At 45.8% G+C, this 72,089-nt stretch overlaps 1 protein-coding gene across 1 annotated transcript; it reads left to right on the top strand.

The window, feature by feature from the left end:
- Positions 1 to 12,697: 12,697 nt before the first annotated feature.
- On the top strand, positions 12,698 to 71,375 carry LOC136573224 (cytochrome P450 2A4-like). Its single transcript, XM_066574509.1, has 9 exons — positions 12,698 to 12,922; positions 28,471 to 28,633; positions 28,763 to 28,915; positions 30,687 to 30,847; positions 31,000 to 31,176; positions 39,478 to 39,619; positions 54,898 to 55,085; positions 61,337 to 61,478; positions 70,644 to 71,375. The coding sequence occupies exons 1-9, from the start codon at positions 12,731 to 12,733 to the stop codon at positions 70,823 to 70,825; spliced, it is 1,500 nt and encodes a 499-aa protein (XP_066430606.1). The 5' UTR covers positions 12,698 to 12,730; the 3' UTR covers positions 70,826 to 71,375.
- The last annotated feature ends 714 nt before the right edge of the window (positions 71,376 to 72,089 follow it).

Below are 72,089 nucleotides of genomic sequence, written 5' to 3'. Positions count from 1 at the left end.
ACCAGCGGTTTGGTCTTTATCAAGCTTACTAATGTCATTACATGCTTTAAATAGAGAAGTCATCAAGAGTCAAACCAATCATTACACAGAAAACACATGAGTGAACAATAAATGCAGGTGTTAAGATTTACCCACAGTTGCTATACCTAATTGAAATGTGAAGTCACAACATCCTCTCACTCTGATGATCCATCCATCCGGCTGCGTCCGGTACCCGGCGTCTTCAGCGGCCCAGAGCGTATGCGTCAGGAGAACATCAACTGCGCATATGGTGGAATGCATCATGTCTCATGAGAGACGGAGCGTTTCAATACTTCAATTAAAGATCCAGTGCGCATGTCAGTTTCAGATACGAACTACGCATGCGCTGTCAGCGAAAAAGCCAGCTATCACAGCGCAAACCTACCATTTGACACCTGCCTGTGTCTATGAATTTAAAACCCCGGTCAGGTATACCTATCCAGGTGCAGTGAGGAGAAATTTGCAAAAGCCCGGTGTGGTCCGGATCCAAGACTAAAATGAACTGAAGGTACGAAGTAACCAGGCAGCAGCTGATGATTTTTGCAAAATTGAAGATATCTTTTATTCCTCCATGTGAAAGTAAGACTGGCGACGTTTCGGTTTCCACTGAAACCTTTATCAAGCCCAGTTTCAGTGGAAACCGAAACGTCGCCAGTCTTACTTTCACATGGAGGAATAAAAGATATCTTCAATTTTGCAAAAATCATCAGCTGCTGCCTGGTTACTTCATACCTTAAATCTTAACACCTGCATTGATTGTTCACTCGTGTTTAATGTGTAATGATTAGAGATGAGCGAGCACCAAAATGCTCGGGTGCTTGTTGCTCGAGTCGAACTTTCCGCGATGCTCGAGGGTTCGTTTCGAGTAACGAACCCCATTGAAGTCAATGGGTGACTCGAGCATTTTTGTATATCAGCCATGCTCCGCTAAGGTTTTCATTGGTGAAAATCTGCAAAACCCAAGAAAGTGCTGGAAACGACACAGAAACGGATAGGGCAGGCGAGGGGCAACATGCTGGGCTGCATTTCAGGTTCCCAGGTCCCACTATTCAGCCACAATACAGACAAGAGTGCCCCCCCCCCTTACAATTTTTACTTCGGACAAACCCTCATTAGTAAGCCACACCTTAGCTAAGCACCACACTACCTCCAACTAAGCACAAGCACTGCCTGCGGGACACACCCCTGCCTCTTCTCCTGGGTTACATGCTGCCCAACCCCCCCCCCCCCCCGCACGACCCAGTGTCCACAGCGCACACCAAAGTGACCCTGCGTAGCCTTCAGCTGCCCTCATGCCACACGCTGGCCCCATAGCCACACCACCCTCATGTCTATTTATAAGTGCGTCTGCCATGAGGAGGAACCGGAGGCATACACTGCAGAGGGTTGGCAGGGCCAGGCAGCGACCCTCTTTAAAAGGGGCGGGGCGATAACCCACAATGCTGTACAGAAGCAATGAGAAATCCAATCCTGTGCCACCTCTGTCAGGAGCTGCAAACGTGGGCATAGCAATGGGGAATCCATGTGCCACACAGTATTCATTCTGTCAAGGTGTCGCATAGCTCAATCCACACTGCAAGGGGAAAGCCATCTGCGCTCTGCCCCCATACGCAAGTCAGTCAGTGCCTTTGTGCCAAACAGGTCAAACACCGCAATGGGAACTAATTTTGCACCAACAGCATAGGTGGGTCCTAGGAAACCCAAGACATGAACAAAAAATTGATCAGAGCGGCCAAACATGGCAGACTTGCACCGCGCCCACAACATAGGCCTCGGCCCACAGCTTCAGCAATCCTAGGCAGGAATCGGACTTTCATTGCGCCCAGGACAGAGGCCTCTGCACAAACCCTCAGCAATAGCGGGCCTACAGCGGACTCCAATGCTAGCGTAGCTGTGCACATCTCATTAGCGCTGTATTGCTCCTGTAGTTTGTCCCAATGCAGTGCCCCGGATAGTAGAGCTAACGTCAGATTAAATACAGGTGGGCTTCGGCCCACACTGCATGCCCCAGTCTGACCGGGGTTTTTAAAAAATAGTCACAGGCAGGTGCAACTCCGCAATGGGAATTCCATGTGCACCCACAGCATGGGTGGCTCCCTGGAACCCACTGGCGGTACATAAATATATCCCATTGCAGTGCCCTGGACAGCAGAGCTAACATCAGATTAAATGCAGGTGGGCTTCGACCCACACTGCATACCCCAGTCAGACTGGGGTTCTTTATAAGTAGACACAGGCAGGTATAACTTTGTGTGGACCAACAGCATGAGTGGGTCCCAGGAAGCCACCGGCAGTACATAAATATATCCCATTGCATTGCCCAGCACAGCTGAGGTAACGTCAGATTAAATGCAGGTGGGCTTCGGCCCACACTGCATGCCCCAGTCAGACTGGGGTTCTTTATAAGTAGACACATGCAGTTACAACTCCGTGTGGACCAACAGCATGGGTGGGTCCCAGGAAGCCACCGGTGGTACATAAATATATCCCATTGCAGTGCCCAGCACAGCTGAGGTAACGTCAGATTAAATGCAGGTGGGCTTCGGCCCACACTGCATGCCCAACCTGACCGGGGTTTTTAATACATAGGGGCAAAGCAGCAGATTCACATTTCCCTGGCGGCAGTGTAGGGAGAGCATAGTATAGGTAAGATTTCAGTAGTAGGAGTATAGACAGGCCCCAGCAACAGTAACGTAGAAGCAGTATGGGCAAAGCCCACTATTAGTTACATTTCTGTTACAGCAGTATAGACATGCCCCAGTAACATTTCCGTCGAAACATTATGGGCAGAGCCCAGTATTAGTAAAATTACAGTAGTAACAGTATACACCAACCAAGGTAACATTTCAGGAGCAGAAGTATCGGCAGACCGAAGTAACATTTCTGTTGCTGAATATAGTCAGACCCCTGTAGCATTACTGTGGCAGAAGTATAGGTAGGCAGAACAGAGTTACATTTCTGTAGCAAAAGTGTAGGCCAACACCAGACACAGTGGTGTACCATGAGTGCAGGCGAAGCCCATAAAAATTACTTGGATTACATTGTAGACAAGGGCCCGAAAAATTGGTGTACCGACAGTACAAATGTACCCCAGAAAAATTGCCCATGCCCAACCCAGAGGGCAGGAGAAACCGATTAATCGCTTAGCTTACTGTGGCTTAATTTTTAACTAGGCCTGGAGGCAGCCCAGTCTAAAAAACAATTGGTTCAGGTGGAAGTTTCAATGCTTTAATGAGAATTGAAACAGATAAATATTATTTAGACAAGTTATATGAGCCTTTTGGCCCACAGAAAAATTGCCCATTCGCGGTGATTACAAGAGGTTTCAGGAGGAGGAGCCGGAGGAGGAGGACGAATACCATACACAGATTGACAAAGTTCTTTAGGTAGCGCTGCTGTCTGCTGGTGGAGAAGAGACGTCTGGGTAAATCCAGGCTTTGTTCATCTTTATGAGTGTAAGCCTGTCGGCGCTGTCAGTTGACAGGCGGGTACGCTTGTCCGTGATGATTCCCCCAGCTGCACTAAACACCCTCTCTGACAAGACGCCCGCCGCAGGGCACGCCAACACCTCCAGGGCATACAGCGCGAGTTCAGGCCACGTGCCCAGCTTTGACACCCAGTAGTAGTACGGAGCAGAGGCGTCACGGAGGACGGTGGTACGAACGGCTGTGTACTCCCTCACCATGCACCCAGCAAAAATGACACTGAAGGCTGAACTGAGGCCTTGCAGTGCACTATGCAGTTGAGATTCACCTCAAGTCCCACAGGCCACGCAGTAATGCGCACTGGGTTACAAGCAGACGTAAAAAATGAGTCCTTTTTAAAAATTATTTTTTTTCCCAATGCAATGCAGGCAATGGATCGTGTATTGGACTCTCCCTCTATGGCTGTCTGGCACTGTACACTGTGCCGGCAGCTGTCTGGTAACACAGAGCGGAGAAAAATATTAGTGCTTTTTAAACGTGCACTTGGATGCAGAGAGCGCTTACGTTATGCTAACTGCCCCCAGCAAAAAATGACACTGAAGGCTGAACTGAGGCCTTGCAGTGCAATGCTGAGGTACTACAACTCCCAGAAACCACGGAGTTAAATGCACAGGTAGACAGGATTCCACACTACCACTGTCCCTGCCTCACTAATACTTCCCCTATACTACTTAGTACAGACTGCAGCCTGAGAACTCTATAGCTGTAATGGGGCTGCACGCCCGATATACCAAAAAAAAAAAGGCAAACTGCTCCCAGCACTCACAACAGTAATGCACTAGGTGAGCTGTGGCCCTAAGAAGGACCGTTGGGGTTCTTGTAGACGCTAACACTCTCCCTAAACCAGCATCAGCATCAGCAGCACTTTCCCTGATCTCTCCCAGTGTATGTCTGTGGCGAGCCGCGGGAGGGGCAGATTTAAATACTCGGGCGTCACTTGATCTCGCTAGCCACTCACTGCAGGGGGGTGGGATAGGGCTGGAACGTCACAGGAGGAAGTTGTAATGACTTCCCTGTCTTTCTATTGGCCAGAAAAGGGCGCAAATTTCTCAGGGAAGGAAATGTAATGGAGTCGAGTGCTGCGTGTGCTCGTCTCGAGTAACGAGCATCTCGAACACCCTAATACTCGAACGAGCATCAAGCTCGGACGAGTGCGCTCTCTCATCTCTAGTAATGATTGGTTTGACTCTTGATGACTTCTCTGTTTAAGGGTGCATTCCCACGAACGTATATCAGCTCGGTTTTCACGCCGAGCCGATATACGTTGTCCTCGTGTGCAGGGCGGGGGGGGAGGATGGAAGAGCCAGGAGCAGGAACTGAGCTCCCGCCCCCTCTCTGCCTCCTCTCCACCCACTTTCCACTCCTCTGCACTATTTGCAATGAGGAGGCGGGGCAGGGGCGGGGCTAAGTTCCGAGAATTAGACCCACCCCCGCCCCACCTCTCCCCATTGCAAATAGTACAGAGGGGCGGAGAGGAGGCAGAGACGGGGCGGGAGCTCAGTTCCTGCTCCTGGCTCTTCCATCCTCCCCCCCCCTGCACACGAGGACAACGTATATCGGCTCGGCATGAAAACCGAGCCGATATACGTTCGTGGGAATCCAGCCTAAAGCATGTAATGACACACATTAGTAAGCTTGATAAAGACCAAACCGCTGGCCGAAACGTCACTGTACTTTTTGCTATGGGAAAATAAATACATTTGAAACTGTTTTGCACCAATTGATGCTGCCACCTCATCTTTATCATAAATAGACATGAGTGTGGTGTGGTTATGAAGCGAGCATTTGGCATGAGAACAGCTGAACGCTGCGCAGGGACACTTTTGTGTGCGCTGTGGACGGAGGGTCGTGCGGGGGGTTGGGCAGCAATGCCAGCATGTAACCCAGGAGAAGATGCAGCGATGTCACCCGCAGGCAGTGATTGTCCTTGGTTGCAGGTAGTGTGGTGCTTAGCTAAGATGTGCCAGCGCGTGTGCATTGCTAATGAGGGTTTGTCCGAAGTAAATTGTTAGAGGGGGTGACGCCAGACTCTTGCCCCCATTGTGGCTTAATAGTGGGACCTGGGAGCCTCAGATGCAGCCATGCATGCTGCCCCTGCCCTGCCCGATCCGTTTCTGTGGTGTTTCCATAACTTTGTGATGTTTTCTGGTGTTTGACAAGTCATCAGCTATGTGGAGCATCGGTCCCATACAAAAATTGACTTCAATAGGGTTCGTTACTCCAAACGGACTCTCGAGCATCACGGAAAGTTCGACTTAAGTAACGAGCACCCGAGCCCTTTTGGTGCTCGCCCATCTCTAATGCCTACCCATTGGTGATATTTTTTCTTGCTATGCAAGAGCAATGAATATGAAACCAATGATTTTCAATGGTTTCATAGTCATTTGCGATTTTTATTCTTAAGTCTTGCAGCGCAAAGAAAAAAATCAATGGCAGCAGAGTCAGCCCCGTTAAAAACAGGGAGTACATTGCAGACTTTTGCCATAGCTGTGACAGCTATGGGAGGAAATTCTTGCCATTAAATGTCAGCTGAGTGCTGCCTGTGATTGATCCCAGTGCTCAGCCAATCCCAGTCAGCGCTCAGCCATTCATCAATGAATGGCTGAGCGTTGCCTGTGATTGGCTGAGCGCTCAACCAATGAGACCAGCGCTTTCTGGGGGTGGGGATTTTTCAATCCCCGGCTTCCAGAACACAGAAGAAGACTGCAGTGCTGAAGAGTAGAGCCGAACGGTTCTTCTAGGTGAGTATAATTTTTCTTCAACTTTTTTTACAGCTAGGGCTGATTTTCAGGGAAGGGCTTTTATTTCAAGCCCTTCCCTGAAAATCATCGCTGCGGGGGTTGCCCACAATCCACTGCTTTCAATGGGGCAGCAGCAGTGTCAGCTCCATTGAAAGCAATAGACTAGCATCGTGGATTTCTGCCACAGCTGTGACAGAGGATTTCTTCATCCCCGCGGGGATAAAGGAATCCTCTGCCATAGCTGTCACAGCTGTCACAGCTTTGGCAGAAGTCCGTGATGTACTTCCTATGTTTTCAATGGGGCTGGTGCTGCTGATGCTGGCCCCATTAAAAACAATGAGTGATATTGCAGCGTGTTCTTTGCGCTGCGAGGTACTCAATTTCACATTGCTAGAGAAAATATCGCTAGTGGGTAGGCATCCTAAGGCCTTACCGTCGCTGGATTGGAGCCCAGGTGTAGTAGCCAAGCTGGACTGGAGAGTAGTCAAGTGGAAGACGGATTGTTATCAGGTGGTCTCAGTTGCAGTCCAGAGGATGGGGTAGCAGTGGAGCTGATTACAGGTTAGGAGCTCAATAATCATGCACTGAAGGAGTGGCAGGGCTAGGATTAAAAAGGAAGTGCAATGAGGGACAAAGGCGGGGTGAGGACCAGGAGGCAGGAACTAGGTAAGTGGGAAAATACAGAACAAAGCTAGGTTTCAGCAATAGCACTGTCCAAGTCCTGATAGCCTAGCAGAGAGCGCTCTCAACTAGCATGCAAGAGTTCATGGGTTTGAGCCCTGATAGTAAGAAACTCTCCCAAAGTTGAGAGGTTGCTCTCAAAGATTTGTTATAGTAATAATGACATCATCTGCAAAGAGGCCTGAGACCCGCGTGTCTAGTTATCTCAAAAACCAACATCATTGGTTCCATTCATCAGTACCCTAGCTGAGGGAGAAGAGTATAAAGCTTGAATAGCTTTCATGCTAAACACTTCAAGGTCAAATGAACTAAGAAAAAAGCCCAGTACATTCTATCAAATACCTTCTCCGCATCCAGGGTCAGAAGCAGAGAAGGCGTCTGATTCAAGTCTACTGCATGTCCTGTACCATGCGGGGCCTGTCTACCTTAGATAAATCCTACCTAGTTTTAAATCGCAGTTGAGTAGAAAAATGGGCCTGAACTTTGCTGGATAATCTGGAGTTTTCTACTTGTCTTGATTCCACTAGGGCAGGTGTCATTTGGTGCTGGCTGAGAAGCAGCAAAGGCTGCCATGACCTCACTTGGATTGACCTCACAGGTCTGTCAGGGGCCAAAAGGGGATGCGTTATGGTAGTCTGCATTGGTGGCTCAGGAGAGAAGATACAGTTGTTGTTACTGTTTTTATTGGAAATTGAATTTGTAGATGGAAAATCTATGGGGCTAGTGGGTAAAATAATAATGATAATCATCTTTATTTGTATAGTGCCAACATATTACGCAGCACTTTCAAAGACGGGGGATACAGAAAGACAAAAGTACAAACATTACAGAACCACGGTTACATAGTAATCAGTTGATGGAAACAATAGGGGTGCGGGTCCAGCTCCAACGAGCTTACATACTACAAGTAATGGGGGGATACAAAAGGTAAAGGGGCTGGAGATGTGCACGGTATGGTGGGGTGGAGAGTGAGGGATGCCATGCATATTGTGGGAAGACAGCTCCGTAGAGTGCGGGTTTGCGGGGTATTGACAGTCAGAGACAGAGACACGTTTTAAAGTCCAAGTACAGGCATGACCTGTGTTTATTTTTCAGTCCAATAAATCAAAAGAAAATACAGCCTTGCCTTCAGGCATGAAAACAACAACAGTCCAGCTTCTCCAGTCCCTGCCTGTACAGGTCACTTGCTGCAGGTGCACAAAACAACAAGACTTTTACCTTCAGTAGGTATAACTGGCTGCCTCGGTCCAGCACTTGTATACCTCTTCCTGGCCCACCCTCAGCACCTGTGCTGATTAACCTTGCCCCTCAACCCGGAGTGGAGGAAGTGGAATGGATGGCCCCACTACCAACCTGCCATCCATTCCAAAAATCCAGGCCCAAAGACTTTTAGAGAAAACATCTCCAGCAACTACTTGCTGGAGATTACATTGCAATCCTGGACTTTCATGTCTCAAATAGTGGGACATGAACTTCCTCTAGCCCCACTAGGCATAATAGCGGAACCTAGGAGCACTATTACACCCCTCAGTACCTCACAATATAAACAATGGTCAGACATTAAAAGGGTTCTGACATCAAAAAAAAAAAATTGTACTCACCTTGCCTGGCCTGGCCTGATCGCCAGGCATGTCCCCTCCAGCCGGCATCTTCTTCTGTGCCTTTAAAGCAGAGCAGGAGCGGTCAAAAAGACCCCTTCCTGCTCTGGTCCGTCCGTCAGGCACTTCCAAGGTCAACGGACGGACTGCCACAGCAAGCACGTCACAAGCAGTGCTTGCTGTGGGTGGCCCGTCCGTCCGGCTGAACTCCGGAGTGCTGCGCATGCGCAGTGGAGACGCAGCCCGTCCTGACTCCTGTCAGAGGGCACCTCTCCACTGCGCATGCGCACGATCCCGGAGCGGCGCGGCTCGTGCAGACAGAAGAGGAGGAGCAGCGCCTGCCGGGAGATGACCCCCCGATGTCAACAACAACAGAAAACAAGGAAAGGATTATCTTTTTATGCTTTAGCAGCCATTAAACCATGGGTTCCCTGGGTCCATTAGGCACACCAGGGAACAATGGCTGCTAAAGCATAAAAACATTATTTGTGTCAGAACCCCTTTAAGCTGTGTGACAGCACAATCGGTATGACTGCAGGGGCGGTTGATGGTGGCTAGCAGGGATTGCAGTCAATAGGTCAGGGAGCATGTTATCAGGCAGTGTAGGGGATGTGGTATGCCTCCCTGAAGAGGTACATTTTTAGAGCACACCTGAAGTTTTGTGAGTCCTGGATTGCCCGGATAGCCTTGGTAGTGGTTCCAGAGGACTGGTGCTGCTCTGTAGAAGTCTCAGAGATGGGAGTCAGAGGTTCAAATTAAAGGGGCGAGCAGTCTGGTTTCGTTAGCAGAGCGGAGAGCCCTTGCTGGGTGATTGATTGAGATGAGGGAGGCAATGTAGGGTAGCGCTGCGCTGTAGAGAGCTTTATCGATGTGAGTTTAATTTTAATTCTGTATTTGATGGGTAGCCAGTGCAGTGACTGGCACAGGGCAGAGGCATCTGAGTAGCGGCTAGACAGGAAGATGAGCCTGGCTGTCGCATTCAGGATGGATTGGAGGGGGTAGAGTCTGGTGCGGGGAAGGCCGATCAGCAACGAGTTGCAATTATCGAGCAGAGAGTGGATGAAAATAATGACTGTATAAGCCTTTTGGTAGGGCTGGCAGCATTTTACCAAGTTCTTCATGGTTAGGCAGCCATTCATAGCTATATGTGAGAATTGGCCGACACAAACCTCAGAGGCATGTGGTCTCATTTCATTTGTTGAACCGATTGCTTGAAGTGCTTTTGGGTGTGTTCATCGATATACAAGGTGGTGTTGTTCAGGTTAGCCTTTTCTTTAGCTTTCTTTAGGGATTTTAGGGTGGTTGAGATAGTGTCTGAGAGTGCTCACAAGATGGAAGGATCGCAGGTTGAAGTTGTAAAGAGAGTAGATGTTGCTTTGTTGTGTAGATGTAAAGGTGTTGTCAAGGGTTAGAAAAGCTTGGCTGCTTTCTTCCAAACATAGCAACACGAATGTCCATAGGTTGTGTCTGATATTGCTGCTCACCTTCCATTCACTTCAGTGGATCTAAGCTACAATACCAGACACAGCCCCACAGACAAGAGTGGCACTGTGTTTGGAAGAATGAAGCCATATTTTTCCATCCCTGGACAACCCCTTTTAAGACATCAAAAACTGATCAGGTAGGGCATGGAGTTAGGGCGTTTTCTTGCCTTCAGTTAGCTGTGGTCTTCAGAAAGTGTCTAGCATTTGTTGATGAAGCACTTTGGCTTATAGTTTACATTCCATCCAGATTAAAGAAGTGGTTGGCAACGTAAGATGTTGCAAAACTGGTACATATTGTATATGTGCTTGCATTTATTTTTTCTAGATTTTTCTAATTTTCTTAATTTGATGGCAATTAAGTTTATTCTTTCTTATAAAGCGACGGGATTGCGTGACATGGATCCAGGCCAAGTTATACATATTTTGATCTATGGTTTATTCAGAATGCTGGCAAATGGGTTTTCTGCATGCTACGGCAAATCATTGGTGGCTGGGTTTCAGAAAAATGTAGAGAAGCTGTTGCAAGAGTTTTAATTGATTACTCTCTGTTTGAATTATACATGCTGGAAGCAATGATTTGAGGTTCTGATTGAAGACATTAAAACTGATTTGCTACATTTGTGGTCCTCTTAAACACTGTTGGTAGTTGTTTGGTTGGAAATTATGGCAATTTGCAAGATACACAGATACAATTTTCTGCTCCAAATGCAGAAGATTTTAGAAATTTTAGAATTTAGGTTTGTACTGTAAATCTTGCAGTATTTCTGCAGAAAATACACTACTGAAAATCCACACCATTTACAGCCTTTGTGATCCAATCTAAGGCCTCTGGTACACTAGCATTTTTTGGTCTGGGCCTGTCTGAGGAAAAAATGGACTAGACTCGGACAGCAGCATACAACCCCCATATTTAGTAACTATTTTGATCTATATATATAAAATTGAATATATGCGTGTCTGTCTGTCTGTCTGTCCTTTATGCGCTACTACAACATTCATCCGATCGCCATGAAACTTTGGGAAGTTGTTGAGTACACTCCTGGGAAGATTACTGGCATAGTACTTCTATCCTATGATAAATGGCGCACGTGTGAGTGTCGTCAACAGTTACGCCCCCCCACGTAGATAGTTCGATTTCCATCATTGCCACTAATTCTCTCACTTCCCGATGTCGTAGAAACATGAAATTTGGCACGAGCATTGATTATGTCATAAATAGGAAAAGTTAATGGGTCCCAACTCGATTATTCAATTCTAAGCGCAAAAGAATTAGCATCCAAATTTTACGTACGGAATCTAATTCTCTCACTACCTGATGTTATCTACATATATAAAAATGAATGTCTGTCTGTCTGTCCTTTATGCGCTACTACACCATTCATCCAATCGCCATGAAAGTTTGGGAGGTTGTTGAGTACACTCCTGAGAATATTACTGGCATAGTACAACTATTCTACGATAGGTGGCGCGCGTGCGACCATCGTCGATAGTTATGCCCCCCAGACAAAGATCGTTTGATTTCCATCTCAAGCATGAAAGCAAAAGGCATTACGAGCAACGGGATGCGTGTTCAACTACAAAATGATGCATCTGCCGAACGTTTCGCAAGACAATTGCTGCATATTGAGAATGCTGAGGTAAAATGAAAGCTGTGCTGTGATTGGTTGCTATTTCTTATACTACTGAGGTTACATGAAAGCTGTGCTGTGATTGGTTGCTATATATTATACCGCTGAGGTAAAATGAATGCTGCGCTGTGATTGGTTGCTATTTTTTATATTGCTGAGGCAGAATAAAAGTTGTGCTGTGATTGGTTGTTATTTCTCTTACTGCTGAGGTAACATGAAAGCTGCGCTGTGATTGGTTGTTATATATTATACTGCTGAGGTAACATGAAAGCTGTGCTGTGATTGCTGGCTACTTCTTATACTACTGAGGTAACATGAAAGCTGCGCTGTGATTGGTTGTTATTTATATATATAAAAACAAATGTATGTATGTCTGTCTGTCTTCGCAGCAACGCGCGACGGGTAAGCTAGTATGTTTTATGAATGAGACTTGCCCAATCAAGTCAAGTGGGCAATACATAAAATGGACATCACTCAGATATCATCTGTGTGCAGTCCATGTTTCTGCTTTTATTAAGGGATGCAGAAAAAAGAATTGGTCATGTTGCAGGGTTTTTTCTTTTGCAGATGTGAAAAATCAGTGACATATGGAAGTAAAAAAAAAGTAGATACACAGACCGCGTATGCATGGCATACAGTATTTTAAATGCTAATGTGCGTCTAGCCTTAGGTGGTAATTTTTATATGCACTTTAACATGCTTGTCTTGAGCATTGAATGCATTTCAATATGATTTTGATATTATTAGCTATTTTGGTAAACTTTTAATAAAGGGCTGAGGTGGCCATACAACCCATGGCATGCGGCATGCCGTGAGGTGCTACTTACCTTGTAGTGCAGTATCACTAACCCCTTTAGTCATGTGGTATTACCTAATGCCCATAATATATTCTTACTGACTCCTTCTGAAGTAAAGACAAAAGAATCTACTATGCTCAGTATCACATGTGGATTTAATGCAAACGCAACATAGAAAAGACAGAGCTGAAATAGAAAACACTGAGTTAATTCAAGCTCCTCCTTCTTGTTTTTCCCTAGTATATAGATAGAGATCAGATGACGTTGCTCAGTATTTGGAGGCTCCTCTGTTTCTATGAACGAGCTCAGAATGGATTTATTCCAAGATCTGATCCTTATTTTTGTTTTGTTCATCTCCTGCATCATCTTATATTCAAGTGTAAAATCTTTTTGGAGCTGTAGGAATCTTCCCCCCGGACCCACTCCACTTCCGCTGCTGGGTAATGCCCTAGATGTAGGAACAGATGCAGTGAATTCGCTGATGAAAGTGAGTATCTCCAAGTTCTGCAGTGGTTTATACAATACTTCTATATTGCAGTGTATTGTGCCTCTTTATGTTCTCCTATTAAGCACTGCCTCTGGTTACCATGCCACCCTTCTCACTGAAAAATATTGGCTAAGGTAAAAAAGAAGCTTTGTTTTAAGGGTTTGGCTTCATGGCTTTTCTGTACAGCTATCTTACATACATATACAATTCATATCTCAGCAGATAACCTGTAGAGTAGCTGCTTTATATACACTGCAAAGCTTTTACTGGCATTGGTCTCCCAGTAAAAATACCTGCCAGGCCAGTGATTTCCCACCTGGTGGTAACCCTGCTGGCAGGGCTTAATAGAAGTACTTGGATGGCAAACCCGGAGGCCTTCACTAGTTTTATGGCTGCCACGACTAACATACAGCACCTCGCCATTGTGTTGTGAGCCCCCCTTCCCTCTGTCAGTACTGACTGTGGCATCAAAGGAATAAAATACCAGTATCAGAGATAAATAGCCAGGATCGCAGAGTTCTGCAGGCAGGGATCAGTTGTGTAACATGCTTGGCAACCATCACATACGGAGTGGGCATGGCTCCCATGCTCACCTTATACTCTCCTTCCACTATTATGATGTATATTTATTACATAAAACATCAGTAAGGGGTGAAAATAAAGTTGCCACCTGGCTGGTATTTCAACTGTCTTGGTATTTCATTTGTCCTGGTTTCATTAGTGGCAGCTAATTTAGTGTCAGTACCTCGAAGCATGTGCTTCAGGAAAGACAGTCTGGTAACATAGTAACATAGTTTGTAAGGCTGAATGAAGACAATGTCCATCTAGTCCAGCCTATTTATCCTCCTGTGTTGTTGATCCAGAGGAAGGCAAAAAACCCCAAGAGCAGAAGCCAATTAGCCCTTTTGGGGAAAAAATTCCTTCCAGACTCCCTAATGGCAATCAGACTAATCCCTGGATCAACCCCTAATATTTCCTACCTGGGTGTATATCCGGATTAACACATAACCTAAGATTTATATCCTGTAATATCCTTACGCTCTAGAAAGACATCAAGTCCCCTTTTAAACTCCTCTATTGATTCTGCCATCACCACGTCCTCAGGCAGAGAGTTCCACAGTCTCACTGCTCTTACAGTAAAGAACCCTCTTCTGTGTTGGTGATTAAACCTGCTTTCCTCTAAATGTAGGGGATGCCCTCTTGTTACCGCCGCAGTCCTGGGTGTAAACAGATCCTGGGAGAGATCCTTGTATCGTCCCCTCCTGTATTTATACATAGTTATTTGATCGCCCCTTAGCCGTCTTTTTTCCGGGGTGAATAATCCCAGTTTTGATGCCTCTCTGGGTATTCCAGTCCCTTCATTCCATGTATTAGTTTAGTTGCCCTTCTTTAAACCCCCTCAAGCACTGTAATATCTTTCCTGAGCACCGGTGTCCAGAACTGTACGCAGTATTCCATGTGAGGCCTGACAAGCGCCTTATAAAGTGGAAGGATAATGTTCTCATCCTTCGCCCCTATACCTCTTTTAATGCACCCCAAGACTTTATTAGCTTTTCTAGCAGCTGACTGGCATTGGTTACTCCAGTTTAGTCTACAATCCACTAGTACCCCCAGGTCTTTTTCCATCTCACTTTTCCCTAGCAGTACCTTATTTAGTAAATATTGGTGACATCTGTTTCTCCTGCCCATGTGCATAACCTTACATTTTTCAACATTGAACTTCATCTGCCATTTTTCTGCCCAAGCCCCCGGCTTATCTCGGTCCGTTTGTAGCCGCACATTGTCCTCCGTTGCATTGATTATATTGTATAATTTTGTGTCATCTGCAAATATTGATATTTTACTGTGCAGTCCCTCTATCAGGTCATTGATAAATATATTAAACAGAATGGGGCCTAATACTGAACCCTGTGGCACCCCGCTAGCGACTGTGGCCCAATCAGAGTATGAACCATTTATTACCACCCTCTGCTTTCTATCATTGAGCCAATTCTTTACCCAATTACACACGTTTTCACCCAGTCCGAGCTTCTCATTTTGTATATTAGCCTATTATGTGGCACGGTGTTAAATGCTTTAGAGAAGTCCAAATATACAACATCAATAGACTCTCCCAGGTCCAGCCTAGTACTTACTTCATCGTAGAAGCTGATCAGATTTGTCTGACATGATCGACCTTTCCTGAATCCATGCTGGTGAGGAGTTATTCCATTGTTCTCCTTGAGGTACTCTTCGATGGCGTCTCTCAGAAACCCCTCGAATATTTTTCCCGTTACTGAAGTGAGACTTACCGGCCTGTAGTTACCAGGCTCACTTTTGGTCCCCTTTTTGTAAATTGGAACCACGTTGGCAATGCGCCAATCCAATGGTACAACCCCGGTCTTGATAGTATCCAGAAATATTAGATATAGCGGCCTAGCTATCTCATCACTTAGTTCCCTTAGAACCCTTGGGTGTATTCTATCTGGGCCTGGCGATTTATCGATTTTAATCTTCTTTAACCGATTCCGCCCTTCCTCCTGCGTTAGGTATGAGATATTTTGTGCGGGGTTCATTTTATTTCCCTGCATCTCATGTGGCATTTCCTTTTCATTTGTGAATACGCTTGAAAAGAAACTATTTAATAGATTTGCCTTCCCTCCAGCAGCTTCAATAATTTCTTCTGCATTATTTGTTAAAGGGCCAGTGCACTCTGTGCAAATCCTTTTCCTGTTAATATCGTTGAAGAATAGTTTTGGGTTGTTTTTGCTCTCTTTGGCGATCAGTCTTTCTGTCTCCTCCTTAGCTATTTTGATCTTATCTTTGCGTATTTTGTTTCTTTCCCTGTATGATTTTAGCGCTTCTTCACTACCTTCTTGCTTTAGTAGTTTGAACGCTTTCTTTTTTTCGTTTATTGCCTCTCTTACCATCTTGTTGAGCCACATTGGTTTCCTTTTAATTGAAGTTCTTTTATTTTTAAAGGGAATGAACTGCTCACATGAGGTGATTAGGATCCTTTTAAACCTTTCCCATTTGTCCTCTGTACTGATATTTTTGAGGATGTTGTCCCAATTAATGTTACCGATAGTAGTTCTAAGCTGATCAGATTTTGCTTACTAAAGTTTAGTTTATTTGTCGCTCCCTGATAAGGGTGACTACCCACTACAGTTTTTTTTCACTGTGAAATTCGCAGCGTTTTTTTTTTCTGCAGGGGTCTATGGGATTTGTAATGTTAAAATCGCGATTGCGCAAAATCGCGATTTTGCCTTGAATAAAGCCTTAACCCCTTAGTGACCGCCTCATTGCCTTTTTACATCCTGGCTTTGTGGGCTTTAAACTACAGGGCCATAAAAACACTCGCCCTGAGGATTAAAGCTACGGGACCTGTGGATATGACAGCTCTATGCTGTTGGCTGCCGGAGGTAGCCAACAAGCTGGAATAGTGAGGGGGGAGCCATGAGGAGAGACTCTTGGTCACATGATCGCCGCTATCCACTGGATAACAGCAATTGCATAAAAGTGTTAAAAAGGTAAATAAAGTTAAAGATTCAGCTCCCCTCATGGATCGGATCCATGGGAGAGCTGAAAGTACTCACCCCCATCCGCCACGATGTCTCGTGATGTTCTGGTCCTTCCAGGACCTTACGTTGCCTTTTGCGCATGCGCACCAGATGTAAACGTCAGGCGGGTGCTCAGAAGGGCTTGTGCCCGAGGAAATTTGAGATCTTTCTGGCTCCCATCTACCATGTGTAGCCGAGAGCAGAGAGACATCAACAGGAACTGCTGTATGTTCTGGTTTAAAGCAAAAAAAAAAGTTTAAAAAAAAAAGAAAAAGAAAGTTTAAAAAGTTAAAGTTTCATCTCCCCTCACAGATCATAACCATGAGGGGTTGATGAAATGACATACCTGCTTTTGGCTACCAAACATAGCCGAGGGCCTGGAGACACTTTACGGGGGCCACGGTATATGGTCCCTGGTCACGTGATCACCGCTATCCAATCGATAATGACGATCACATAAAAGTAAAAAAGTTAAAATTTCACCTCCTGTCATGGACATGATCGGTGAGGGGAGGTGAAATTACTTACCTAAAGTCTCCAGAAATATCCCCTGATGAGATCTTTATCCATGGACCCTTTCCCAACTTTGGCGCATTCGCCCGTCGGCAAAATAATGGACATAAGCACAGACGCTAAGGAGGGCCAGGGAAATTTAAAATCTCCTTGCGCCTGGCTACTAAAGGTAGTCGAGAGTCTGGAGTGGTGACTGGTGGCCGCAATGACCATACCCTGGTGACATGATCACCGTTATCCAATGGATAAAAAAAATTAAAGTTTAATGCTACTTTCAGTTTGGCACCCATTGGGGATATGGACATAAGATTAGAGCCATAATGGGTATGTTTCTGAACACATGACAGACAGGGGGATCCATTTTGGGTTGAAAGTCTTCATTTATATATGTGTTATACAAAAAAAACTTTATAAAATGACATCATTGCCAAAAAAATGAAAGTCATAATTTTTTCCTTCTGCTTTGCATTCAAAAACTGTGGGGTCAAAATTGGCAGTACACCCCTAGATGAATCCATTAAGGGGTCTTATTTTCAAAATGGCATCATTTGTGGGGGTCCCCCATCTTTTTGGCTGCTCAAGGGCTCTACGAGTGTGCAATGGGGCCTAAAACACCTTTTAGGCAGTATTAAACAGGAAAAAAAGAGAGTGCCCAAACATGGCAGAGTTTCACCCTGCCCAGGAACTCGGCCCACATTTCTGCCCAATTCATTCTTTATATGTGTCAGATAGCTGAACAATGCAATGGGAAAGCCTTTGTGTACCCAAAGCATAGGCAAGCCCATGAAACTCAAAGACAGTAATAAACATGAAGAAAAGAAAGTGCCCAAACATGGCAGAGTTTCAATCCGCCCAGGACCTCGGCCGACACTTCTGCCCTAGACATTCAGTGTATTTGTGCCAAATAGGTTAAACACCGCAATGGGAAAGCCATCTGCGCCCTAGCCAAATTAGTCAGTGTATTTCTACCAGACAGGTAAAACAACGCAATGGGAAGTCTTTGTGCACCCACAGCATAGGCGAGCCCCTGGAACCCAATGAAAGTATTACACACAACATGTGCAGCGTAGAATTCCAGCATGTGGGCACGTCGCACAGCAGTCGGTGCTCTGGCAGCTGAAACCGATGTTGCAGCGTCCTCAGGGTGGCAGCGTCCGTGGTGGACTTGCGGAAATGTGCGCAGACGCGGTGCACCTTGCCGAGCAGGTCAGACAAGTGGGGGTAGTTTTTTAGAAACCGCTGAACCACCACATTAAAGATGTGGGCCAGGCATGGCACGTGTGTGAGGCTGCCGAGCTGCAGAGCCGCCACCAGGTTACGGGCGATGTCACACAAAACCATGCCCGTTTGGAGGCTCAGCGGCGAAAGCCAGAGGTCGGTCTGCTCTGTCAGACCCCGCTACAGTTCGGGGGCCGTGTGCCTTTTGTCACCTAAGCTGATTAGTTTCAGCACGGCTTGCTGACGCTTGCCCACCACTGTGCTGTCGCGCCGCGCTACCGACTGCTGGCGACATGCTCACATTTCTTAATTGAGAGGTAGAGGTGGCGGAGGAGGAGGAGGGGGAGGGTTTAGAGGAGGTGGCATAAAACGCTGCAGATACCAGCACCGAGGTAGGACCTGCTATTCTGGGTTTGGATAGGACATGAGCGGTGCCAGACTCTGACTCAGTCCCAGCCTCCACCAAGTCCACCCAATGTGCTATCAGGGAGATATAGTGGCCCTGGCCGCCAGTACTTGTCCACGTGTCCGTGGTTAAGTGGACCTTCCCAGTAACTGCGTTTGTGAGGGCACGATTTATGTTGTGGGAGACGGCACACCGGGAAAAATAGTGACGACTGGGGACCGAGTAGTGTGGGACCACCGCCGCCATCATGTTTTTGAATCCCTTCATTTCCAGAAGCTTGTATGGCAGCATGTCCAAGCTGATTAATTTGGCAATGTGTGCGTTTAAAGCTTGTGCATGCGGGTGGGTGGCAACGTATTTCTGCTTTTGCTCCAACGCTTGTGTTAGCGACAGCTGAACCCTGCAATGAGAGACATTGCTGGATGGAGTGGAGGACCGTGGAGGTGAGGGTGTGGGTCCAGGCCAGGAGGCGCTTGTGCCTGCGTCCTGGGAGAGGGATTGGATCTGTTTGGCAGGTTGTGGCACAGGGGAAGAAGGAGTGGTGTGACCCGGAGGCAGTGAATGGCCTTCGTCCCACCTTGTGGGGTGCTTGGCCATCATATGCCTGCGCATGCTGGTGGTGGTCAGGCTGGTAGTGGTGGCTCCCCGGCTGATCTTGGTGTGACACAGGTTGCACACCACTGTTCGTCGGTCGTCCACGCTCTCACTAAAAAACATCCACACCTTTGAACACCTAGCCCTCTGCACGGAGGCTTGCTGTGTGGGGTGCTTTGGGAAACAGTGGGGGGATTCTTCGCTCTGGCCCTGCCTCTACCCCTGGCCACTCCACTGCCTCTTCAAACCTGTCCTGCTGCTGCACTTGCCTCCCCCTCTGAAGCCCTGTCCTCAGAAGGCTCAGCAAACCAGTTGGGGTCAGTCACCTCATCGTCCAGCAGCTCTTCCTCCAAATCCTCTGTGCGTTCCTCCCTCGGACTTACTGCCCTTACTACTACCTCACTGACAGACAACTGTGTCTTATGATCCTCATCCACAAAAAGCTTTTGAGACAGTTGCCGGAAGTCCCCAGCCTCATCACCCGGACTCCGGGAACTTTCCAAAAGTTGGGCATCGGTCACGACAAACTCCTCAGGTGAGAGAGGAACCGTTTTTTCCCACTCAGGCCAGGGACCCGAGAACAGTTCTTGGGAGTCTGCCTGCTCAGAATGTGTCATTTTCATGGAGTGAGGAGGCTGGGAGGAAGGAGGAGCAGCCAGAGGATTCAGAGTTGCAATCCCTAGGCTGAGAGTAGTGGACTGTGTGGTCGATACATTGCTGGACGCGGTTTCTGCCATCCACGACAGGACCTGCTCGCACTGCTATGTCTGTAATAAAGGTCTACCACGCGGACGCGCAAATTTTGATATGAAGCTGGGGGGGCCAGAAACTTGCCTCTCTCCTAATCCTACAGCAGCCGGCTGTGATTCACCACGCCCAGGAACTTGGCCTGTGCCCACACCCTCACTTTGACGTCCGCGTCCACGTCCTCAACCCTTACACCTTCTCCTCATCATGGCGGATTAAGAATAAAGCAGGGCCGAAATAAATTACCCCACTCTACAGCACTGACAACTGTGGCTAATTCATCGTACACAGAGACTTGTAGATAGCGGAGGCTCTATGCTGTGGCTTGAAAAAATTAACCTGCTGCCTTGCACTGATACCTAGAGGTAATTTACCGCTCACAGAGACTTGTAGATAAGAGAGGCTGTATGGAGTGGGAGAAGACTGTAAAGCCAGTGGATAGTGCTGGTAACTGCGGCTATCTCAAACCCACCAAGGAAAGGGTATTGTGAGACGCTCTGCACAGTAGCAGAGCTGAAATAGTTTGGTGTTAAATTACCTCGGTGTAATGCACTGCAAGCTGAGAACGCTATAACTGGAAGGGTGGGAACAGGCCTAGATGCATAATACAAAAGTTGGTGCACTACTGCTCCCAGCCAGCCATAACTATAATGCACACTGTCAGATGTAGCCCTCACACCCACTGGCTTTTTTTTCTCCACTGCGCTGCGAGAATAAAGGAAAAGTCTCGCAGCGCAGTGTGAGAAAAAAAACGGCATCACACCGGGATATCGCCAGTCTTTTCAATAGGTCCAGCGGTAGCAGCGCTAGCCCCATTGAAAAGAGAGGGAGAATGCCACGGACTTCTACCACAGCTGTGACAGCTGTGACAGCTGTGGCAGGAGTTTCCTTCATCTCCATGGGGACCGCAGGGATGAAGGAATCATCTGCCACAGCTGTGGCAGAAGTCAGCAGCATGCTATCCCATTGCTTTCAATAGCTAAGATATTGCTATTCATGAATGAATAGCTAAGGGCTATCTGTCATTGGCTGAGCGCTCAGCCAATAGCTAAGCACTAGCTGCTATTGGCTGAGCCCTCAGCCAATCAGCACAGCCCTTTCAGGAGGCGGTGATTTTTAAATCCCCACCTGCTGAAAGAGCTTAACAGCAATGCAGGGGGACCAGCCGGAGGACGCGTCTAAGCGCCGAAGAGGTGAGTAATTAAAAAAAAAATTGTTTTACCATTTATTGATGATTATCAGTGAGGGCTTATAGTTCAAGCTCTTCCCCAATAATCATACTGCGGGGCTTGCCAGAAAGCAGTGCTTTCAATGGGATCGGCAGCAGTGCCGATCCCATTGAAAGCAATAGGATAGAATGCCGCGGACGTCTGCCACAGCTGTCACAGCTGTGGCAGAGGATTCCTTCATCCCCGTGGTCCCCGCGGGGATGAAGGAAACTCCTGCCACAGCTGTGGCAGAAGTTCGCTGCATTCTCCCTATGTTTTCAATGGGGCTAGCGCTGCACACACTGCAGCGACCTTCTTTAAAAGGGGGGGGGGGCGATAGCCCACAATGCTGTTCAGAATCAATGAGAAATTGACGTTCGATCTTCATTCCAATAAAGTGCCAACCTCCGTCAGGAGCTGCAAATGTGGGCATGAGATACATAGCTATGGGGACTCCATGTGCCGACACAGTATTCATTCTGTCTAGCTGTCGGATAGCTCAATCGACACCGCAAGGGGAAAGCCATCTGCATGCCGTCCCCTACCCAAGTCAGTCAGTGTCTTTGTGCCAGACAGGTCAAACACCGCGATGGAAAGTCTGTGTGCACCCACAGCATAGGTGGGTCCTAGGCAACCTAAGACATGAACAATAAAGAAATCAGAGTGGCCAAACATGGCAGACTTACACTGCGCTGACGACATAGGCCTCGGCCTACAGCTTCAGCAATCGTAGACATGAAGCAGACTTCGATGCTAGTACACCTGTGAAGGTCTCATTAAATCAGTTACGTTTTCTTTCACTGCTCCAAAGACTGCATTAGCCAGGAAAAAGTTCCACAGGCCCAACCTAGTGCAGTTGCAGTTCCCCCGGGATATAGGCCTCGGCCCACAGCCTCGGCAATCGCAGGCATGAAGCGGACTCCGATCCACGGTTGCAGTAAAAAGGATCTTTAGGTTCCGCTGCTCTCCACTGGTGGAGAAGAGAAGTCTGGGGAAATCCAGGCTTTGTTCATCTTTATGAGTGTAAGCATGTCGGCACTGGCAGTTGACAGGCGGGTACGCTTATCCGTGATGATTCCCCCAGCTGCACTAAACACCCTCTTTGACAAGATGCTAGCAGCAGGGCAAGCAAGCACCTCCAGGGCATACAGCGCAAGTTCGTGCCATGTCTTCAGCTTTGACACCCAGTAGTTGTATGAAGCAGAGGCATCACGGAGGACGGTGATACAATTGGCTACGTACTCCCTCACCATCTTTTTACAGTGTTCCCTCCGACTCAGCCTTGACTGGGGAGTGGTGACACAGTCTTGCTGGGGAGCCATAAAGCTGGCAAAGGCCTTGGAGAGTGTTCCCCTGCCCTGCTGAACATGCTGCCTGATCTCCGTGCCTCCCTGCTACTTGGCCCTCGGAACTGCGCCTTCTGCCACTAGCGCTGTCAGATGGGAAGTTTACCATCAGTTTGTCCACCAGGGCCCTGTGGTATTGCATCACTCTCGAACCCCTTTCCTCTTCGGGAATGAGAGTGGAAAGGTTCTCCTTATACCGTGGGTCGAGCAGGGTGTATACCCAGTAATCCGTAGTGGCCAGAATGCATCTAACGCGAGGGTCACGAGAAAGGCAGCCTAACAAGAAGTCAGCCATGTGTGCCAGGGTACCAGTACGCAACACATGGCTGTCCTCACTAGGAAGATCACTTTCAGGATCCTCCTCCTCCAAAGGCCATACACGCTGAACAGATGACAGGCAAGCAGCATGGGTACCCTCTGCAATGGGCCCAGCTGTGTCTTCCCCCTCTCCCTCCTGCTCCTCTCCCTCCTCCTCCTCCTCCTCCTTCAAAACGCGCTGAGATATAGACATCAGGGTTCTCTGACTATCAAGCGACACACTCTTTTCCCCATCTCCTGTTCTGACCACTAAGTGTCAGCCTTTATGCTTTGCAGCGAACTTCTCAGCAGGCATAGCAGAGGAATGGTGATGCTAATGATTGCAGCATCACCGCTCATCATCTGGGTAGACTCCTCAAAGTTTGCAAGGACCTGGCAGATATCTGCCCTCCAGGCCCACTCCTCGGTAAAGAATTGAGGAGGCTGACTCCCATTACGCCGACCGTGTTGGAGTTGGTATTTCACTATTGCTCTATGCTGCTCATAGAGCCCGGCCATCATGTGGAGCGTAGAATTCCACCGTGTGGGCATGTCGCACAGCAGTCTGTGCACTGGCAGATTAAACCGATGTTGCAGGGTCCACAGGGTGGCAGTATCCATGGTGGACTTGCGGAAATGTGCGCAGACCCGGCGCACCTTTCCGAGCAGGTCTGACAAGTGAGGGTAGTTTTTCAAAAACGGCTGAACCACCAAACTGAAGACGTGGGCCAGGCATGGCACGTGTGTGAGGCTGCTGAGCTGCAGAGCCACCAGCAGGTTACGGCCGTTGTCACACACGACCATGCCCGGTTGGAAGCTCAGCGGGGAAAGCCAGCATTCGGTCTGCTCTGTCAGACCCTGCCACAGTTCGGGGGCCGTGTGCCTCTTCTCTTCTAAGCTGATTAGTTTCAGCACGGCCTGCTGACGCTTGCCCACCGCTGTGCTGCCACGCCGCGTGACACCGACTGCTGGCGACATGCTGGGGACACATCTTGATTGCAAGGTAGAGATTGCGTAGGAGGAGGAGGAGGGGGAGGGTTTAGTGGAGGTGGCATAAACCGCCGCAGATACCAGCACCGAGCTGGGACCCGCTATTCTGAGTGTGGGTAGGATGTGAGCGGTCCCAGGCTCTGAATCGGTCCCAGCCTCCACTAAATTCACCCAATATGCCGTCAGGGAGATATAGTGTCCCTGCCCGCCTGTACTTTTCCACGTGTCCGTTTTTAAGTGGACCTTCCCAGTAACCGCGTTGGTGAGGGCACGTATAATGTTGCGGGAGACGCTGTTGTGCAGGGCTGGGATGGCACACTGGGAAAAATAGTGGCGACTGGGGACCAAGTAGCGCGGGACCGCTGCCGCCATCATGTTTTTGAAAGCCTCCGTTTCCATAAGCTTGTACGGCAGCATCTCCAGGCTGATTAATTTGGCAATGTGCACGTTTAAAGCTTGAGCGTGTGGGTGCGTGGCGGCGTATTTGCGCTTTCGCTCCAACGCTTGCGCTAGTGACAGCTGGACGCTGCGCTGAGAGACATTGCCGGATGGTGTTGAGGACAGCAGAGGTGAGGGTGTGGGTGCAGGCCGGGAGGCGCTCATGCCTGTTCCCTGAGAGGGGGGTTCGATCTGCGTGGCAGGTTGGGGCACAGGGGTAGAGGCAGTAGTGTGACCCGGAGGCGGTGAATGGCCTTCGTCCCACCTTGTGGGGTGCTTGGCCATCATATGCCTGCGCATGCTGGTGAGGCTGGTAGTGATGGCTCCCCGGCTGATCTTGGTGCGACACAGGTTGCACACCACTGTTTGACGGTCGTCCGCGCTCTCACTGAAAAAACATCCACACCTTTTAACACCTAGCTCTCTGCACGGTGGCTTGGTGTGAGGGGGTGCTTTGGGAAACACTTGGGGGATTATTGACTCTGGCCCTGCCTCTACCCCTGGCCACCCCACTGCCTCTCCCAACCTGTCCTGCTGCTGCACGTGCCTCCCCCTCTGAAGACCTGTCGTCAGTAGGCTTAGCAAACTAGGTGGGGTCAGTTACCTCATCGTCCAGCTGCTCTTTCTCCGAATCCTCTGTGCGCTCCTCCTTCGGACTGACTGCCCTTGCTACTACTGCACTGATAGACAACTCCGTCTCATCATCATCATCGTCCTCCTCACCAAGTGAAAGCTCTTGAGACACTTGGCAGAAGTCCCCAGTCTCCTCACCCGCACCCCGGGAACTTTCCAAAGGTTGGGCATCAGTCACGACAATCTCCTCAGGTGAGGGAGGAACCAGGTTTCCCACTCATGGCAGGGACCCGAGAACAGTTCCTGGGAGTCTGCCTGCTCAGATGATGCTATTGTCATGGAGTGAGGTGGCTGAGGAAGGAGGAGCAGCAGCTATAGGATTCAGAGTTTCAGCAGTGGACTGCGTAGAAGACTGGGTGCCCGATACATTGCTGGATGCATTTTCTGCCATCCATGACAGGACCTGCTCACACTGCTCTGTTTGCAATAAAGGTCTACCACGCGGACCCATAAATTGTGATATGAAGCTGGGGACCCCAGAAACTTGCCTCTCCCATAATCCCGCAGCAGCCGGCTGGAATTCACCTGGACCAGGAACTCGGCCTTTGCCCACACCCTCACTTGGAACTCCGCGTCCTCGCCCGTGTCCACGTCCTCGACCCCTACCCCTCAGCATGATGGATAGAGCAGACACAGACCGCTGTAAATACTTAAGGAATTATGCACGTACACTTTCACGATGAGAGCGGAATTGCAACGCTAACTCCAGGCAGAAAAAAATTGTAAGGAAGGCCGCAAACAGGCCTAGCAGTGCAATATTGATGCACTAAAACTCCCACCAGGCACCCAGTAAAATGCAGACGGTCAGAGGTAGCCCAACTAAGGAGCTTTTTGGGTTTTTTTTTGGTATAAAAGACAGGCTTATATAGTGTGCATATCACTTTTCCTCTATAAGTGGCTGTGTTGGCCGTACGCTGAACGTCAAATTCACTGCAGACACAGACCGGTGTAAATACTCATGGAATTGTTTGCTTACACTGCTTCGCTGAGAGAGGTATTGTAAGGCAAACTCCAGGCAGAAAAAAATAGTAAGGAAGGCAGCAAACAGGCCTAACTGCAATACTGATGGACTAAAACTCCCACCAGACACCCAGTAAAATTTAAATGGTGAAAGGTAGCCCAACGAAGGGGCTTTTTGTTTTGCTTTTTTAAAAGAATACAGGCTGTATAGTGTGTATACCACTTTCCCTCTATAAGTGGCTGCGTTGGCCGTACGCTGTGCATCTCAAATTCACTGCGGACACAGACCGGTGTAAAGAATTATGGAATTGTTTGCGTACACTGCTTCGCTGAGAGCAGTATAGTAACGCAAACTCCAGGCTGAAAAAAATAGTAAGGAAGGCCGCAAACAGGTCTAAGTGCAATACTGATGGACTAAAACTCCCATCAGACACCCAGTAAAATTTAAACGGTGAAAGGTAGCCCAACGAAGGGGCTTTTTAAATTTTTTTTTAGAATACAGGCTGTATAGTGTGTATATCACTTTCCCTCTATAAGTGGCTGCGTTGGCCATACGCTGTGCGTCTCAAATTCACTGCGGACTCAGACCGGTGTAAATAATTATGGAATTATTTGCGTACACTTTGTTGCTGAGAGCGGTATTGTAATGCAAACTCCAGCCAGAAAAAAAATATACGGAAGGCTGCAAACTGGCCTAGCTGTGCAATAGTGATGGACTACAACACCCACCAGTCACCTTGTAAAATTCAGACGGTCAGAGGTAGCCCTAAGAAGGTTTTTTTTTAAAGAATACAGGCTGTATAGTGTGTATATCACTTTCCCTCTGTGAGTGGCTGCGTAGGCCGTACGCTGTGCATCTCAAATTCACTGCGGACAGAGACCGGTGTAATTAATTATAGAATTGTTTGTCGCTGAGAGAGGTATTGTAATGCAAACTCCAGGCCAAAAAAAATTAGAAGGAAGGCTGCAAACAGGCCTAACTGCAATACTGATGGACTACAACTCCCACCTGTCACCCTGTAAAATTCAGACGGTCAGAGGTAGCCCTAAGAAGGGTTTTTTTTTTTGTTTTTTTTTAAAGAATACAGGCTGTATAGTGTGTATATCCCTTTCCCTCTGTAAGTGGCTGCGTAGGCCATACGCTGTGCGTCTCAAATTCACTGCGGACACAGACCGGTTTAATTAATGATGGAATTGTTTGTCGCTGAGAGAGTTATTGTAATGCAAACTCCAGGCCGAAAAAAATTAGACGGAAGGCTGCAAACAGGCCTAGCTGCGCAATAGTAATGGACTACAACTCCCATCAGACACCCTGTAAAATTCACACAGTCACAGGTAGCCCTAAGAAGGACCATTGGGGTTCTTGTAGACAGGATTCTACACTACCACTGTCCCTATCTTAGCAGCACTTTCCCTATACTCAGTATAATTGACTGCAGACTGAGAACGCTATAGCTGTAATGGCCTGCACAGCCCGAGATGAAAAAAGAAATAAAACATTTGTGCAAAACTGCTCCAAGCAGCCACAACAGTAATGCACACAGTCAGATGTGGGCCTAAGAAGGACCGTTGGGGTTCTTGAGGACAGGAACCTACACTAACACTTTCCCTATAGCAGCAGCAGCACTCTCCCTGATCTCTCCCAGTGTGTGTCTGAGGCGAGCTGCAGGCGAGACTGCTTTAAATACTCGGCGGTCAATTGATCTCGCTAGCCACTCACTGGAGGGGGGTTGGAATAGGGCTGGAACGTCAGAGGAGGAAGTTGTAATGCCTTCCCTGCATGTCTATTGGCCAGAAAATGGCGCTAAAGATGCAGGAAAGGAAATGGAATTGACTCAAGTACCGCGTGGTGCTCGGCTCGAGTAACGAGCATCTCGAGTACCCTAATACTCGAACGAGCATCAAGCTTGGACGAGTATGCTCGCTCATCACTAATTAGGGTGGGTGCAGTGACTTCGGCTCCGACCCCAGTGTATACCGACACTGTCAGCAGGCGAGACATGGCTGATGAACTATCGATGACCTATCCTGATTATGGTCATCAATAGTATTTTTGTGGGAAACCTCTTTCTTTTTTTTTAACTATTTTTATTGTAGCAATTTTTTGCATGGGAAACCCCTTTAACTGACTGTTGGTTGTTAATAGTTTGCCCAAAAATGTGTGGCTATTAACAACCAATCAGTTCACATTCAATTTGTTTGGTAGCTGTGCCGAGTGCATGACGGTGGGTGTTCTGCCATGACCCCAGCTTACCTCTACACTGTCTTCTCCTCTGCTGCGGATGTGCCAGCCGGAGCGCCGGCACAAATGCACAGTAAAGAGGACGTTGTGCCGTCGCTACGGTGATGACACGGCTCCCGTGACCATTCTGCAATGAGGATTGCAAAATAGCTGCGGAACGGACGGCTTCCATTGACTTCAATGGAAGGCCGCCATGCGTAGCTCGGACAAAATCGCAGTATGCTGCGATTTCTCTCCCAGGAGCGGAAAATCGCTATGGATTGCCGTTCATGGGCAGGAAATCGTGTATTCTCATAGCATGATCAGATTCTCTAGAGTTGGACTGAAACAGTCGTTGAAGGTGACTGGTTTAGCTATTTTTCTATTGGGTGTGTTCACATATAAAACTCTGCAAACTTCCACCATTCTTATTTTCAGCTCAGTGAGAAGTACGGTGATGTGTTCACGGTCTATCTTGGCTCCCGTCCAGTTGTGGTGGTCACTGGGTACAAGCTTGTGAAAGAAATATTTCTGGACAAAGGTGATGATTACCTAAATCGAGGTGACTTGCCAGCCTTTGATGCCTTCTACAAGAACTATGGTAAGAAAAACCTGTCCATCTTGACAACTTTTAATTCCTTTTGTGCATATTGATAACTTAATAATTTATATGATTATATTATTTGATTAGTTAATCGAGTAACATTCATATGTGATTTTTGTATGACAGGCATCGCCTTTACTTCGAACATGAAGAGATGGAGAGCTCTCAGGCGCTTTTCTCTCATAACTCTGCGAGATTTTGGTTTTGGTAAGAGAAGCACAGAGGATCGCATTCGTGAGGAGGCCTACCATTTGGTCGCAGCTCTAAAGAATACCAAAGGTTAGTATAGAAATTTCCAAATCAGAGAAGGTGAGTGAGAAGAAAATTGACCAAAATGTTAATATAAAACATTGTATAGTCACTACATAGAGTCCCTATGGTTTAATACTATGCAGATACAGGTACTCCATATGTTGCCATAAGGTGCTTCTGTGTGGCTACATATTATAGAGGGTTTTTTTCCATAGCAGCAAGGCTTTTTTAGATAGACAAATATATAGTATTACCTAGTAGTGTTTCTATAGGGGTCACAGCTGTTGCAATTACAACTTGGCCCATAAGCCTGGGGGGCCAGAGGTTCTGCTCACCACACTAGCACTGACTGGTGGTCACTGTTTTGGAAGCTTCAGATCTTATATTTTCTGTCTCCCCTCAAAACATGCCACTGGCACCAGGCAGAATGTGTGGCCTGCATCCTTCCTTTTTCATTCCTCTAGTGTTCTCTAAGGCACCAGAGTGGAGAAGGCAGAGGAAGATAGAAGATACAGGCTGCACATCCTGCCAGGCACCAGTGGTGCATCCTATGAAGAGGCAAAGAATATAAGATCTGAAGGTGCCTGGTGAACTCTTGGACCAGAGAACTACCATTATACTACTCTGTAGAGAACTAAAAGGGACTGCTATAAGTAGTCTGTGAGGGCAGTAAGAGGGGGAACATTACATTGAAGGGCACAATTAACTTGTAAGAGGCTTAAAGGGGTTGTCCCGCGCCGAAACGTTTTTTTTTTTTTTTCAATAGCCCCCCCGTTCGGCGCGAGACAAACCCGATGCAGGAGTTTAAAAAAAAAACGGATAGTACTTACCCGAATCCCCGCTCTCCGGTGACTTCTTACTTACCTTGCGAAGATGGCCGCCGGGATCTTCACCCACGGTGGACCGCAGGTCTTCTCCCATGGTGCACCGTGGGCTCTGTGCGTTCCATTACCAATTCCAGCCTCCTGATTGGCTGGAATCGGCACACGTGACGGGGCGGAGCTACGAGGAGCAGCTCTCCGGCACGAGCGGCCCCATTCAGAAGGGAGAAGACCGGACTGCGCAAGCGCGTCTAATCGGGAGATTAGACGCTGAAATTATACGGCACCATGGAGACGAGGACGCTAGCAACGGAACAGGTAAGTGAATAACTTCTGTTTGGCTCATATTTAATGCACGATGTATATTACAAAGTGCATTAATATGGCCATACAGAAGTGTATACCCCCACTTGCTTTCGCGGGACAACCCCTTTAACATCAGCATGTTATTTTAGTGCACCATGGAGGGCACAAATAGGGGCACTATTATGGGGGCACAAAAGGGGAATTTTAAGTGTGCATGAGCACTATCACTTTGTGAGGCACAAAAGAGGGAACTATTTTACTGTGGCACAAGGATAACATTATTTTGTGGCAGGTACATTGGGATAACTATTCCTTTGTGGATAACTGAGCTGGTCCAGCCTTAGTTTTAGTCTGCCTGTGTAATAGAACAACAGCTCAGAGACAATATACTGTAATATAAGTGTACTGAAAAAGTCTTCATTAGGTCACATGTTCAGCTGTCTCTAGGGCACTAAACAAAATACAAAAAACTTTATTTAAAATGTAAAAAGTAAAAAAAAACTTCCCACATGAGCAGGAAGTGTTGTCATTGAAACACAAGCACAGGAGATTTGCAACTTAGCTTCTGCATATGAGTTTGCTCATAGTAAAATCATAAAAAGATCTGTTGGTCAGATATTTCTGTAATTTTACAATCAATCATATTATCCATTATTAATCCTCCTCCCTAGAGTCATTTTTCGATCCTCGGCAGTATCTCAGCAAAGCCTTTTACAACGTTATCTTCTCCATCATGTTTGGACATCGCCATAACTATGAGGATGAAGAAATTTCTACTATTATGACGTGTATATATGAAACATTTTTGACTATCAGTTCACCCTGCGGGCAGGTAAAGAGAAAACACTTATTACAGCTGTTTTTACGATTCAATGAATTGAGTTTATTTTTTTTTTTCGGGTGCAGTTTCATTAAACATGCATGCAAATAATTTTTCTAGCTGGATCAGTAAATTCCTATTATATTTATCTGTTTTCATCTCAGATATATGATATGTTTCCTTGGATAATGAGTTTCATTCCGGGGCCTCACCAGAAAATAAATAAGCTCTTCAAGAAACTTATTCAGTATGTTGATAGCAGGGTGAAAATCAATCAAGAGACTTTGGATCCTGAAAATCCCCGAGACTATGTTGATGCCTTCCTCATTAAAATGGAAAAGGTAAATTGGTACAAATTACATTATTATGGAGTATCTATTAGAGATGAGCGAGCACCAAAATACTCGGGTGCTCGTTACTCGGGACGAATTTATCGCGATGCTCGAGGGTTCGTTTCGAGTAACGAACCCCATTGAAGTCAATGGGCGACCCGAGCATTTTTGTATTTCGCCGATGCTCGCTAAGGTTTTCATGTGTGAAAATCTAGGCAATTCAAGAAAGTGATGGGAACGACACAGCAACGGATAGGGCAGGCGAGGGGCTACATGTTGGGCTGCATCTCAAGTTCACAGGTCCCACTATTAAGCCACAATACCGGCAAGAGTGGGCCCCCCCCCCTCCCAACAACTTTTACTTCTGAAAAGCCCTCATTAGCATGGCATACCTTAGCTAAGCACCACACTAGCTACAACAAAGCACAATCACTGCCTGCATGACACTCCGCTGCCACTTCTCCTGGGTTACATGCTGCCCAACCCCCCTCCCCCCTGCACGACACAGTGTCCACAGCGCACACCAAACTGTCCCTGCGCAGCCTTCAGCTGCCCTCATGCCACACCACCCTCATGTCTATTTATAAGTGCGTCTGCCATGAGGAGGAACTGCAGGCACACACTGCAGAGGGTTGGCACGGCTAGGCAGCGACCCTCTTTAAAAGTGGTGGGGCGATAGCCCACAATGCTGTACAGAAGCAATGAGAAATCCAATCCTGTACCACCTCCATCAGGAGCTGCACACGTGGGCATAGCAATGGGGAACCTATGTGCCACACACTATTCATTCTGTCAAGGTGTCTGTATGCCCCAGTCAGACTGGTAATATGTACCTTAACAGTAACCGCGTTGGTGGTAATGTGGTGGTGACTGCGGACCTAGTAGCACGGTTGTATTTTGTTGGTTTTCGGAATGTGGCCAGGATTAAGTGGGCCGTGGCGGGGGGATGGTGGGGGGGCTCTCTTGTTGTGTCGGTAAAGGTGAAATTCTTGGACTGCCACCAGACGAACCAATGCAAAGGCATTTGCCAAGAATGTTTTCATTGTTGGAGGAGGAGGGGGATGTTTTTGAGGCACTACGTGTCCTCTCCACGTGTCCGTGGTTATATGCACCTTAACAGTAACCGCGTTGGTGGGAAATGGCCTCGCCGCCATCATGTCTTTGGGAAGCCTCTGTTTCCACACCCCAGAGACATACCATTAGCAGCGGTATAGGCAGAGCCCAGAATTCGTAACATTTCAGCCGTAGCATTAGGACAGGCCCCACTAACATATCACTAGCAGCATTATAGGGGGAGCACAGTATTAGTTCCATTTCAGTAATAGTAGCACTCAAGACAGGCCCCAGTAACAATTCCGAAGCCGCAGTATAGGAGGAGCATAGTCTAAGTTCCATTTAAGTAATAGTAGCAGCCTACACAGGCCCCAGGAACAATTCCGAAGCAGCAGTATAGTGGGAGCGCAGTCTTAGTTCCATTTCAGTAGCTGCAGTATAGCCAAGGCCCAAGTTACATTTATGTAGCTAAAGTGTAGGCCAACCCCACACACCTTTCTGTACCATGAGTGCAGGCGAAGAACATAGAAATTGCTATGATTACACTGTAGGTGAGGGCCCCAAAAAATTGGTGTACCAACAGTACTAATGTACCTCAGTAAAAATTGGCCATGCCCAACCAAGATGGCAGGTGAAACCCATTAATCGCTTTGGTTAATGTGGCTTAAGTGGTAACTAGGCCTGGAGGCAGCCCAGTTTAACGAAAAATTGTTTCAAGTTAAAGTTCCAACGCTTTTAAGAGCATTGAAACGTATAAAAAATTTTTAGAAAAATTATATGAGTGAGCCTTGTGGCCCTAAGAAAAATTGCCCGTTCAGCGTGATTACGTGAGGTTTCAGGAGGAGGAGCAGGAGGAGGAGGAGGAATATTATACACAGATTGATGAAGCAGAAATGTCCCCGTTTTGGATGGTGAGAGAGAACGATGCTTCCATCCGCGGGTGCAGCCTACGTATTGCTTAGGTATCGCTGCTGTCCGCTGGTGGAGAAGAGAAGTCTGGGGAAATCCAGGCTTTGTTCATCTTGATGAGTGTTAGCCTGTCGGCACTGTCGGTTGACAGGCGGGTACGCTTATCTGTGATGATTCCCCCAGCCGCACTAAACACCCTCTCCGACAAGACGCTAGCCGCAGGACAAGCAAGTACCTCCAGGGCATACAGCGCTAGTTCAGGCCACGTGTCCAGCTTCGACACCCAGTAGTTGTAGGTGGCAGAGGCGTCACGGAGGACGGTCGTGCGATCGGCTACATACTCCCTCACCATCCTTTTACAGTGCTCCCGCCGACTCAGCCTTGACTGGGGAGCGGTGACACAGTCTTGCTGGGGAGCCATAAAGCTGTCCAGGCCCTTAAAGACTGTTGCACTGCCTGGGCTGTACATGCTGCTCGATCTCCGCACCTCCCCTGCTACCTGGCCCTCGGAACTGCGCCTTCTGCCACTAGCGCTGTTGGATGGGAATTTTACCATCAGCTTGTCCGCCAGGGTCCTGTGGTATAGCAACACTCTCGAACCCCTTTCCTCTTCGGGAATGAGAGTGGGAAGGTTCTCCTTATAGCGTGGGTCGAGCAGTGTGTACACCCAGTAATCTGTAGTGGCCAGAATGCGTGTAACGCGAGGGTCACGAGAAAGGCATCCTAACATGAAGTCAGCCATGTGTGCCAGGGTACCTGTACGCAACACATGGCTGTCCGCACTAGGAAGATCACTTTCAGGATCCTCCTCCTCCTCAGGCCATATACGCTGAAATGATGACAGGCAAGCAGCATGGGTACCGTCAGCAGTGGGCCAAGCTGTCTCTTCCCCCTCCTCCTCATCCTCCTCATGCTCCTCCTCCTCCTCCTGAACGCGCTGAGATATAGACAGGAGGGTGCTCTGACTATCCAGCGACATACTGTCTTCCCCCGGCTCTGTTTCCGAGCGCAAAGCGGCTGCCTTTATGGTTTGCAGGGAACTTCTCAAGATGCATAGCAGAGGAATGGTGACGCTAATGATTGCAGCATCGCCGCTCACCACCTGGGTAGACTGCTCAAAGTTTCGAAGGACCTGGCAGATGTCTGCCAACCAGGCCCACTCTTCTGAAAAGAATTGAGGAGGCTGACTCCCACTGCGCCGCCCATGTTGGAGTTGGTATTCCACTATAGCTCTACGCTGCTCATAGAGCCTAGCCAACATGTGGAGCGTAGAGTTCCACCGTGTGGGCACGTCGCACAGCAGTCGGTGCACTGGCAGATTAAACCGATGTTGCAGGGTGCGCAGGGTGGTAGCGTCCGTGTGGGACTTGCGGAAATGTGCACAGAGCCGCACACCTTTACGAGCAGGTCTGACAAGCGTGGGTAGCTTTTCAGAAAGCGCTGAACCACCAAATTAAAGACGTGGGCCAGGCATGGCACGTGCGTGAGGCTGCCGAGCTGCAGAGCCGCCACCAGGTTACGGCCGTTGTCACACACGACCATGCCCGGTTGGAGGCTCAGCGGCGCAAGCCAACGGTCGGTCTGCTCTGTCAGACCCTGCAGCAGTTCGTGGGCCGTGTGCCTCCTATCTCCTAAGCTGAGTAGTTTCAGCACGGCCTGCTGATGCTTGCCCACCGCTGTGCTGCCACGCCGCGCGACACCGACTGCTGGCGACGTCCTGCTGCTGCTGACACATCTAGATTGCGAGACAGAGGTTGAGGAGGAGGAGGAGAAGGAGCGTGCTTTAGTGGAGGAAGCATACACCGCCGAACATACCACCACCGAGCTGGGGCCCGTAATTCTGGGGGTGGGTAGGACGTGAGCGGTCCCAGGCTCTGACTCTGTCCCAGCCTCCACTAAATTCACCCAATGTGCCGTCAGGGAGATGTAGTGGCCCTGCCCGCCTGTGCTTGTCCACGTGTCCGTAGTTAAGTGGACCTTGCCACTAACCGCATTGGTGAGGGCGCGTACAATGTTGCGGGAGACGTGGTCGTGCAGGGCTGGGACGGCACATCGGGAAAAGTAGTGGCGACTGGGAACTGAGTAGCGCGGGGCCGCCGCCGCCATCATAGCTTTGAAAGCCTCCGTTTCCACAACCCTATACGGCAGCATCTCAAGGCTGATAAATTTGGCTATGTGGACGGTTAACGATTGAGCGTGCGGGTGCGTGGCGGCGTGCTTGCGCTCCAACACTTGCGCTAGCGACGGCTGGACTGTGCGGTGCGAGACATTGGTGGATGGGGCCGAGGACAGCGGAGGTGAGGGTGTGGGTGCAGGTCAGGAGACGGTAGTGCCTGTGTCCTGAGAGGGGGGTTGGATCTCAGTGGCAGGTTGGGGCACAGGGGGAGAGGCAGCGGTGCAAACCGGAGGCGGTGAACGGCCTTCGTCCCACCTTGTGGGGTGCTTGGCCATCATATGTCTGCGCATGCTGGTGGTGGTGAGGCTGTTGGTGGTGGCTCCCCGGCTGATCTTGGAGCGACAAAGGTTGCACACCACTGTTCGTCGGTCGTCAGGCGTCTCTGTGAAAAACTGCCAGACCTTAGAGCACCTCGGCCTCTGCAGGGTGGCATGGCGTGAGGGTGCGCTTTGGGAAACAGTTGGTGGATTATTCGGTCTGGCCCTGCCTCCACCCCTGGCCACCGCACTGCCTCTTGCAACCTGCCCTGCTGCTGCCCTTGCCTGCCCCTCTGAAGACCTGTCCTGAGTAGGCGTTGCACACCAGGTGGGGTCAGTCACCTCATCGTCCTGCTGCTCTTCCTCCGAATCCTCTGTGCGCTCCTCCCTCGGACTTACTGCCCTTACTACTACCTCACTGCAAGACAACTGTGTCTCATCGTCATCGTCCTCCTCACCCACTGAAAGGTCTTGAGACAGTTGCCGGAAGTCCCCAGCCTCATCCCCCGGACCCCGGGAACTTTCCAATGGTTGTGCATCAGTGACGATAAACTCCTCTGGTGGGAGAGGAACCACTGCTGCCCAATCTGAGCAGGGGCCTGAGAACAGTTCCTGGGAGTCTTCCCGCTCCTGAGCATGTGTCATTGTAGTGGAGTGAGGAGGCTGGGAGGAAGGAGGAGCAGCAGACAGAGGATTCGGATTTGCAGCACTGGACGGCGCAGAACTGTGGGTGGACGATAGGTTGCTGGAAGCACTTTCTGCCATCCACGACAGGACCTGCTCACACTGCTCATTTTCTAATAAAGGTCTCCCGCGTGGACCCATTAATTGGGCGATGAATGTGGGGACGCCAGAAACGTGCCTCTCTCCTAATCGCACAGCAGTCGGCTGCGACACACCTGGATCAGGAGCTCGGCCTGTGCCCACACCATCACTTGAGCCTACGTGTCCTCGGCCGCGTCCACGTCCTCTAGGCCTACCCCTACCGCTCAGCATGCTGTATTACCAGTGATTTCCAAGCCAGGAAAGAAATTGGCGCAAGCCTGCAGCCAAAATAGAATTTTTTTCCCTTGTTTTTCAAAGGACAAGCCACACTGCGTGTATTCAATGAATACTACTAAGTTTAATAACTGTGTTGTGGCCCTGCAAATGTGTCAGAGAACTGCAGTGATGCAAAGTTATTCGCTACAGCAGATCAGGGATTTCCCATGCAGGAAAAAAATTGGCGCAAGCCTGCAGTAAAACGTAGCTGGCTGCGTCTGATTTTTTTTAACGTTCTGCACGCAGCACACACGTACCCAGAGCCCTGAGGACTGTCAGAGGCAGGCGAAATAGAATTTTTTCCCTTGTTTTTCAAAGGAAAAGCCACACTGCGTGTATTCAATGAATACTACTAAGTTTAATAACTGTGTTGTGGCCCTGCAAATGTGTCAGAGAACTGCAGTGATGCAAAGTTATTCGCTACAGCAGATCAGGGATTTCCCATGCAGGAAAAAAAAATTGGCGCAAGCCTGCAGCCAAAATAGAATTTTTTTCCCTTGTTTTTCAAAGGACAAGCCACACTGCGTGTATTCAATGAATACTACTAAGTTTAATAACTGTGTTGTGGCCCTGCAAATGTGTCAGAGAACTGCAGTGATGCAAAGTTATTCGCTACAGCAGATCAGGGATTTCCCATGCAGGAAAAAAATTGGCACAAGCCTGCAGTAAAACGTAGCTGGCTGCGTCTGATTTTTTTTAACGTTCTGCACGCAGCACACACGTACCCAGAGCCCTGAGGACTGTCAGAGGCAGGCGAAATAGAATTTTTTCCCTTGTTTTTCAAAGGAAAAGCCACACTGCGTCTATTCAATGAATAATGTATGTCTTCTGGCCCTGCCTACACAATTCTATTCCTGTAGTATTAATGCCGGGTGCAATGGTCTGCACAGCCGGTTTTGAGAAAAAAAAAAATATATGCAACACTGCTAACAGCAGCCTGGACAGTACTGCACACGGATAGATGTGGCCCTAGAAAGGACCGTTGGGGTTCTTGAAGCCTACACTAACTGCTAACACTCTCCCTGCCTAACCACCACTTCTGTCCCTATTGCAGGGCGCAATGCTCTGCAGATCCAATTTTGAAAAAAAAAAAAAAATACAGTGCTAACACAGTACTGCACACTATTAGATGTGGCCCTGAGAAGGACCGTTGGAGTTCTTGAAGCCTACACTAACTCCTAACGCTCTCCCTACAGCAGCTCCAGCACGATACCACTTTCCCTCAGCTAACTCACAAGGCATCTGAGCCGAGCCGCGGGAGGGGCCGATTTTTATACTCGGGTGACATCAGATCTCCCCAGCCACTCACAGCAGGGGGGTGGTATAGGGCTTGAACGTCACAGGGGGAAGTTGTAATGCCTTCCCTGTCTTTCAATTGGCCAGAAAAGCGCGCTAACGTCTCAGAGAGGAAACTGAAAGTAACCGGAACACCGCGTGGTACTCGTTACGAGTAACGAGCATCCCGAACACCCTAATATTCGCACGAATATCAAGCTCGGACGAGTGCGTTCGCTCATCTCTAGTATCTATACTTCTATTGGATCATTCTATTTTAGGAAGCTTATACATTGTATATCAATGTGCTGGGTCGGTGACAACACCTGGCAAACCCGTGAAGGGGCCCACTGAGCCTCGAGAGACCCACTCAGAGGTAGACTTGTTCTGTGCTTACTCTTTGAAATTATTTGCATCTCTTATCTTTGATATACAGATACAACTGACTATGACAAACAGCACTGTACAAAGCTGAGTGCTTTCTGTTTTGTCACCTGGGGCTCTACCTGTAACTCGGGTGGCCCGATGATGTAATTGTATTGTCTATGTCATTCCACATGATCATGGTCAGAAAGGGCCAGAGCAAAGGGTGGAGGACACACTGAGATTGTAATAGAGATGAGCAAGTATATTATTGTATTGCCTAGGCAATTGAGGTCTTCTTAATTGCTCAGAGGACACACTGGAGCTTATAAATAACTCAGAGGGCACAGTGGGCCTATAAATGACACAAGGGGCATTGTAGATCCTTCTTAGTTACTTAGGGGGCACAGTGGTGGATACAAATGAGTCAAAGGGCATTTGTGAGGCCTATAAATAACTTGCGGCAAAGTAGGACCTATAAGTGACTCAGGGAGCACAGTGGGGTCTATGAATAAATTGGGGCACAGTGGGGCCTATAAATTACTAAAGGAGCAAATGGGTATTTACATGACTGAGAGGGCACAGTGGGACCTTATCAAATTGTCAGGGGGCACAGTGGGGCCTGTAAATTACTTGTGGCACAATGGGGCCTATAAGCAACTCAAGGAGCCCAGTGGGCCCTGTAAATGACTCAGAAGAAACAGCAAGGGGACTATTACCAAAGAAATGTGACTGTGAAGTCCATTTTAACATCCAGCTAATAACAAAGTGTTCTTCAGCTGGGCCCCCCAAGTAAGTAGCTGTTATCTATGTAGAAATCTGACAGCAAGGGCTCTCGCACAAGCATTTTAATATAGTGCACTGCACGCATATCTCCCGCAGTATGCAATGTATTGCGTACATGCTGCATGCCAAAACCCCCATGCATTAACTTGGCATGTATGCGTGTGTAATGCGCACCAAGATAGTGCATGCTGTGATCTTTTCTGAGTGCTCATTTCGTGCATTGTGTGCAAGAAGCACAATTGAAAGTAATGTGAAGATTAGTACAGCGCATTACGTGTGCAAAACCTGCATTCATAATGCACTGTAAAAAATGAAATTCAAGGTGCCTATTCAAGTCAATGGATTAGCTCATTGGAAGGATGTATGCCAACTAATGTCTGAAGTATACGGCTTGTATTACGCATAAGCAGTTAGAATAGTGATGGTATCTTCTTTTTTTTACATCACCAGGAGAAAATTAACCCAAACAGCGAATTTAACATGAAAAATCTACTGACCAGCACTCTCCAGATATTTTTTGCTGGTGTGGAGACCATAAGCACAACCACAACCTATTCTCTATTAATTCTCATGAAATACCCGGATGTCCTAGGTAAGTGAGGCATTAAGTTCTTTCCCTATAAATGTTATCAGCAAAACATAACATTAACTTGTAGCATCCAAAACATAGTCCTAGTAGCAAAGACCTAGTGGGTATATCTTGGTCCATTAAAGTATAGGTAAAGAAAAAACTACCACTGCGCTCGTGTTGGGGTCCTTCATACTCGTCCCCAAATAACAATCTAATGAAACTCAATACATAGTCCCAACCCTTTATTTATTAAACAACTAGCTTACCCGTCGCGCGTTGCTGCGAAGGCAGACATACATACATTTGTTTTTATATATATAGATAACAACCAATCACAGCGCAGCTTTCATGTTACCTCAGCAGTATAAGAAATAGCAACCAATCACAGCGCAGCTTTCATGTTACCTCAGCAGTATAAGAAATAGCAACCAATCACAGCACAGCTTTCATGTTACCTCAGCAGTATAATTTATAACACCCAATCACAGCACAGCTTTCATGCTACCTCAGCTTTATAATATATTACAACCAATCACAGCGCAGCTTTCATGTTACCTCAGTATAATATATAACAACCAATCACAGCCAGCTTTCATGTTACCTCAGCAGCATAATATATAACACCCAATCACAGCGCAGCTTTCATGTTACCTCAGCGGTATAAGAAATAGCAAACAATCACAGCACAGCTTTCATGTTACCTCAGCAGTATAAGAAATAGGAACCAATCACAGCACAGCTTTCATGTTACCTCAGCAGTATAATTTATAACACCCAATCACAGCACAGCTTTTATGTTACCTCAGCGGTATAAGGAATAGCAAACAATCACAGCGCAGCTTTCATTTTACCTCGGTATAATATATAGCATCCAATCACAGCACAGCTTTCATGTTACCTAACTCACAGATGATATCTGAGTGATGTCCATTTTATGTATTGCCCACTTGACTTGATTGGGCAAGTCTCATTCATAAAACATACTAGCTTACCCGTCGCGCGTTGCTGCGAAGACAGACCTACATACATACATACATTTGTTTATATATATATAAATAACAACCAATCACAGCGCAGCTTTCATGTTACCTCAGTGGTATAATATATAACAACCAATCGCAGCACAGCTTTCGTGTTACCTCAGCTTTATAATATATAACACCCAATAACAGCGCAGCTTTCATGTTACCTCAGTATAATATATAACAACCAATCACAGGTCAGCTTTCATGTTACCTCAGCAGTATAATATATAACAGCCAATCGCAGCACAGCTTTCATGTTACCTCAGCTTTATAATATATAACACCCAATAACAGCGCAGCTTTCATGTTACCTCAGCAGTATAATATATAACAACCAATCACAGCGCAGCTTTCATGTTACCTCAGTATAATATATAACAACCAATCACAGCGCAGCTTTCATGTTACCTCAGCAGTATAATATATAACAACCAATCACAGCACAGCTTTCATGTTACCTCAGTGGTATAATAAATAACAACCAATCGCAGCACAGCTTTCATGTTACCTCAGCTTTATAATATGTACCACCCAATCAGAGCGCAGCTTTCATGTTACCTCAGCAGTATAAAATATAACAACCAATCACAGCGCAGCTTTCATGTTACCTCAGCAGTAAGAGAAATAACAACCAATCACAGCGCAACTTTTATTCTGCCTCAGCAATATAAAAAATAGCAACCAATCACAGTGCAGCATTCATTTTACCTCAGCGGTATAATATATAGCAACCAATCACAGCACACCTTTCATGTAACCTCAGTAGTATAAGAAATAGCAACCAATCACAGCACAGCTTTCATTTTACCTCAGCATTCCCAATATCCAGCAATTGTCTTGCGAAACGTTCGGCGGATGCATCATTTTGTAGTTGAACACGCATCCCGTTGCTCGTAATGCCTTTTTCTTTCGTGCTTGAGATGGAAATCGAATGATCTGCGTCTGGGGGGCATAACTGTCGACGATGCTCGCACGCGCACCACCTATCATAGGATAGATGTACTATGCCAGAAACCTTTGCAGGAGTGTACTCAACAACTTCCCAAAGTTTAATGGCGATCGGATGAATGGTGTAGTAATGCATAAAGGACAAACAGACATACATTGATATATATATATGACATCAGGAAGTGAGAGAATTAGATTCCGTACGTAAAATTTGGATGCTAATTCTTTTGTGCTTAGAATTGAATAATCGAGTTGGGACTAGAGATGAGCGAGTATACTTGCTAAAGGCAATTGCTCGAGCGAGCATTGCCTTTTGAGTAGCGGCTGTCAGCAGGAGGGAGCAGGGGGAGAGAGGGAGAGAGAAATCTCCCCTCCTTTCCGCCCCGCTCTCCCCCGCAGCTCCGTGCCCGCTGCCGGCACCCGAACCTTCCGTCTCAAGCGGGGAAGATACTCGCTAAAGGCAATGCTCACTCGAGCAATTGCCTTTAGCGAGTATACTAGCTCATCTATAGTTGGGACCCATTAGCTTTTCCTATTTATGAGATAATCAATGCTCTTGCCAAATTTCAAGTTTCTATGACATCCGGAAGTAAAAAAGAATTAGATTCTGTACGTAAAATTTGGACGCTAATTCTTTTGCGTTTAGAATTGAATAATCAAGTTGGGACCCATTAGCTTTTCCTATTTATGACATAATCAATGCTCGTGCCAAATTTCACATTTCTATGACATCGGGAAGTGAGAGAATTAGATTCCATAAGTAAAATTTGGATGCTAATTCTTTTGCGCTTAGAATTGAATAATCGAGTTGGGACCCATTAGCTTTTCCTATTTATGACATAATCAATGCTCATGCCAAATTTTTAAGTTTCTATGACATCGGGAAGTAAGAGAATTAGATTACGTGCATAAATTTGGACGCTCATTCTTTTGTGCTAGAATTGAATAATCGATTTGGGACCCTGTTACTTTTCCTATGTTGGACATAATCTATGCTCATGCCAAATTTCATGTTTCTATGACATCGGGAAGTTGGAGAATTAGTGGCGAGTCAGTCAGTCAGTCAGTGAGTCAGTGAGGGCTTTCATCTATATATATATAGGGCGGCGCGGGGTCCCCTGGTCAGCGCGCGCCGCTCCGGCTTCGGCTCCGGCGTCCTGGAGCTCTGACGGTGGCCGGTGGGCGGCGGCGTGGGCGTGTCCACCCATAGGGCGTCGGCCGCACTCCTCCACCTCTCTTGTGCAGTGGTGGGGGAGTTGGCTCTTCCCTCCTCCGCCCCTGGGCGGAGTCCTGTAGTCATAAGGCTGGCAGTGACCTGAGCTCACTGCCAGTTATTGGTTCTGTCAGCTCCTAGTCAGTCCTGTCTGCAGTTCGTCTCAGTCAGTTCCCTAGTTTGCTCGTCAGCTTCCTTTTCCAGCTTTGCCTAGTGCTCAGTATTTTTCTGCTTGGTCACTCCATCTGCCTTTCCTTGTCGGTACTCTGTCCCCCGTTAGTTAGGTTCATCTAGTGTAGTCGACAGGTCCCTAGCCAGGGTAGGGACCGTCGTCCAGTTGTCCGCCTGGGGTTAGCCAGGTCGAGGCAAGTAGGCAGGGACAGTGGGGTGTGGTAAGTTCAGGGCACCCCACCTGGCGCTCGGGGGTCAGAGTGCCGTACAATATATATAGATAGATAGCAAACAATCACAATGCAACTTTCATGTTACCTCAGCAGTATAATATATAGCAACCAATCACAATGCAACTTTCATGTTACCTCAGCAGTATAAGGAATAGCAACCAATCACAGCACAGCTTTGATTTTACCTTAGCAGTATAAGAAATAGCAACCAATCACAGCGCAGCTTTCATGTTACCTCAGTGGTATAAGAAATAGCAACCAATCACAGCGCAGCTTCCATGTTGCCTCAGCAGTATAATATATAGCAACCAATCACAGCACAGCTTTCATGTTACCTCAGCAGTATAAGAAATAGCAACCAATCACAGCACAGCTTTCATTTTACCTCAGCATTCTCAATATCCAGCAATTGTCTTGCGAATCATTCGGCGGATGCATCATTTTGTAGTTGAACACTCATCCCGTTGCTCGTTTTGCTTTTGTGCTTGAGATGGAAATCAAACGATCTTTGTCTGGGGAGCATAACTGTCGACGATGCTCGCACGCGCGCCACCTATCGTAGGATAGATGTACTATGCCAGTAATCTTCCCAGGAGTGTACTCAACAACTTCCCAAAGTTTCATGGCGATTAGATGAATGGTGTAGTAGCGCAAAAAGGACAGACAGACAGACATACATTTCTTTTTATATATATAGATGACATCAGGAAGTGAGAGAATTAGATTCCGTATGTAAAATTTGGACGCTAATTCTTTTGCGCTTAGAATTGAATAATCGAATTGGGACCCATTAACTTTTCCTATTCTTGACATAATCAATGCTTGTGCCAAATTTCAAGTTTCTATGACATTGGGAAGTGAGAAAATTAGATTCCGTACGTAAAATTTGGACGATAATTCTTTGGTGCTTAGAATTGAATAATCGAGTTGGGACCTATTAACTTTTCCTATTCTTGACATAATCAATGCTCGTGCCAAATTTCAAGTCTCTATGACATTGGGAAGTGAGAAAATTAGATTCCGTACGTAAAATTTGGACGCTAATTCTTTGGCACTTAGAGTTGAATAATCGAGTTGGGACCCTTGAACTTTTCCTATTTATGAGATAATCAATGCTGAGGCCAAATTTCAAGTTTCTATGACATGGGAAGTGAGAGAGGTGGTGGCAATCATGGAAATCGAACGATCTACGTGGGGGGTCGTAACCGTCGACGCTCGCACATGCGCCATTTATCATAGCATAGATGTACTATGCCAGTAATCTTCCCAGGAGTGTACTTAACAACCTCCCAAAGTTTCATGGCGATCGGATGAATGTTGTAGTAATGTATAAAGGACAAACAGACACGCATACAGACAGACAGACATTCAATTTTATATATATAGATAACCGAAGTCCAGTTTACAAAACAAGTACAAAACTTGGGATGTCGTATTGAGTTCCATTAGATTGTTATTTGGTGACGAGTACGAAGGACCCCAACAAGAGCGCAGAGGCAGTTTTCTCTTTACATATCCTGGTTGTTTCTTTCCGATCTGGTTAATTCTTATGAGGCATCTCTGACTGCTGCTCTCCATGACATGTGGTTCGTTGGAGGACCTACAAGAAACCATTGCTGAGCTTACCAGGATATTCTGTGCAAAAGGGTACCTTGCCTATTGGGGTTCCCGCTTAGCACCAGGTGAGTTTATCCTGCTTTACATTTATTATTGAGATTTATACATAAAGGCGCTGACCTCTATATTTTGTCTTGGTCCATTAAACAAGATCCGCTTGCTACTGTCTCACATACAGATCCAAATGACAGTCACTAAGGTTGGAAGTTATGGAGTCCATCCATGTCACTACTACCCTCTAAGGATCTTTCAAGATTTACATGATCACAGTATTGCTGAGTCCAATCCATTTTTTAATATTGCAGTAACCTATTCCCCCCCCCCAACTTTCTTTTACCTTCCCCCCAACTGCACTGCTTGGCCCCAAATAAAACAAAGACACTTCAGCTCTTTGAACAATTTTGGCCATAGCAGCCAATTTATTAACACAAAAAAACAAATTTAACTATAATGCAATGAGTGTAGGTCCTGAAGTCCCAAACAATCTGACGCTACATAAGGACTCATGCCCACGGCCATGACAGGCTCTGCAAGCGGAATACTGCAGCGAAGTCTGACACGGCGCCCCCCAAAGACCCTATACTCACCTCCCAGATCTGCTGTGCGAGCCTCTCATGATGTGCCGGCGTGCATTCGCAGTACAGCGTATGACGCGCCTGCTGTGTCATATGACACGGGCGGCGGTGGGTGGGGCGTGTATTCATGCTATACTTCTGCTGTGCTACAGCAGAAGTATAGTGTGACGGCCGGCTTCCATTGACTACAATGGAAGCTGGCCACGCATATTCCCATGGCAAATAGGACATACTGCGGGTTATTTCACACTGTGGAATTCTGCGGTAGAATTCCGCAGCGTGAACATTCAGCTATTAGGTTCAATAGAACCTAATAACTGCGGTGTAATGCCGCAGATTTCTGTCGCATTTAATGTGGCGGAAATCCGGCCATGGGCATTAGCCCTAACTGTACTGAGTATAATGCTTACCCCCAGCTGACACCTCAGGTTTAGGGGCATCACTCTTCTCTAGGGACCCCCTCTGGCCCCCAAAAGCGCCAGGCAACATAGGTTATCCAGAGCTGTATAAAACAATGAAGGGGGGCCATTCTCCACATGACTCCCCACTAATTATACAAGGACCTGCCACCCACCACTGTGTGTGCACGTTGACCCCTCAAGGATGAGAGGTGCCTCATAACAGTAAAGCTCTCTCCAAACCTTCCTGAATAGCAAGTGCTCAGAGATCAATTCCAATCGCATTTAAGTGCATGCCATCCACCAACCAATAGTTGCCTTCCCCAGACTTTAAGTCTACTTGCCGTACGGCCACCCCCTTGTACCTGCCACAAAATTATAGATGGCTCTAATTTTACTCTGGCCTTGTTTAACCTCTTCACTGAAAGCACGTCATGCCAAGTTATCCGAGGTATGATTTCAGACCACACAATGACTACCCCAGGGAAAAGAGACCACAAACATAAATGATCAAATTTAATATCTCTGATGAGTACTCTAAAAAGTCTGGCCCCAAAATTGTTGTTCCTAACAATCGGGAGGCCTGTCCAAATCTTGCAAGCAGTTAAATTCAGACTGAACTCAACCCCAAATCATACCTCTGAAGCCAAGCCAATGAACAACTGCCATGCTGCTGAAAAATCTGAGTTGTCTACCGTTTGGATGCAGCCTTGCTCTTTCTGTCCCCCAACCTTCCCCCAGTGAAGGGAGTGCCCAAAAATCAAAATCAGCGTCGGCTCCTGTTCTAGAATGAAACAAGACAATTGTACTCTCCATATGGAATGAATGCACTCCAAAATGTTCTTCGGCCGAACTCAAAGAGAATAAAACACTCTTAAAATAAATTGATATTGTAACATGAATGACCCATCCTCATGACATAATAGGGGGCCCTGTCCCACCAAACTCAGCACTTTGTAGGCTGTTAGGCAGTGTACTGGGCGCATTTCCAATCCGGTAACTTTACTCAGCTCAACCTGCTGACCATCCCCCCAAAAAATCAGTTTTTGAACGACGCAGACAAAGTTTAACTCTATCTTCGTAACAGACCACATTCTCCTCCAGAAAAAAAACACCCAGCTGACACCAGCTGACCCAAGCGGAATGCCCCAAAGAACGCTAATGAAAATGCCAAACAAAACAAAATAGCTTTAAGGTAAAACAACAGAGCCCCCTGTACACCATCACCTAACTTTTCAGTAAAGAAAAGGAAACTGCATAAGCCGGCCTCTTCTAAAACCTTTCAGAGCCTGAAGGATAAGGAAATCCTTGGTGGCAACCCTAAACCCCTGAAATTTAAAATCAAACGCCATGGCTGACACCAAGCAATTACCTTTGCCACAGACCAGCCCACCGTCGACACTTGCCCAGTAGGTAAAACATAGCCCCGGTCCTATTCTTGTCCATAAACATGTCACCCAGTGACCCTGTCCAACTGTCCCAATCCACCTCATATGCTGCCCATGTACCAAATGATTACGATGCTCGTATTAGATGTCCTGCTACTCCTTGACCAAACTCCAAAGATGAGGAGGGCAAGGAATCCCCTCCGGCTCTGCCTCTAGCACCAGTAAATGGAAATGTTCCCACTGCAACCAAGAAAGAGAATCCGCAATTACATTCTTCACCCTCGACACATGTGCCATCACCACCCACATATTTAGTGATAGACAATACAGCACCAGGTAACGAATAAGCCGCACTACAGAGTGAGAAGATGCTGCTAGAATATTAATTGCCTGCAATACCCCCAGGTTGTTACAGTTGAAGCACACTTTTTATATCCCAAAGCAAGTCACCCCAGATCATCATTGCCACTACAATGTGGAAGAGCTCCAAAACCACTAGGTTCTTAACCAAACCCAAGGAAATCCAAGTCGGGCCACTGACCAATGCGCCATTGTCCCAGGCAAAAATGCCAAAATTAGTACTGCCAGCTGCGTCAGTAAACAACGCATGAATCAAAATTATTGATTGCGTCTTCTATCTCCAGGGAATGACCATTGTATTGTACTAGGAATTCCTTCCAGACTTCCAAATAGCCCCTATGTTCTTTGGTCAACCAAACATAATGGTGAGGTACAGATATCCCGGCTGTAGTTGCAGATAACCAACCGCTAAACACTCTTCCCATAGGAATTATCCTACATATGAAACTAAGCTTGTCTAGCAAGGGTTGCAACTCTCTTGAGGGTATATTTTTAAGTTGTCTAGCCCTGAAAACCCCTTTCTGCAACAAATTTATCCGCTATTAGGCAGCATTCCATTTTCTTGGTATCAGTGGTGATGCCCAGAAATTTAAGACACTTAGAGAGCCTTCCATTTTTTCAGGGGCCAGAAAGATACTTAAGTGGTGAGTAACCCATTGTGCGGTCAATAGTAAGGAAAGGCAAATTGGAGAACCCAAGGGGCCCAGGCAGAATAAATCATGAATAACCGATCCCCGCTATGTCGCAGATAACTCATTCCAAAAAGGAACTGAAGGCTTTGAAATAAGCAAATGAGATCAAACACACCATAGGAAGGCATGATCCATGTAGTAAAGGCCCTCCTAATAGAACCCCAAAAGCCTATGCTATCAGGGTTAACCTGGAGTAGCCAAAAGGCTGACTTAATATCCGTTTTTGCCAGTGGGGCCACTTTCCTGCAATACAGCATCAATTTCACAGCCGCATCAAACAATATACAAACCAACGAACATCGTTTTGGATCAATACCATCATTGGCCAATGCACCCCTGGGATATGACAGGGGATGTATAAGCCGGAACTTGTTGGGCTCCTTCTTCGGGACCACTCCTTGGTGGGAAACAACTATATCCTGAAAAGGAGGCGATACAAAAGGTCCAGCCATGTGCTTGAGCCCAACCTCCTTCTCCAGTTTTTCCAAGAGTACAGTTGGATACTGTCGGGCGGATGGCAAATTTTTTATTGAAAAGGGGGTTAAGTGCTGCAGGGAAGGAATTATAAAACCCTCAATAAAAACCCAATTTCAATAAGTTGAAGTTGAACATAAGTTCTATTTGCAAAGGAGACCGTCATGTGAAGCCTCACCGGGGTCCTTCCTTTGTCTAGTAGCTACTGAGCCCTTTCCTTTTTCTTGTCGAAAACACCACAATGCCCCAATGGGAGGACTGCAGTGGGTGCAACACGCCCTGACAATCTGTAATGAAAACAAAGGTTTGGTACCGTGTTAGCCAGTAGAGCAAAATGTGATTGTTCCCAGCAAGAGAAACCACGTAATCTTGTAGATATGATACCTTTTAATGGCTAACAAAAATACATGATGTAATAGCGAGCTTCCGAACCAACGCAGGGTTCTTCTTCAGGCTTAAACGGATTGGATCTGAAGAGGCATGGATATTTATACACACTTATAACATACATACTTATGACAAGGCACAGATATGGATGTAATTGGTTCGCACTTAAAAGGAATTCTGCAACAGCAAATAAACTTTTTTGACTAGGCACTGATAACGGAGTGAAAGTTTTATGGTCCCTAAATTACTGTTGGGGGGGGAGGGGGTCGTCAGGCTAGAAATGCTACAAGAGGTGCACAAACATTTTTAGCTAAACACTGATAAGGGAGTGAAAGTTTATGGTCCCTGAATTACTGTTGATGGGGGTCTTATCTGTGCAATAAATGTCTCACACTTCCCATTCACGCATAAATCCTGGGGGATAATTTAACCCAATATTCAGCGTGTCAAAGGTTGTTATCAATTTATATTCCCAAATTCTTCTGTGGTTTTGTGACTTGAAACCACCCTTCAATATCAAAACTCTCATATCTCCTATGTTATGTCCATGGTTAGAAAAGGACTCGTCCACAGGTAATTCTCTTTTTCTGTGTTTAATCATGTGGTGATGAGATCTCATCCTGGCTTTCAGTTTCTGTCCTGTTTCTCCAACATAAAGACCCCCAACAGGCCATTTACTGCACAAGATCAGGTACACAACATTGGACGTGGAACATGTGAATGTCCCTGGGATCTTATAGTCCTGCTGTGTGTTGGGGATCCCTGTCCGCAGTCAGTACATGTGAGCAGGTCTTACAGCTCCTTACATTACAGGGATAAGTTCCTTTTTGTGTGTCAGAGGGTAATGCACTCCTGATTATAAAGTTCCTCAAGTTAGGAGGTTGCCTGTAACACAGAAGGGGAGGGTTCGGGAATATGGTTTTCAAACGGTCATCCTTGTGTAGGGTATGATGGAGTTTCTTTGCGGTTTTCCTTAGTACCTCTAGTTGCGGATTGTTGCTCCACAAAACTTCTCAACTTGATACCGGAGAACCCCAAGGTTGGAACATTCTACATGCTTCCAAAACTACACAAAGCTGGCAAGTCAGGGAGGCTGATTATCTCAGGTGTGGGAACCCTCACTGAAGGAATCTCAGGATGGGTGGAAGGCAACCTCAAACCACTGGTGAGAAACACAACCAGCTACCTGCAACACACCACGGACCTACTGAACAAACTGTCAATGGTAGGTCCCCTCCCCAATGGCGCCATCCTGGCCACTATGGATGTGGGATCCTTGTATTCCAACATCCCACGCGAGGATGGACTGACTGACTGCCAGGCGCACCTTGAGGCCAATGGGGTCACCTCTGACGCAGTGCTACAAGATTCATCCTCACACACAATTATTTCTCCTTTGGCAAAGAGTTATTCCTGCAACTCACCGGGACTGCAATAGGCAGTAAAATGGCAGCGCAATAGGCCAACCTTTTTATGGCAAAACTGGAGAGTGACTTTCTGGCCTCCTGCCCCAGCAAACCATTGGCCTACTTCCGCTACATTGATGACATCATGATCATCTGGACCAACACCGAACAAGAACTAATAAAATTCCATGAAAGATTCAATGCATTCCACCCCACCATAAACCTGACATTAACATACTCGCATACAGAAATCAATTTTTAAACAACTCAATACAGACATTAGAGATGAGCGAGCACCAAAATGCTCGGGTGCTCGTTACTCGGGACGAAATTATCGCGATGCTCGAGGGTTCGTTTCGAGTAACGAACCCCATTGAAGTCAATGGGCGACCCGAGCATTTTTGTATATCGCCGATGCTCGCTAAGGTTTTCATTTGTGAAAATCTGGGCAATTCAAGAAAGTGATGGTAACGACACAGAAACGGATAGGGCAGGCGAGGGGCTACATGTTGGGCTGCATCTCAAGTTCCCAGGTCCCACTATTAAGCCACAATAGCGGCAAAAGTGGGCCCCCCCCTCCCAACAACTTTTACTTCTGAAAAGCCCTCATTAGCAATGCATACCTTAGCTAAGCACCACACTACCTCCAACAAAGCACAATCACTGCCTGCATGACACTCCGCTGCCACTTCTCCTGGGTTACATGCTGCCCAACCCCCCCCCCCCCCCCCCGCACGACCCAGTGTCCACAGCGCACATCAAAGTGTCCCTGCGCAGCCTTCAGCTGCACTCATGCCACACCACCCTCATGTCTATTTATAAGTGCGTCTGCCATGAGGAGGAACCGCAGGCACACACTGCAGAGGGTTGGCACGGCTAGGCAGCGACCCTCTTTAAAAGGGGCGGGGCGATAGCCCACAATGCTGTACAGAAGCGATGAGAAATATAATCCTGTGCCACCGCCATCAGGAGCTGCACACGTGGGCATAGCAATGGGGAACCTATGTGCCACACACTATTCATTCTGTCAAGGTGTCTGCATGCCCCAGTCAGACCGTGGTTTTTTATAAATAGTCACAGGCAGGTACAACTCCGCAATGGGAATTCCGTGTGCACCCACAGCATGGGTGGCTCCCTGGAACCCACCGGCTGTACATAAATGTATCCCATTGCAGTGCCCATCACAGCTGAGGTAACGTCCGATTAAATGCAGGTGGGCTTCGGCCCACACTGCATGCCCCAGTCAGACTGGGGTTCTTTAGAAGTGGACACATGCAGTTACAACTCCCTGTGGACCCACAGCAAGCCACCGGTGGTACATGAATATATCCCATTGCATTGCCCATCACAGCTGATGTAATGTCAACTTTAATGCAGGTGGGCAAAAAATTAATTGGATTACACTGTAGGCGAGGGCCCCAAAAAATTGGTGTACCAACAGTACTAATGTATCTCAGAAAAATTGCCCATGCCCAACCAAGAGGGCAGGTGAAACCCATTAATCGCTTTGGTTAATGTGGCTTAATTTGTACCTAGGCCTGTAGGCAGCCCAGTTAAAATAAAAATTGGTTCAGGTGAACGTTTCAACGCTTTAATGAGCATTGAAACGTATAAAAATTGTTTACAAAAACTATATGACTGAGTCTTGTGGGTCTAAGAAAAATTGCCCGTTCGGCGTGATTACGTGAGGTTTCAGGAGGAGGAGCAGGAGGAGGAGGATGAATAGAATACACAGATTGATGAAGCAAAAAGGTCCCCGTTTTTGATGGTGATAGAGAACGATGCTTCCATCCGCGGGTGCAGCCTACGTATTGCTTAGGTATCGCTGCTGTCCGCTGGTGGAGAAGAGAAGTCTGGGGAAATCCAGGCTTTGTTCATCTTGATGAGTGTAAGCCTGTCGGCACTGTCGGTTGACAGGCGGGTACGCTTATCCGTGATGATTCCCCCAGCTGCACTAAACACCCTCTCTGACAAGACGCTAGCCGCAGGACAAGCAAGCACCTCCAGGGCATACAGCGCGAGTTCAGGCCACGTGTCCAGCTTCGACACCCAGTAGTTGTAGGGGGCAGAGGCGTCACAGAGGACGGTCGTGCGATCGGCTACGTACTCCCTCACCATCCTTTTACAGTGCTCCCGCCGACTCAGCCTTGACTGGGGAGCGGTGACACTGTTTTGCTGGGGAGCCATAAAGCTGGCAAAGGCCTTGGAGAATGTTCCCCTGCCTGCGCTGTACATGCTGCCTGATCTCTGCGCCTCCCCTGCTACCTGGCCCTCGGAACTGCACCTTCTGCCACTAGCGCTCTCAGATGGGAATGTTACCATCAATTTGTCCGCCAGGGTCCTGTTGTATAGCATCACTCTCGAACCCCTTTCCTCTTCGGGTATGAGAGTGGAAAGGTTCTCCTTATACCATGGGTTGAGCAGTGTGTACACCCAGTAATCCGTAGTGGCCAGAATGCGTGTAACGCGAGGGTCTCGAGAAAGGCATCCTAACATGAAGTCAGCCATGTGTGCCAGGGTACCTGTACGCAACACATGGCTGTCCTCACTAGGAAGATCACTTTCAGGATCCTCCTCCTCCTTCTCCTACTCCTCCGGCCATACACGCTGAAAGGATGACAGGCAAGCAGCATGGGTACCCTCAGCAGTGGGCCAAGCTGTCTCTTCCCCTTCCTCCTCATGCTCCTCCCCCTCCTCCTCAACGCGCTGAGATATAGACTTGAGGGTGCTCTGACTATCCAGCGACATACTGTCTTCCCCCGCCTCTGTTTCCAAGCGCAAAGCGTCTGCCTTTATGCTTTGCAGGGAACTTCTCAAGAGGCATAGCAGAGGAATGGTGACGCTAATGATTGCAGCATCCCCGCTCACCATCTGGGTAGACTCCTCAAAGTTTCCAAGGACCTGGCAGATGGCTGCCAACCAGGCCCACTCTTCTGTAAAGAATTGAGGAGGCTGACTCCCACTGCGCCGCCCATGTTGGAGTTGGTATTCCACTATAGCTCTACGCTGCTCATAGAGTCTGGCCAACATGTGGAGCGTAGAGTTCCACCGTGTGGGCACGTCGCACAACAGTCGGTGCACTGGCAGATTAAACCGATGTTGCAGGGTCCGCAGGGTGGCAGCGTCCGTCTTGGACTTGCGGAAATGTGCGCTGACCCGGCGCACCTTTCCGAGCAGGTATGACAAGTGTGGGTAGCTTTTCAGAAAGCGCTGAACCACCAAATTAAAGACATGGGCCAGGCATGGCACGTGCGTGAGGCTGCCGAGCTGCAGAGCCGCCACCAGGTTATGGCCGTTGTCACACACGACCATGCCCGGTTGGAGGCTCAGCGGCGAAAGCCAGCGGTCGGTCTGCTCTGTCAGACCCTGCAGCAGTTCGTGGGCCGTGTGCCTCTTCTCTCCTAAGCTGAGTAGTTTCAGCACGGCCTGCTGACGCTTGCCCACCACTGTGCTGCCACGCCGCGCGACACCGACTGTTGGCGACGTGCTGCTGCTGCTGACACATCTTGATTGACACATCTTGTGCAGTAAATGGCCTGTTGGGGGTCTTTATGTTGGAGAAACAGGACAGAAACTGAAAGCCAGGATGAGATCTCATCACCACATGATTAAACACAGAAAAAGAGAATTACCTGTGGACGAGTCCTTTTCTAACCATGGACATAACATAGGAGATATGAGAGTTTTGATATTGAAGGGTGGTTTCAAGTCACAAAACCACAGAAGAATTTGGGAATATAAATTGATAACAACCTTTGACACGCTGAATACTGTGTTAAATTATCCCCCAGGATTTATGCGTAAATGGGAAGTGTGAGACATTTATTGCACAGATAAGACCCCCATCAACAGTAATTCAGAGACCATAAACTTTCACTCCCTTATCAGTGTTTAGCTAAAAATGTCTGTGCACCTCTTGTAGCCATTTCTAGCTTGACGACCCCCTCCCCCCCCAACAGTAATTTAGGGACCATAAAACTTTCACTCCGTTATCAGTGCCTAGTCAAAAAAAGTTTGTTTGCTGTTGCAGAATTCCTTTTAAGTGCGAACCAATTACATCCATATCTGTGCCTTGTCATAAGTATGTATGTTATAAGTGTGTATAAATATCCATGCCTCTTCAGATCCAATCCGTTTAAGCTTGAAGAAGAACCCTGCGTTGGTTCGGAAGGTCGCTATTTCATCATGTATTTTTGTTAGCCATTAAAAGGTATCATATCTGCAAGATTACGTGGTTTCTCTTGCTGGAAACAATCACATTCTAACAGTCTGTGGCATGTTGGGCGTTATAGTCTCCCAACAGTTGGATAGCCACAATTTGGTAATTTCAAGGCAGATTCAGCATCCTATTGCAGGCACATCACATGCCTGAATTTACTAATCTCTAAGTATTATGTTTTCCTGCACCGCAGCTAAAGTGCAAAAAGAGATTGATGAAGTTATTGGCCGAAATCGTAACCCAAAATTACAAGACAGGAACAACATGCCTTACACAGAAGCAATGGTTCATGAAATGCAAAGATTCACAGACTTGGTCCCAATGGGAGTGGCACGGAGAACTACAAAAGAGGTTACACTGAAGGGTTACACTTTACCAAAGGTACAATATATAATTACCTGTATGTAGGCATGCTCATATATAGACATATGTTATAATCACGCAAGACAGATGGCACAATAGTTGTAATGTCATAATAACCAGGCCTTTGTTCCATCAAGTATATATGTACCTTATTTGTATACATATACAGGGGGATTCCCAGTGTTTATAGGCATATGTGCCATAAATCCACATGTTATGCCATGAATGCATGAAAAGTCTCCTGGGACTCTCCCATATTTTGAGAATGTGGTCTATGTGCTGCCTTGTTCACAGATTCACCACAGCCATTGGAAACAGCATAGAAGTGGCTGGGCTTGCACGCCATTCTTTACACTAAAATCTATGGGGTTTACAGAAGGAGTAGAGCAAGCCTCAGCTCTTAGCTGTTTCTGTAATTAGCGTAGTCTTCACTGAACAGAGCAGTGTAGTGCAGTAAGTGTGCATGCCCAGTTAACTGTGCCGGAGTCCCCTGAGCAGACTGCACTTGAGGTCTACAGGGGCCTGTGTGTATCAACTCCACTGTATTACTGGACAACATTTACAGACTGGTCATTAAATTCTTTTCTGGTGCTCTAGTATGATGTTCACCCCTTTGTGGCCATAAGGTCTAGATGAGACTATCTGTGTCCATGTGTGTTCAAGATTGCATTGTATCTGATGCAACATTTCTGTATTTACTAGTAATTATTAGGAAATTATAGTACCAGTGTTTCTGGTGGCGCGATGCGCCACACAGCTGTGCTGCATAGTACATCCATCTTGATCCCCAGACATCACACACACAGCTCTGCTCTATCCATCCTGATTCCCACAGAATTCACTCACAACTCTGCTACATCCATCCTGACCCCACACATTACACACACAGCACATTGCACACACAGCTCTGCTACATGGTACATCCATTATGATCCCCACACATCACACACACAGCTTTACTACATACATGTTGATTCCCACACAAGACAAACACAGCTTGGCTCCTTCCACAACAGTGACATCACCGCAGGTCCGTCAGCTCACCGGATCTCTGAAGTGACGGTAGGTTGGTGTAATCTGTCAGGACACCTGAGTTGTGTCTGGGATATTAATGGCTTTGTTGTATTTTCATTTTGTTATTTTTGTCCTCCCCTTCCAAGAGCCCTAACTGTGTTGTTCTTCTCTTGGTCAGGTTCTGTGTTTTATATATCCTATAGGACCTGTGATGACATCACCAGGGGGCGGAGCATAGGAAGAACCCACATAAAGTACTTTCTACCAAACTGCAGAATGTCTCCTCCCACAATAGTGACGTCACCACAGGTCCTTCAGCCTACCGGATGAGGGTGGTCGGTGTCTTCTATGAGGATCGCTGAGTTGTGTCTGAGATAATAATGTCTTGCTTGTATTCTCATTTTGTTATTTTTGTCCTCCCCTTTTTCAAGAGCTCTAACTGTGGTGTTCTTCTGTCGGTCAGACTTTGTGTCTTATATATGTTGTAGGACTTTCAATGACATCACCAGGGGGTGGAGCGATGATGTCATCAGGGGCAGGGCATAAGAAGCACTCACATACATACTCACTGACAAGTGGTCGTTAGTAGTTTGATTATACTTATTTATATAGTGCATACATATATCACAGTGCTATACATCAATTGATACTAGGTTCTGCCTTCATAGGGGTTCACAGTGTAAATTCACCTATTAGTATGTTTTTGGAGTGTGGGAGAAAACCAGAGTACCTGGAGGAAAACTATGCAAACACAGGGAAAACATACAAACTCCATACGGATGTTGTCCTGTGCTGCAAGGTAACAGTGCTGACCATTGAGCCACTGTATGCCATCCTATGGATTAATGACATGTACACTACCATAATATACAGTAAACATTTTGGGTGCTACTACTACCTATAGAGCCTCAGGCAGCCCACTGCTGCCTTAGAGCCTTGTGTGGTGCAGAGTGTTAAGGCAGCAGAAATGCAGTCTTAGGGCGAGCACCCACTGGCGTTTTTTTACCTGCGTTTTGCGTTTTGCGTTTTTCCTGCACAGGCATAGAGATAACATGTGTTCCTGTCCACTGGCGTTTTTTTTGCGTTGCGTTTGCGTTTTTAACATAGGAACTGTCAGTTGAATATGTGTCCCTATTTTTCTCCTAATGCACCCATGAATGTCAATGGAAATTAACAGAAAAGCCGCGAAAACGCCGCGAAAAACGCGCGGAAAAATCGCGGGAAACGCGGCGAAAACGCTGCGTTTTTTCCCCGCGGAAAACGCAAACGCCAGTGGGTGCTTGCCCTAAAGCTCTCACTCAAAACCAGAAGGTTGCAAGTTCCATACCTGTGTGGTTCAGGTAGCCAGCTGAAAGTTGACTCAGCATTCCATTCTCCTGAGGTCCATAAAATGAGTACCCAGCTTGCTGGGGTGTAAAAAGATGACTGTGGAAGGCAATGGCAAACCACCAAGCAAAACAGTCTGCCAAAAAACAGTTATGACTCGGAGCTTGTATCAGGTGACTTTACCTATCACATACCATCATCTTCAAAATTCTGCAGTAATTATTCCTTGCTGGTTCATTAGTTGCACAGTTTGTGCTGGCTATTATTAGTATATTGAGTGTTATTAGTATTCTTACACTGAGAACTGGCTGTCATAAGAGCTCTGGGGTGTCTGACAACATACTTGCTGACTGTTTCTAATAGCAACCAAAGCAAAACAATAGCAAAGGCAGAAGTGCAAAGCACAAAAATAGTCCCTTTGCACTCTAGTTAGATATAGGGCCTTGTGTGGTGCAGAGTGTAAGCTCTCTCCCCGCTTGATTCAGGTAGTCGGCTCAAGGTTGACTCAGCCTTCCATCCTTCCAAGGTCGGTAAAATGAGAACCCAGCTTGGTGGGGGGTAATAAGTAATAATTACCTGAAAGCGCTGCAGAATAAGTTGGCACTATACAAATACCAAGATTTATTTATTATAAAGCAGTGTACTAGAGAAGGTGCATGGTGACTGTTTGCCTATAATACCCTAACTTTTTTAGAATTGTGCTCTATCACTGTTATTAGTATCACCCTCTCTAGTACACTGCATTATCTCATTAGAGCGCAAAGGGACTTTTTTTGTGCTTTGCAATTCTGCCTTTCATTTTGGACCCATTTCTTACAAAAATTTTGGGGTGGTCTGTATGCTGCTCTCCATAAGTGGGATCACCATAAGATACAGAGCGGATTCATTTAGAGCTTGCCGGGAGGGTCTCCAAGTATATTGGAACCATCTGCATAGTGCCAGGTGAGTCACTGAACTCCTATGTAGAAGTGTACATTTGAATTATCTTTTTCAATTTTAAGGCGCTGCACTATTTCTCTGTCATTTCAAAGCATAACAATAGACATGAATACAGCTCTTTGTTAAACTACAGACTGTGACTCCGATCAGTACAGGATAAGTCACAAAATGTTAACATTTTAAAGCTACTTAAATTTTATGAAGAAAATATACAGTACTAGCTGATATACCCGGCTTCGCCCGAGGTAATTTGGTACAGGTATTTACCTGTTGTTCTCATGCAAATTTTTATGAAGTCAGGGTTACTTCAGAGGAACCGAAGAATAAAATATGTATACACATAGAGGAGTGTTAGATCCTCCTCAGACTGCATGTACCAATGTCCCTCTGCAGAATATGCCACCCCTTCTACTCTTTTTACTTGTTACCCTTAAAAGGTAATGCCTCTCTTTATTCAAATTTACCCCCAGACTGGACTTCTTAGCCCTAAAGGCATGCTCCATCCCTGCAGTCCATGGCCGCTTCCTTATGTACTTTAGAGCCTTTCAGTATATGCACACAGAGATCAGTTAGATGCTCCTCAGTATATACACTTAGAGGTTAGTTAGATTCTCCTCAGTATACAAAATATTTCCCTAGGCTTTATGGTTTCTGAGAAACCATGCCGCAGATTTCCGCACAGTTTTTCACACTTAGAATTGAATATTGAAGTTGCAACCCCTTTACTTTTCCTATTTAGGACCTAAAGAATGGTCATGCCAAATTTTACGTTTGTGAAGTACAGATGTGTATTGTTAGTTACATTACATAGGGGGTCAGTTACTTTGGCGCTTAGAATTAAGCCTTTCCAATCCACTGTCTGACCTCTGAAGACATTATGATTTAAGGCTGTACAGCTCCGATGTTGGAAGACGTCCGTCGGGGTTCTCTTACTGTATATTGCCAGCCTCTCTGCTGTCGGAGCCTATCCAACGTGTCACCTCATGCAGTACTGGCTTTAGCCAGCAAATAGCGCTGTTGTATAACAGTAGAAAAAGAGTAAGCCCCCCCTAGGAAATCCAGGATAGAAATTGGATTGGAAAGTGTTAAATAATCAAATAAGAAAAAATGTTAGCATCTTATTACTATTATTATCTCGCCTAGAACCATTCCTCTGAGGCAAAGACATGTTTTTTTCGCTGTATGGCAGCTCAGGAAGTGCTCATAGGGGCTCTCTGTGCTGCTGTACAGAGGTCATAGGGGGTCACTTACTTTCATGCTTTTACTTGAATAATCAAGTTGCAACCCCTTTTTTCTATTTACAACCTAAAGAATGCTTGTGCCAAATTTCAAGTTTTTGTAGTACAAATGTGTGTTATTAGTTACATTACATAGGGAGTCACTTACTTTTGCACTTAGCATTGAATAATCAAGTGGTGTCCCCTTTAGGGCTCCCACCCACTGGCGAGGGCGATAGTGCATTTTTAAAATCACTGCGATATCACAATGAACAATTTGCGATTTTTATGTGATTGCGCTGCGATTTTCCCCCCACTAAACTCGCATCGCAAAGCTCTATGTATTGTGACTGTCCTGCGATTTTTTTATCGCAGCGTGTTTGACACTTTAAACTCAATTATAGAGAAAAGAATCGCAACGCATTCGCGCATGCGATTCTGCGATGTGAGATGCGATTTTTAGCCAACTATTGACTTGCATGGGCGAGGGAAAAATCGGACATCGCACAAATATAGGGCAGTCGCAATCGATTAAAAAATCGCATTCACGCTGCGCAAAAAAATCGCAAATGCGCATAGCCACATTACAACTCATTTGTTTCAAACTAGAAACTTTTAGTGCTCTATCACAACGCTAAAAAAATCGCAAATCGCTAACGCAAGTGGGTGGGAGCCCTTACTTTTGCTATCAAACTACTAGCGACCACTTGTGCATTGTTAGTTCCATTACATCGGGGTCAGTTACTTTGGCGCTTAGAATTAAATAATAAAGTTGCGATCCCTTTACTTTTCTTATTTATGATCTAACTAGCTTACCCGTCGCGCATTGCTGTGAAGACAGACAGACAGACATACATACATTCGTTTTTATATATATAAATAACAACCAATCACAGAGCAGCTTTCATGTTACCTTCACAGTAAGAGAAATAACAACCAATCACAGCGCAACTTTTATTCTGCCTCAGCAATATCAAAAATAGCAACCAATCACAGCGCAGCATTCATTTTACCTCAGCGGTATAATATATAGCAACCAATCACAGCACAGCTTTCATGTAACCTCAGCAGTATAATATACAACAACCAATCACAGCACAGCTTTCATGTTACCGCAGCATTCTCAGAGTTTGTGGCCTACCTGTCTCCTACCATGTCGAACTGCCATGGTCAAACTGTATCATACTTTCTCCAGCCCATACTTCATCCAGCTCATAATCGTGTGGCAGCCACCCGCGTGGCATGCATGCTTACACTGAATAGAATGATATGAGATAGATAGATATGGGATAGATAGATAGATAGATAGATAGATAGATAGATAGATAGATATGAGATAGAGAGATAGATAGATATGAGATAGATAGATTGTATATAGATAGATATGAGATAGATAGATATAAGATAGATAGATATAAGATAGAATTGATAGAATATAGATAGATAGTATATAGATAGAATGATATGAGATAGATAAATATAGGATAGATAGATAGATAGATATCGGATAGATAGATAAATATGGGATAGACAGATAGGAAATAGACAGATTGATATGAGATAGATAGCTAGATAGATACAATATAGATAGATAGTATATAGATAGATAGGAGATAGATAGATAAATATGAGATAGATAGATGGGAGATAGATAGATAGATGGGAGATAGATAGATAGATGTGATAGATATTTGTAAATTGGTGATGATTTACTTTAAATGTCCTGTACATTTATTGCTATAATATTGCTAAAGAATTTCTTGGAAATTTCAGGGTATCAACGTTTACCCAATGCTAACATCAGTTCTAAAAGATCCCACCTGTTTCAAGTACCCAACAGAATTTAACCCGGAGAATTTCCTCAATGAGAAAGGAGCATTTAAGAAGAACGATGCATTCATGCCTCTATCCGCAGGTAACTGTATCCCATTTACAGCCCCATACCTATATGTATCCTAGTCATTACATCTACTTTCTTCTCTCCCGCCATTTCGCTGTAACACCCACATGACTATATTATGGGTCTTTGTCCAACTGCTATTCTGCTATCGGGCCTTATTGTACACTGTGGGTCAACAATTTTATACAGGAGTGTTTTCTCATGGATTTTATCTGAGTCTATGAGAAAAAATGTTGGCATCTTATTACTGAGGTATCTCGCCTAGAAACATTCCTCTAAGGCAAAGACATGTTTCTTCCCTGTATGGCAGCACAGGAAGTACTCATGTGTCCATATTAGGGGACCATAGGGGCTCTCTGTGCTGCTGTACAGAGGCCATCCAGAAGCCCATACTTGACCATGTAATTTTTCAAAAAACGCTACCAAGAAAGGATTGTGTTGGGTAAGAATGTAGAGGCATATTAGAGGCAGAAATCATGTATTTGGGTTAAGATGGTAGCTCTCCTCTCATAGTAAACATAGCTTTGTCTATAGGCAGCAGGGCTGGCTCCAGGCTTATATTTGGTGCTTGTACGATGGCGTTGCAGCGGACTCCTTTGTGGTATGCCACAAGAAGCGGCAGCAAAACAGCAACAGTGTGTTCCATTGGATAACTTGTTAACTGTATTTTATGGGTCATTACAATTACAGTGATACTATATATATGGACATCACTGAAATAATGCTTTGGTATACTTAAGTAACAAGACATAATAGGACCTACTGGAAATTTAAAAATTCACCCAATTCCCCACAGAAGGCATTCATAAATGTGCTTTTTTATTTTAAGTAAATAATCCCACAGTTGCTTTCCTTTACAAAGGGATGTATGAAGCCAGCACAAGAGGGGGCTACCTGGATATCTATATATATAAAGGCGAAAGCCCTCACTGACTCACTCACTGACTCGCCAAAAGTTCTCCAACTTCCCGAAGTCGTAGAAATGTGAAATTTGGCACAAGCATAGATTATCTCCAATATAGGAAAAGTAATTGGGTCCCAACTCGATTATTCAATTCTAGCGCAAAAGAATTGGCGTTGAAATTTTACATACATAATCTAAATCTCTCACTTCCCAATGTCATAGAAACTTAAAATATGGCACACGCATTGAATATGTCATAAATAGAAAAAGTTAATGGGTCCCAACTCGATTATTCAATTCTATGCGCAAAAGAATTAGCATCCAAATTTTACGTACGGAATCTAATTCACTTCCCAATGTCATAGAAACTTAAAATTTGGCAGGCGCATTGAATATGTCATAAAAAGGAAAAGTTAATAGGTCCAAACTTGATTATTCAATTCTATGCGCAAAAGAATTAGCGTCCAAATTTTACGGACGGAACGTAATTTTCTCACTTTCCGGTGTCATAGAAACGTGAAATTTGGCACGAGCATTGAATATGCCATAAATAGGATGAGTTAATGGGTCCCAACTCGGTTATTTAATTCTAGCGTAAAAGAATTAGCGTCAAAATTTTACATACATAATCTAAATCACTCACTTCCCAATGTCATAGAAACATGAAATTTGCCATAAGCATTGAATATGTCATAAATAGGAAAAGTTAATGGGTCCCAACTTGATTATTCAATTCTAGCGCAAAAGAACTAGCGTCCAAATTTTACGTACGGGATCTAATTCTCTCACTTCTTGGTGTCATAGAAACATGAAATTTGGCACGGGCATTGATTATGTCATAAATAGGAAAAGTTAATGGGTCCCAACTCGATTATTCAATTCTATGTGCAAAAGAATTAGCGTCCAAATTTTACATATGGAATCTAATTCTCTCACTTCCTGATGTCATTTTATATAAAGGAAACGTCACATGGGTACCTCCCCGTGGTGTTTCCTGGGTAACCCAGAGAACTATGCAAAATGGTAAACATATGTTTTTCCGGTATCTCTAAAGTAAGCACGACTTCAGAAGATTTTCCGTGTGAACACCAGATAAACACCAGTACCAAATTAACTCGGGCGAAGCCGGGTATATCAGCTAGTCTATATAAAGATGAAAGCCCTCACTGACTCACTCACTGACTGACTGACTGACTCGCCAAAAGTTCTCCAACTTCCCAATGTCGTAGAAACATGAATTTTGGCACAAGCATAGATTATCTCCAAATTAGGAAAAGTAATTGGGTCCCAACTCGATTATTCAATTCTAGCGCAAAAGAATTAGCGTCGAAATTTAACGTACATAATCTAAATCTCTCACTTCCCAATGTCATAGAAACTTAAAATTTGGCACGGGCATTGATTATGTCATGAATAGGAAAAGCTAATGGGTCCCAACTCGATTATTTAATTCTATGCGCAAAAGAATTAGCGTCCAAATTTTACGTACATAATCTAAATCTCTCACTTCCTAAAGTCATAGAAACATGAAATTTGCCATAAGCATTGAATATGTGATAAATAGGAAAAGCTAATGGGTCCCAACTCGATTATTCAATTCTAGCGCAAAAGAACTAGCGTCCAAATTTTACGTACGGGATCTAATTCTCTCACTTCTTGGTGTCATAGAAACATGAAATTTGGCACGGGCATTGATTATGTCATAAATAGGAAAAGTTAATGGGTTCTAACTCGATTATTCAATTCTATGTGCAAAAGAATTAGCGTCCACATTTTACGTACGGGGCGTAATTTTCTCACTTTCCGGTGTCATAGAAACGTGAAATTTGGCAGGAGCATTGAATATGTCATAAATAGGATGAGTTAATGGGTCCCAACTCGATTATTTAATTCTAGCATAAAAGAATTAGCGTCAAAATTTTACATACATAATCTAAATCACTCACTTCCCAATGTCATAGAAACATGAAATTTGCCATAAGCATTGAATATGTCATAAATAGGAAAAGTTAATGGGTCCCAACTTGATTATTCAATTCTAGCACAAAAGAACTAGAGTCCAAATTTTACGTACGGGATCTAATTCTCTCACTTCTTGGTGTCATAGAAACATGAAATTTGGCAGGGGCATTGATTATGTCATAAATAGGAAAAGTTAATGGGTCCCAACTCGATTATTCAATTCTAAGTGCAAAAGAATTAGCGTCCAAATTTTACATATGGAATCTAATTCTCTCACTTCTTGATGTAATTTTATATAAAGGAAACGTCGCATGATTACCTCCCGTGGTGTTTCCTGGGTAACGCAGAGAACTATGCAAAATGGTGAACATATTTTTTCCTCGGTATCTCTAAAGTAACCACGACTTCATAAGATTTTCCGTGTGAACACCAGTACCAAATTAACTTGGGCGAAGCCGGGTATATCAGCTAGTAGATTCATACAGGTACTGATGAACTCAATAGAGACAAATAGGGTTGCAGACAGCACCACCTTAACCCAATAAGGGATGGACCGGTAAGTTGCAATCGCCACAAGAAAATTAGATCCAAATCATTTCCAAAGTAATCAAAGTATAAGAGAAAAGTATGGCAGCAAACCAGGTGCAGATAAATGATGCAGAGCTTTATTCCTCCTCAAGTCACAGATACATGACGTTTTGACACAAAGTCTTTTTCAAATGCAATGAAAACCATGGTACAACAGGGTATATATGCAGTCAAACAGCCAATCAGTTGTTAATTGTAAATTAGTACCTCATGTGGAGGGTTCAGAATCAATGCATGGACACCTGTGGGCACTTCTGGCATCAGGCGTCGTCATGGAGAAAGTCATGTGATAGAACGTCATGATGTCACGACGTACCACACATAGGGGCCTCATACAGCGTGTCTTAAACTGTCACGTGAACACACATCATCGAATGCGCCACATGTGCGCATCAGAGTCAGCGCTTCCAAATAGGGCGCATAAATTAATCGTAAACTTGTGAAAAAAGGCCTGCGTGTCAAAATATGCGTTCCAAAGCGAAGCGCATAGATACTACATATTCAATGCGAAAAAAGACCGAAAGTGTCAACAAGAGTCCATGCATTAATTAGTCAAATACAAGAAATAATACATACAGTACGGGAGGAACAAGGGCAAAACACACAGAGCAAACATCCAAATATAGCAATGTATAGAAACATAGCAGATATAACAGCTGGGATTAGTAGCACCAAGGAAAAGGATGCATGATATAAAAATCGCTACAAAACGTAGCAGAAACCGCTGTATATGAATATGTACAGAATTTATTTGCAAATAAAGGATGTAAGTCCCCATGTGTGGCTCCAAGTTCACTCCGGTAGATTCTAATATCCAATTTCACAAACGAGTATACATTTCAACACTATAACAAAAGAAAAAAGTATAAATAAGCAAAAATATGACAAACATATCAAAATAAATACCAAATACAAAAGATGCAAAAGGAAAAGTAAGACAGATCCGGTGAGGATCACCAGCACTATAGATATTGCGTGATATTGTAATCTATATTGAGGCCATGTGGTGTCAAAGTGTCTAAAGTATAGATCCAGCGGAGTTCTTTTTTAAGGAGAATTTTTTCACGATCGCCACCACGTGAGAGAGGGGGCACACAGTCGATCACCCCAAATCGTAGTTGACCGACCGTGTGGCCACTTTCCACAAAATTGCGCGAAACAGGTAATGACAGGTTCTTGGTACGAATAGAGCTTTTATGTCCATTAATTCTAGTACGAACTTCAAGCGTTGTTTCTCCCACGTACTGCAGTCCACATGGACAACACAAAAGGTAAATTACATAAGAAGAGGAACACGTGAAGAAACCTTTAATCGAGAAAGCAGCACCCATTGATGAATGGTGAAATTTATCACCCTTAAGCATATTATTGCAGCAAGAGCACCCTAGGCACAGGAAATTTCCCGAGCGGCGGGGTGCTAATAATGTTTGCTGTAAACCTGATTTCTTTTCATGCAATGAGTGTACCAAGATGTCTCGCAAGTTCTTACCCCTTTTGTAGGACATCATGGGGGGATTAACAAACTCCTCAATATTATTGTCAGCCATGCGTAGCAATGACCAATGTTTTTTGAGAATAGCAGATAATTGTGTACTTACAGGATTGTATACCGATACAAAAGGGATCTGTTTTGGACCCTCCACCCTGGATCTAAGAGACAACAAATCAACAGGTTGAACATTAGTCAGTTTTTGTGTGGCCATAGTGATTACATTGTGAGGATATCCATGTGATAGAAATTTAGTGCACATCTGTGACAAACGAGTATCAAGTTTGTGGTCAATGGTAATTCGTTTAACTCTAATTAACTGGCTCCACGGCAAGGACCTTACCATTGAGGTAGGGTGAAAACTATTGTATTCTAGTAAACTGTTACGGTGAATTGGAGTTCTGGTCAAATGCCATTTACCTCCAAATAGAATGACATCAAGTCACTCTCATTGCCATGCCACACCAAAAATATGTCATCAATATACCGGTGCCAGAAGACCACCATGGGCCAGAACGCAGACGCATACACAAATTCTTCCTCGAATCTGTTCATGTAAATATTTGCGTAAGTAGGTGCTACGTTCGATCCCATGGCAGTCCCCTGGCACTGCCTGTAGTATTTGCCCGCAAAAAGAAAATAATTTTTTGACAGAATATGTTCAAGTAATGATAGAACAACATGTTCGGAATCGAGAGTTATATCAGAAGATGCTAGTTTGTATCTCACTGCCTCTAATCCCTTCTCATGCGTAATTGACGTGTACAACGATGTCACGTCAAAAGAGGCCAGAATCACATAGTCTGAAATGGTCATTTTACTCAGGATCGTTAAAAAATCACTGGTGTCTTTAACATAAGAGGCACCCGAGGTAGCAAACCTCCGCAGTACCTTGTCCAAAAAAATAGATGCGTGATTAAATAATGATGATCCCCTCCCCGAGACGATCGGGCGTCCGGGGGGTTTACAAGAGATTTGTAGATCTTAGGTAATATATAAATAGTCGGCACCACTGGTGTGATTACGTACAGAAAATCATAAAGGGCTTGATCTATGTTGCCCTCCATGACGGCGTCAAACAAAATATTCCGTAAAAGAGTCTGATACTGACGGGTAGGGTTATTAGCTAACGGTTCATATACGTTGAGATCTGCTAGCTGTCGATAAATTTCAGCCTCATACTGGATTGAGTCCATCACCACCACAGCCCCTCCCTTGTTGGCGGGCTTGATGGTGATGGACCCGTCACTTGACAGCGCTCTAAGCGCCCGACGCTCCTCACCAGAAAGGTTAGATACAGATTTATAGGATACATTACACCTACGTAATTTATTAATGTCGGCATCAACCAAGGAGATGTATGTCTCAACAATATGGTTAGTGTTTGGTGGTTGAAATTTGCTCTTATTATAAATGCCACACTTACGTAAGGTGAAAGGTACCTGTCCAATAGGGTTAGAATCACCATTATTGTTAGAAGTGTCCACACTCAATTGTTGAGAGAAGAGGGATTTAAGGTGCAGTCTCCTAAAGAAGCCCCGTAGACTCAAATCAATCTCAGACCAGTCTATTTGAGGGGTTGGACAATAGGACAAACCTTTTGATAGAACGGTGGTTTCGACCTCCGAGAGTGTCCTAGATGAGATGTTTACCACTAGGTTGGTTGCGTTGTCACCTTTTTGTTGCTGGATCGTGTGGTCCTGTTTAGTGACCCTTTTCCTCCATCTTGCGTGTTTTCTTCCACCTCTACGAACCGATTTGTGGCGGCATTTTTCATTCTCCCACGATTAGAAGGACCTGATCCTAAAAAATGAACTGATCTATTAGAGCCCTGTGAGGATTCATCGGTAGATTCGGAACCGGCCGAGGAAAGACCAAATGTTGACTCCTTAAATTGCTTTCTTCTGGACGCATATCGACCACGTCTAGGTGTACGCATATTACGTTCACTTTTAGTCATGCGCCAACTATATATGCGACCCTTTTCGTAATCATCAAGGTTGCGAAACCACTTCGTCCGTTTAACTGACTCAATGTCCTCTTTAAATTTTTGCAATGATACATCAATCTTTTTAAGCACTGTAGGCCACTGTTCAGTGGATATCTTGGTGGTGATCTGTTCCGCAATGCTCGCAATGTTTGTCAAACATGTAGTAGCTTCAATCTGTAGGTGGTCTATATTCAACAACATTATGTCAAATGAAAATCTGTTACAAATATTTTCAAACTTTAGGCAAAAGTTGGCATTATCAGGAAGAAGAGTGGGTCTAAGGTGTGACCGCAGTCCACGTGGAATTCTCTTAACCTTAAAATATTCGGACAAGGTAACCATATGGAGGTTCAAAGAAACGTACCTCTTTTTTTCCATTTCCCACTTTCGTTGTAATACATCAAGAGACGGGGTATTCAAGAAAGTCCCGTCAAAGCTTGTCCCAGCAAGGATCCTCATCATATCAGCTTCCGAGAACCAGGCTTGGGAGGAAACCGGAGCACCTGTATCCGGATTTTCAGATTCTATTCCGTCCAATTTCTGGGTGCAGGGCTGACAATAATATTGAGGAGTTTGTTAATCCCCCCATGATGTCCTACAAAAGGGGTAAGAACTTGCGAGACATCTTGGTACACTCATTGCATGAAAAGAAATCAGGTTTACAGCAAACATTATTAGCACCCCGCCGCTCGGGTAATTTTCCGTGCCTAGGGTGCTCTTGCTGCAATAATATGCTTAAGGGTGATAAATTTCACCATTCATCAATGGGTGCTGCTTTCTCAATTAAAGGTTTCTTCACGTGTTCCTCTTCTTACGTAATTTACCTTTTGTGTTGTCCATGTGGACTACAGTACGTAGGAGAAACAACACTTGAAGTTCGTACTAGAATTAATGGACATAAAAGCTCTATTCGTACCAAGAACCTGTCATTACTTGTTTCGCGCCATTTTGTGGAGAGTGGCCACACGGTCGGTCAACTACGATTTGGGGTGATCGACTGTGTGCCCCCTCTCTCACGTGGTGGCGATCGTGAAAAAATTCTCCTTAAAAAAGAACTCCGCTGGATCTATACTTTAGACACTTTGACACCACATGGCCTCAATATAGATTACAATATTACGCAATATCTATAGTGCTGGTGATCCTCACCGGATCTGTCTTACTTTTACTTTTGCATCTTTTGTATTTGGTATTTATTTTGATATGTTTGTCATATTTTTGCATATTTATACTTTTTTTCTTTTGTTATAGTGTTGAAATGTATACTCGTTTGTGAAATTGGATATTGGAATCTACCGGAGTGAACTTGGAGCCACACATGGGGACTTACATCCTTTATTTGCAAATAAATTCTGTACATATTCATATACAGCGGTTTCTGCTGCGTTTTTGTAGCGATTTTTATATCATGCATCCTTTTCCTTGGTGCTACTAATCTTAGCTGTTATATCTGCTATGTTTCCATACATTGCCATATTTGGATGTTTGCTCTGTGTTTTGCCCTTGTTCCTCCTGTACTGTTTGTATTATTTCTTGTATTTGACTAATTAATGCATGGACTCTTGTTGACACGTTGGGTCTTTTTTCGCATTGAATATGTAGTATCTATGCGCTTCGCTTTGGAACGCACATTCTGACACGCAGGCCTTTTTTCGCAAGTTTGCGATTAATTTATGCGCCCTATTTGGAAGCGCTGACTCTGATGCGCACATGTGGCGCATTTGATGACGTGTGTTCACGTGACAGTTAAAGACACGCTGTATGAGGCCCCTATGTGTGGCCCCATGTGTCGTGACATCATGACGTTCTATCACATGACTTTCTCCATGACGACGCCTGATGCCAGAAGTGCCCACAGGTATCCATGCATTGATTCTGAACCCTCCACATGAGGTACTAATTTGCAATTAACAACTGATTGGCTGTTTGACTGCATATATACCCTGTTGTACCATGGTACTGATGAACTCAATAGCAATGAGCTGTCTCTAGTGGAGGCTGCAGGAAGTCATTATGACAATGTCATGTCAAGCAGTTCTGTGCGTGGTCTGTACTCCACACCATGGGCCACATAGAAGTTATATGGTCAATGTATGCTATTTCTGGCTAGTAGTTGCCATTCTAGGCCAGTTACACATAACACTGCATTATACTTGTTTATCAGGAAAATTATCAAGAAGTTGTTTATTTTCAAGAATGAGTCAAACCAGTTATCAAATGTCTTCTAATACGTTTATTTAATTTTAGGAAAAAGGAATTGTCTCGGAGAGACTTTGGTACGAATGGAGTTATTCCTCTTCCTTGTCACTATCCTGCAAAACTTTGAGTTAAAATCCCTGGTACCTCCAGAAGAACTTGACATTATTCCAATTGTATCTGGACTGGGGAACTTTCCTAAACCCTATAGAATGGCTTTTATTCCCCGATAACTGGATATCTTTAAGCATTGAGTTGGAAATTATTGTTACCGTGGCAGTAATCCTTCAAATAAATCTGAAAATAGTCACTGAAGAAGAATCCACATTCCCGTCTACATTTTACAATTCATCCTGATGAAGCAGTGTACTTGTTAAAACACTGCAGAAATGCGTCGATGACGTAGTTTAGTGAGATAGTTTATCTTATTTTCAGATAGTCAGTCTTAGTGTAGTGTCAGTCGGCTGCCCAACACCATCTGTCGGGCTGCCGCACCGATGACGATTTAGTCAGTTCTTTATCACAGCGGTGCTGTGTGAGATAATAGGGATATTCCCTTAGGTAATTACTCTCCTGGAGGAGTTTAGGTGTCACCTGGACCATAGGAAAAGCTGTCAGCAGCACGCCAAAGCACACAGGTAATATTAACCCTTAGTGTGCTGGCTCTAAGCTGTTCAATGTGCAGTTACCTTTTGCCTTTTGGTCTTTAGAAATATAAAGTAGGGGTTTTGGATTGGGCCACATTAGAAATGAGCGAGTATACTCGCTAAAGGCAATTGCTTGAGCGAGCATTGCCTTTAGCGAGTACCTGCCCGCTCGAGACTAAAGGTTCGGGTGCCGGCGGCAGGCAGGGAGCTGTGGGGGAGAGCGGGGAGGAACGAAGGAGAGATCTCTCTCTCCCTCTCTCCCCCCAGCTCCCTCCTGCTGACTGCCACTACTCACCGCTCCCCCGCGCCGGCACCCGAACCTTCAGTCTCGAGCGGGCAGGTACTCGCTAAAGGCAATGCTCGCTTGAGCAATTGCCTTTAGCGAGTATACTCGCTCATCTCTAGGCTACATGTGTGCTTATTGTAAGGGTTCATCAGTCACCATTTAACCCTTTCCGCTATTTCTCTGGTCCACAAAATATCTAGTCTTAAAGACAAAAATTAAGGAGGAAAGCAATTGACTAGGTTCTGGAGGAGCCAGCTCATTTCTTTAACACCGCTGACCTCCTCTTATTCATATACATAGGGCAACAATGAACTCCTTACCCACCGGACCTTGCAAACCTTAATTGTGCTTTCTATATGCACACTATTGGGGTTTCCTTCGGGATAGTGTTCCTTCTACCTTGGAAGTACTAATCCCTGGTCCTTCAAAGTGGCCTTGACCATTTATTAACCCTTTCCTCTCCAATTGCACCCTCTTGGGATTAGTGGTTATTTTTAGCATCAGATATCAGCTAAGTTACCACACAACACAAAAATAATAAAGTAAAACCCAAAGAGCGAACAC

Source organism: Eleutherodactylus coqui, chromosome 7 (assembly GCF_035609145.1).
Source record: "Eleutherodactylus coqui strain aEleCoq1 chromosome 7, aEleCoq1.hap1, whole genome shotgun sequence".
Classification (NCBI taxonomy): Eukaryota; Metazoa; Chordata; class Amphibia; order Anura; family Eleutherodactylidae; genus Eleutherodactylus; species Eleutherodactylus coqui.
Note: the sequence above shows the minus strand (reverse complement) of the source record. Positions and strands in the feature narration are given on the sequence as shown.

What these genes read in the sequence shown, in the direction of transcription:
- LOC136573224 (XM_066574509.1), top strand. Translation starts at nt 12,731, where the DNA reads ATGAACGAGCTCAGAATGGATTTATTCCAAGATCTGATCCTTATTTTT. An exon ending in TCCTCATTAAAATGGAAAAG is followed by an intron (nt 31,177 to 39,477) that starts GTAAATTGGTAC and finishes TTACATCACCAG; the next exon opens with GAGAAAATTAACCCAAACAG. An exon ending in ATTCATGCCTCTATCCGCAG is followed by an intron (nt 61,479 to 70,643) that starts GTAACTGTATCC and finishes ATTTAATTTTAG; the next exon opens with GAAAAAGGAATTGTCTCGGA.